This window comes from Musa acuminata, chromosome BXJ3-6, assembly GCF_036884655.1.
Source record: "Musa acuminata AAA Group cultivar baxijiao chromosome BXJ3-6, Cavendish_Baxijiao_AAA, whole genome shotgun sequence".
NCBI classification, from domain to species: domain Eukaryota; kingdom Viridiplantae; phylum Streptophyta; class Magnoliopsida; order Zingiberales; family Musaceae; genus Musa; species Musa acuminata.
This window is the reverse complement of record NC_088354.1, coordinates 27,992,501-28,057,500: the sequence shown is the minus strand read 5'-3', so window position 1 is coordinate 28,057,500 and position 65,000 is coordinate 27,992,501. Positions and strand designations below refer to the sequence as shown.

Here is a 65,000-nt window from a genome sequence, read left to right as displayed (position 1 = left end):
TGTAAACTGCAATGTAAAGATCGTACGAAAACACCGATTTACGTCTGAATGCAGATTCGGAAAGATCAGAACTTAGAAACTTGTTCGTAAAAGCGCAGAGAGCAGTAGCTATGTATGAGGTTTGCAGTAATGATAAAGTGCTCAAAATAAAAGCAAACCAGAGATTTAGAGTGGTTCGGTCAGTCTTGACCTACTCCACTTTTGGCTTCCTCCACCGACGAGGTCACCGACGTCAACTAGAGGCCTTCCTTCAATAGGCGAAGGCCAACTGCCCTTTTACAGTTTCACTCCTTTTGACGGGCTCAGGAGACAACCCTTACAGAACCTTTCTCTCCTCTCTTTACAACTCAAGACTTGAAGAACAGAAAGAGGAGAACTTTTGGACTTTACACAAATTTGAGCTCTTAGAATCACAGAAAAGATCAAGAATTCGGTGTAGGTCTGTATCTTTTCAGTGCTGAATGGGTGGGGTATTTATAGGCCCCAACCCAGTTCAAATTTAGAGCTCAAAACGATCAAATCCCGGAATTCCGGGATCAGGCGGTTGCACCTCCTAACTGGAGAGGTTGCACCGCCTGGTAGAGCTCGAAGACTGAGCCTCTGGGCGGTGCCAACTCTCTCAGGGGTGGTTGCACCTCTCTGCCAGAGCTCGAAGACTGAGCTCGGGCGGTTGCACCGCCTGACTGGAGAGGTTGCACCGCCTGGCAGAGCTCGAAACTTGAGCTCTGGCGGTGCTACCTCCTGACAGAGGAGGTTGCACCGCCCAGTCTCGCTCGGAGACTGAGCCCTGGGCGGTTGCACCTCTTGGCTGGGGCGGTTGCACTGCCCAGTCTCGCTGGGAGACATAGCCTGGGCGGTGCTACCTCCCTGCCTGGGCGGTTGCACCTCCCACAGCAACCTGGGTCCGAATGGGTTGAACCATTCGACCCAATTTGAGTTCTTCAGGGGCCCAATTGCCCCAGGATTAAGCTAATGGGATCACCTCCCATTTCTAACTTAATCAAAGTGCTAACTACGATTATTTCCTAAGACATATTCTGCAGCTTGCTTCGGTGCGTCACTCGCTTCTTCCGGTGAGTTTCCGGCGAACTTACGTCGATCATCCGATGAACCCTCGGTGATGCTCCTGCGGACTTCCGGCAAACTCCTGGACTTGCGATGATCCACTTGGCAAGTTCCGACGAGCTCCTTTGGCAAGCTTCTGGACTTCTCGGATTTGTTCCCACAGAACCTCCGACGACTGTCCGAACTTCCGTCGAGCTCTCGAACTCCCAACGTGATCATTGTCATGACTCCGGCGCAACTCCTGTTGCATGTCTTTCTTCCATCGTAGTTAATCCTGCACACTCAAAACAAAAACTTCGATCGAGACAATTAATCCTAAGCAATTAACCAAGTTGTCTGGCATGTCATTGGTCCCTCGACGCTTCGTCCGATTCTTCGGCGCATCGTCCTTTCCTGCGGCCTATTGCCCAATCGGCCAGTTGGCTCTGCAACTCCGATATCCTTGGCACAATACCCGCTCTTCTTGGCCCGATGCCCGAGTCCACGACCCGAAGCCTTCTGTCGATACGTCGACCGATCCATCGGCCCGACGTCCAATCTTCTGACATGTTCCTCCGGCACAACATGATTTTCCTGCTTTAATTGTCTCATCCTGATCGAGGCATCCTGCGTGACTCAAAACGCAGATTAAATCATAAACATATATCAAGTAGTTTCATCATCAAAATACGAGATTCAACAATCTCCCCCTTTTTGATGATGACAACCACTTGATGACGGAGTTAACCTTAACTCCCGAAGTTTAAACAAACTCCCCCTATCAATATGCCATAGTGATAGAAACTCTTGGATTCAAAAATCCAAGCAACATGTCATCATAAACTGATGCATAACATGTCATGTCATCAACATACTTCTCCCCCTTTGTCATCAACAAAAAGGAGAAGTACCACAATCAAGTGTTTGTGATATAAGTTTAACTCATTGCATGAAAAACATAATATCTATTGTTATCATCATGCAAGTTTGCTATCATCAAATGGTAAGATATCAACATGTAAAATTACGATTCAAGTTCTTGATATCTTAACATGATATGACATTCATAGCACCTATTCATATGAATGCTGCTTTTGATATCTCATCATAATATGACATTCATGACATCTATTCATATTCTTCAAATATGGCACTCATAGTATCAATTTATATATTTCTCCCCCTTTGTCATCAACAACAAGGAGAACGATATAAGCAAATTTTAAATATAAGTGCGATGTCATAAGTTGGTTTATGTCATTTTCCAACAATAAGATACCAATTATGTAAACATCTCGAGGAAAACATGACATGGAGATAGCTTTTATTGCTTCTTCCTTTTTATTTGTTATCTTTTTACATGAAGGAGGAAAGCCATATGTGAAGTTCAAATTGATAAGATATTAAAGCACACTTCATTTTTGCAAGGATTAAGATATGTAAGTGAGTCAAATCCTTGTATGTAAAAATATCTTCCTTTTATAAGAGGGAATCATCAAATATGTTTCTCGAAAAATATTTTTCACATGATAAGTGCATTTGCTAGATGATTCCATATGTCAAAAATCAATGATGTGAATTAAACTTGATATGACATATGTTTGTTAAGTTCGGAAGAGGATAATGTATCAAGAAAATCCAATTGTTAGGATCAAGAAAATCCGAAAATGAAATTTGACACTTTCATACATTCGAACAGGGTTTTACTAGAGATATTCAATTACAATCATGAAGGTAAAACATGCTTATTATCATGGAAATTTTTGTATTCAAGCACATAATTTCCAACATGTAATCATTATGGCAATCAAGTGATTTGATCATTCAATCAAAACAGTTCGAAAAATAATTTTAACATGTTTAATCATTCGGACATATTTTTGCCATAGTTTTTCAAATATAATCATGAAGATAAGGCATGCTCATCATCATGGTAGTATGATAGCAAGTTTACAATTTACAAGCTAGCAAAATTTTTAAGATGTTCAAGAAAGCAACTCTTGCTTCCTGGATTATGCAAGTTGCAAGCTAGCAAATTTTGCTTCCTTTGCAATGTTTCAGCTCGCAATTTTGCTTTCAATGCAAAGTGCAAGTTTAGCATGTTTAGCATGTTGAGATAGGCAAGATAGTGATGTTCAAGAAGACAACTTTTGCTTCTTGAAATAAGCAAGTTAGCAATCTTTGCTACTTAAGATAGGCAAGCTAGCAATCAAGTTTTTGTGTCTTCTTGACTTGTGCAAGCTAGCTATTTCTTTGAGATGACTCTTTACATCAATTCAAGATAGCACGTTAGCAACTCTTTCTCAAGATAGGCAAGCTTGTGATGTTCAAGATAGCAAGCTATACATCATGTTAGCTAGCAAATTAGAGATATTCGAGAAAGCAACACTTGCATCTTGAAATATGTAAGTTGCAAGCTAGCAAATTTTTCTTTGAGATATGCACATTAGCAACTCTTTCTCCCCCTTTGTCATTGGCAAAAAGAAGGGAAGACCCTCTACATTAATTTCTAAATTATGACAAAGGTTAGTATCAATCTCATTTGTGCATCATTATATATTCAAATTAAAATATGCACATTTTCAAAACATATAAACTTATTATTATATGCATGCTTCCAAATCATCATTCATATGATTTTAATCATTGTTTCAATCATCACTTATAGCTTATCATGCACAATATATAAAACCATCTAACATGATACAATCATTTATTTTCAAGATATTTATCACTCCATTTTAATCATGATTCCAAACATTTATCATTAAAAGTATTCATGATACACATCATACATTATCATAATAAAAAGCATATGTATCATTCCAAATCATAAATATTTCAAATCATCATGGTATTAATTTGTCACATTGCATCCTACCATGCATGATCGAAACTCCTCATTTGCATACATCAAAATAAATTCATGAATATCTCATGCATTCATATCATCACTTGAGGAATATTGAAAAGAAATAATTGGGTGATGAGATAAATATTTCATGAATACAAAGAATTACATAAAAATCATATCATGAATACAAGGAATACAAGTCACAATCATTCAAGAGAAAAAATTATCATTCATTTTCAATTCCTTCAATTTGATAAATCAAGATCATGATTTTGATAAAACTTATTTCAAATTTAAATCATCAAAATCATTTTTATGACTCACAAAATTTATAACATAAATAGATTCATGATTTCATTGATAATATATTTTCCCCCTTTTTAAGTGTTTCATTTTAAGTGGTCGATTTCATGTTAGCATGCCTTTTCATTTATAAAAACATGCATCAATTTTTTTAAAGCCACTATTATTATCATGAAAATCGATAATCCATAAATATCAAGAATCATCATACATAATTTCAAAAATATATACTCATTAATCATAACTTCAAATTAAACATGATTTCATATACTCAAAATCGAGAAATAACAATGGAAATCAACATGATACACATTGTTTCTTCTCAACCACATATAGCATGATTTCATAAGGTATTTTTTAATCAAAATCATTTTGTTTATCATAAACATGCAATTTTCATGATTATTTTCAAAATTACTAGAATGATAAGCATAATTCCTAATTGTTTGTATTTTCATTATAAAATTATTAAACATGCAATTTACAAGAAAATTAAATAAAAAAGAAAAATGCTTTATGAAAAGCATCATGTAATTTCAAAGTAAATTAAAGGCATTGTGATTACCTCAGCGTCGAAAGGCGTAAAGGCATAGTTTGCCACCTCGCCATTGTTGATTTTCACCTCGTCTTCGGAGGAGCTCGATTCATCCCAATTTTTGTTCTTCTTCTTGCGTTCAAAGCAAGTAGTTCCGTTCTTTTTACTTTTTAATTTTTATTTCATTTGTAGTTTAAGTTCACCATCACTTGTGCTTATGCTCGAGTGGTCTTCAAATGTTCTATGTTCCAAATCCTTCCTGTTCTTTGGAAGGTGGTTCTCAAGTTCTTCACGTGCATTGTACGTCATTTCATATGTGATCAATGAACCAATTAGTTCTTCAAGTGGAAAAATATTTAAATCTTTTGTTTCTTGTAAAGCCGTTACTTTTGAATCCCACTTCTTAGAAAGAGAATGCAAAATCTTGTTCACAAGTTCAGAATTCAAAAAACATTTGCCAAGAGCTCTTAAACCATTGATGACATCCGTAAAACAGGTGTACATGTCACCAATGGTTTCGCTTGGCTTCATTTGAAAAAGCTCGAAATCATGCAGTAAAATATTAACTTTCGAGTCTTTGACTCTACTAGTTCCCTCGTGCATGATTTCAAGAGTGCGCCAAATATCGAAAGTCGTTTCGCACAAAGAAACCCAATTGAACTCATTTTTGTCCAAAGCGCAAAATAAGGCATTCATAGCCTTTGCGTTTAAAGAAAAATGCTTCTTCTCTAAATCCGACCATTCGATCAATGGAAGAGAAGACTTCGAAAAACCGTTTTCGATAAGATTCCAAAGTTCAACATCCATAGAAATAAGAAAGATCCTCATTCGGGTCTTCCAATAGGTGTAGTCCAATCCGTTAAACAACGGTGGACGAAAAATCGAAAAGCCCTCTTGAAAGCCATGAAGAGCTATTTCTCTCGGGTGTAAGTCTGAAATGAGAAATACCGGGCTCTGATACCAATTGTTAGGATCGAGAGCACTAAGAGAGGGGGGGGGGGGGTGAATTAGTGCAGCGGAAATCTTTCAGCGATTAAAAACGAAAGCTGCGTTCGTTCGATAAAAACTATTTTGATACAAAAGCCGATTCTAAGATTACTTGTGATTAAGTGCAGTTTACGTCTAAACACAGTTTGCGTCTAAGCGCAGTTTGCGTCTAAATGCAGTTTGCGTCTAAATGCAGTTTGCGTCTAAATGCAGATTGCGTCTAAGCTCAGATTGCGTCTAAGCTCAGATTGCGTCTAAGCGCAGTTTGCGTCTAAGCGCAGTTTGCGTCTAAGCGCAGATTGCGTCTAAGCGCAGTTTATGTCTAAGCTCATATTCGGAAAGATCTGAACTTAGACACTTGTTCATAAAAGCGCAGAAGGTAGTTTGCAGTTATAAATGGAATCAAAACGTAAACGTAAACTGCAAAGAAACTCGTTCGTAAAAGCGCAGAAGACAGTTTCAGTTATAAATAGAATCAAAACATAAATGTTAACTGCAATGTAAAGATCGTACGAAAACACCGATTTACGTCTGAATGCAGATTCGGAAAGATCAGAACTTAGAAACTTGTTCGTAAAAGCGCAGAGAGCAGTAGCTATGTACGAGGTTTGCAGTAATGATAAAGTGCTCAAAATAAAAGCAAACCAGAGATTTAGAGTGGTTCGGTCAGTCTTGACCTACTCCACTTTTGGCTTCCTCCACCGACGAGGACACCGACGTCAACTAAAGGCCTTCCTTCAATAGGCGAAGGCCAACTGCCCTTTTACAGTTTCACTCCTTTTGACGGGCTCAGGAGACAACCCTTACAGAACCTTTCTCTCCTCTCTTTACAACTCAAGACTTGAAGAACAGAAAGAGGAGAACTTTTGGACTTTACACAAATTTGAGCTCTTAGAATCACAGAAAAGATCAAGAATTCAGTGTAGGTCTATATCTTTTCAGTGCTGAATGGGTGGGGTATTTATAGGCCCCAACCCAGTTCAAATTTGGAGCTCAAAACGATCAAATCCCGGAATTCCGGGATCAGGCGGTTGCACCTCCTGATTGGAGAGGTTGCACCGCCTGGTAGAGCTCGAAGACTGAGCCTCTGGGCAGTACCACCTCTGTCAGGGGTGGTTGCACCTCTCTGCCAGAGCTCGAAGACTGAGCTCGGGCGGTGCAACCGCCTGACTGGAGAGGTTGCACCGCCTGGCAGAGCTTGAAACTTGAGCTCTGGCGGTGCTACCTCCTGACAGAGGAGGTTGCACCGCCCAGTCTCGCTCGGAGACTGAGCCCTGGGCGGTTGCACCTCTTGGCTGGGGCGGTTGCACCGCCCAGTCTCGCTGGGAGACATAGCCTGGGCGGTGCTACCTCCCTGCCTGGGCGGTTGCACCTTCCACAGCAACCTGGGTCCGAATGGGTTGAACCATTCGACCCAATTTGAGTTCTTCAAGGGCCCAATTGCCCCAGGATTAAGCTAATGGGATCACCTCCCATTTCTAACTTAATCAAAGTGTTAACTACGATTATTTCCTAAGACATATTCTGCAGCTTGCTTCGGTGCGTCACTCGCTTCTTCCTGCGAGTTTCCGGCGAACTTCCGTCGATCATCCGATAAACCCTCGGTGATGCTCCTGCGGACTTCCGGCAAACTCCTGGACTTGCGATGATCCACTTGGCAAGTTTCGATGAGCTCCTTTGGCAAGCTTCTGGACTTCTCGGATTTGTTCCCGCAGAACCTCCGACGACTGTCCGAACTTCCGTCGAGCTCTCGAACTCCCAACGTGATCATTGTCATGACTCCGGCGCAACTCCTGTTGCATGTCTTTCTTCCATCGTAGTTAATCCTGCACACTCAAAACAAAAACTTCGATCGAGACAATTAATCCTAAGCAATTAACCAAGTTGTCCGGCATGTCATTGGTGCCTCGACGCTTCGTCTGATTCTTCGACGCATCGTCCTTTCCTGCGGCCTATTGCCCAATCGGCCAGTTGGCTCTGCAACTCCGATATCCTTGGCACAATACCCGCTCTTCTTGGCCCGATGCCCGAGTCCACGACCCGAAGCCTTCTGTCGATACGTCGACCGATCTATCGGCCCGACGTCCAATCTTCTGACTTGTTCCTTCGGCACAACATGATTTTCCTGCTTTAATTGTCTCATCCTGATCGAGGCATCCTGTGTCACTCAAAACGCAGATTAAATCATAAACATATATCAAGTAGTTTCATCATCCAAATACGAGATTCAATAGTGTCTAGATAACCAAGCCTTTACTATAGATAGCATTCCTACATTATTCTCAATGATCAAGATGTCATCTACATATAATACCAAGAAGGTGATAGCGCTCTCACCTACATTCATATACACATAAGGCTCATCTTCGTTCTTAACGAAGTCATAAGATCTGATTGTCTCATCAAATTTTATGTTTCAACTTTGGGAAACTTGCTTTAGTCCATAAATGGACCTAAGCAAACTACATACCTTATCTGGGTAATCCTTAGACACGAATCCCTCAGGCTTTATCATATACATCTCATCCTCGAGATTGCCATTGAGGAACGTGATTTTCATTTTCATTTGTCAAATCTCATAATCATAGTGTGTTGCAATAGCCAATAGTATTCGAATGAATTTTAACAAATGTAAGTCATACTTGTCAGAACTCCTTTTGGCTCAGTGAATTATTATCTCTATAATAATTCACTCGACTCATCAATGGCGAATCTACTAGGCCACTACTCCATAGTTCCTAGACGACACATTTTGGTACCATCTACGTGACAATAGACAAAGGACCTCTGGACTGACGCAGAGTGACACCTCAGACCTAGACGAGGTGACCACGTGAACTTCTCATTATTCGACGCCATACAAGTCGGCCCTGGACACCCCAGAGCCATTCCATAAAACTCGGGATGATGCTGACTCAAGCGGTGCCACGTGACATTGGACACCCTAGAGTCATTCCGCAAAACTTTAAACGGCACCGCACTGTGCTGACTCATACAGATCGGTCGATGCTCGTCTGCAGAGTATAAGCCATCCTCCTGAGGAGTCGACAGTCATTAAAGGACTACGTACAACTGACTACCCAGTCGTAGGTATAAAAGCCAACCTTTTGACCAATGAAAAGGGACTTCGAACACTCAACTCTCTCTTATTCTATCCTACTCTAACTTAAGCTTCGGAGGGATCGAGTCGAGAAATCGCCCTTTCGATCTTGACCTTAGTGCAAGAGCCCAGCAACAAAGCAACAGGTGATGAGGCCCACAGCTCAACCTGACCCAAGGCCCACTTCTTCCACCTAAGTTTCATTATAGACAACCTTGTGCATCCAAAATCGGATCGAACCATGCTAACATCTCGACCACGACGTAAAGGTTCACCGATATTATTCATAATAGTAACATCAACATGTTTTGGTCCATCTCACTGTAACAACGTGTCGTTCATCCTAGTAACATCAACGTGTTTTGGTCCATCTCACTACCACTCGCAAGAACATGACCTGAGACCTTATAAATATGTTTTTCCTTCTCTTTTCTATTTTGTCTGTTATGAAAGAAGTGCGAAGAGGAAGAGATGATAGATTAAGAATTTACATATAATGCATTAATTTAATTTGATAATAAGATCCTCATCCAATAAATTTATCCCTAAAATATTTAGTTCGATAGTATATAAGATTTTTATTTATTGAAACCTAAAATACTGATCTACTGATTGGAATAATATTAGGTTAGTGGTGAAACCTGATATATTTTTAGAAATACTGGGTAGTCTTAAGAAGTTTTTATTAGATTATTCATAATATAATACTAGATTTTCTTTTACTGAATGCGAAAGTTTATTTATATAGTAATGATAATTTGTTGATAAGAAAATTAATTTCATGACTCAAGCTTTGCTCTATATTATGTAATACATATTATGTGCATATATTTAAAAGTCATTTCAAGTATCAACGCAAGCTTTTCATATTAATGTTGGTCCTAAAAATGATAGATATAAATTTGGCATCTAAATCTCACTTCCATTAATAGTAACGAGGGTATTAAACTATATGATTCTATTAATATGCTTGATCGGATCGATAAATACCAATGAATAATCTCAACCGTGATATCAAGTTTTGTGTCTTCTCAATTACAACGGAAGTTTGTACATCTCCAAAACTATTTACTATATTCATTTTTATTAAATAGCTCGAAACAAATAAGATTAAAAAAATCATAAAACTAATTATTAAGACTTTCCTTCTCTTCGTTTGCCAAAACAAAAGACAGAAGAAGTCGACTTCTCTTTTTTCCCTTATATATATATATATATTAGTGAACTTTTACATGCGTCGAACCATTAAATGCGAAAGGCTATAAATGTTGATAAGCATTGTTTAGTGGGTATATTTGCAATAGACACATTAAGAGGTCAATAAATGAGAGGGCCGAGGGAGAGAGAAAGGTGCGGTTTGTAGGGCCCTCGCTTCGTCGAAGCAAGCAAACCCTAAAATTTCTTGGAGAGCTGTGAAATTTTGGAGCTTTGATCCCCCTTCCTTTTGACCTCGGGAGCCCTCCGAATCCTTCGATTCGCCAATAAGCTGCAAGAAATTTTCTTCCCTCGGCTCCTTGTTCTTTTCTCCCTGCGGATCTGGTGAGTTTTCTTGTCCTTTCCTTCGCCGGTTCGCTTTCCGCTCTCCTAACCCTTGTTTTCTTTTATTTCGGACGATTTTGTTTTTGACCTTTTATGGTGTATGTTCGTCTCGTCGAGGAATTGGGCTCGAAAACCTACGTTCCCGATTCGCCTTCTTGGATCCCTGGCTGTCAAGACTTGGAACCCTAGGTTCTTTGTAGAAACGAGTAGATTGCTTGGCACTCTTCGAGGTTTCCCCCAGATTGCACGTTGGATCTTGATTGTTTCGTTCTTAGTGGATCTTTCTTTATGGATCTTGCGAAAAAGGCTGGTCCAGGATCTTTTTCCCTCTCTATTCCTCGTTTATGTGATGTTCGTGTAAGTAATGTAAATTAGGGCATGAAAATTCAAATATTCTTCTTGGTTGGGTCGCCATTTTTGGTGTTAGACCAGAGCTTTGTTGGAGGATGGAACTTTTGCTGCATAGAGGTCATGGGAGTCCTGGAAATATTTTATAGTTTCGGAAATCGATATGCTCTTTAAGGGGAATATGTAAGGATGGATGATGGATCCCTATATGGTGTGATGGGTTGCTTGTTTTGAGGTTTCTCTAAAGCTGATTGACTTTAGTTTCTTTATTCTTGAGATGCAATCGAAATCACCGATGATACTCCAAGGACCATCAGATAGATTAGCCGAGGCTAGAGTTCCAAAAATTATTGAGAATGACAACATAAATACTGGCATAAACCACGTAGATAAGCGAAGGACATGAGTCTTTATGTTCGGCAACAACATGTGCACATTGTGAATGGTTAGAGGTCACATTGATTGAAGTCGAGAATGTATTCCGAGCAATAAGGTTGCCATCTAAAGCCCCTGTTGAGGGTTGGAAAGCAACACCATCTTCTTTTGATTTAGAAACTAATCATTATCTGGTAGATAATTTTTTGGCATTTATTAAGGAGTATGAAAATCTAGCTAAGTAGCCTCCTTTAAACAAAGGCGTTTGTTCTCCGTTTGCTTATATAATCAGATCATTGCTACGAATCCTACTTGGGCATCGAGATCATTGCACGGGTCGACATGGCCATCATCATCTTCTTTAGGTAGTATGTTGTGCTCGATCGTCTTGATGTTCTGCACCAAGACGAAGAAGTCATATTGAACAAGTCCAACATTGTGTAGTTATGATGTCATTCATCTCCATCGTCCTCTTAGATGTACCTGTTCATGTTGCACACAGTAGTAGGTGAAATCCATGGTGGTGTAGCTTCTGAAGGTTATGAGTCAAAACTACTAGACTTGGTATCTCTTGTGACCGCGCTTACTTTAGGATGCATCAACTGCATAGACATCGCTTACTTGAAGAACTCCAACTTAAGCCATTGCTCATGCCTCAGTGAATGATGGTTTTCCTGCTCTTTTTTGTTATGGACCATCTTTACCATGACTACGTAGCCTCCTAGTCAACATTGCCTGCCTTTTCACCTCTACTTCATTCATCTTGCTCATTCATAGTTCAAGCGTAGTAGTTGCACTCGAGACTCGAGTCACTTGCTCTCCCGCATGTTCTCTGCATTGCTCTGTGCTGCTCAATACGACTGTTCTTGGTGCATCAATTGCATACCTGGAGCTGCTGAAGTTGCTGAGTTGGTGGACATATGGACGTCGATGGATTCAGCTTGACCATGCATGGGATGCAGTTGAGCGCACTAAGAATAGTCATATTGGGCAGAGCAAATAAGACATATGAGAGAGCAAGTGACTTTGATGCAATTATTATTGTTGACAATAGGAGCAAGAGGAGTCCGCATAATATGAGTGACATGACGAAGATGAGTACCATGTTATTGAAGAACATGAGAACCATCAACTGCTCGGAGGCCTAAGCTGGAGAAAATTTTCAAATAAATGACAGACATCTGATTGGTGCTTTAGGAAGTGATGGTCACAAGAGATACCAAGTTCAGTTGCTTCAACTCGTAAGCTTCAGAAGTTGCACCATGAGCAAGATGGTGATTCCAAAGCAAACAGAAGGGATTATGACAAGCATGAAGTAGATCTTTTATAGGAACAAGTATGCCATTAGTACTAAGACAACGATGGAGACGGTGAAGAAGATCGTAGCGACTCAACATTGGACTTGTCTGATATGAAAATGCTGGATGATTTTGATGAAATAATTGGTGTAAAACATTAAGATGATCAAGGCCACCACACTGGCTAAGCTGAAGAAGATGCAGATCTTGAGGATGACCATGTTGGTCTACACTGCTACATCTTGACGCCCAGGTTGATTTGTGGCAATGATCCGATAAAAATGATGAGAAAGTAGGAGAGCAAATGATTTCATTTAAAAGAGGTTACATAGTTGGATTTTGCATCTGTTCCTTGGCCATTATCTTGCTGCACCTGCTGACACAAGTACATATTTGGAGAATCAGTGAAACCAATATGATCATATTTCATACAGGTTCAAGACAAAAGATAAATTAATGAAATAAGAAACATCACACACACACACACACACACACACACACACACACACATATATATCCCAAGTTTGTTGATATCTTCACTCAATATAGGTTGAGTTAAGGGGAGATTTGGGCAGACTTCCAATACCAAATAGTTAAACCAATGATTCGTAATTAAATACAAACTGAAAGAATAACTGTCAATTATAGTGTTGTGAACTGTTGTGAACCAATGATCCGCACCATTGCCTGGCCGACCAAATGATCCCTTATCAGAACTGTTGTGAACCCATAAAAAAAAGACAAAAAGAAAATTATAATTCATTGAAATATGAGATTATGCATTCACTTAGATAAAAAATGTAATTATTAACTTAAGAATATATGAGATTTATTAACTCTTAGCAAAAAAAGATTTTATAAAGTTCTTTAAGTATATTTATTTATCTGAAGATTATTTTTTTATAAATTGTAGGATTCCCTTTATGATCTTTGGTAGAAAAGCGAGTTTGACAACTCTTTCTCGTGTAGAATTTTTTCAATGCAGCTATCTTTGAAGATCTTTAGAATTTAGTGCTGCAAAGCATAAGATTTTTTTCTTTTATTTTCCTCCCCTATTGCGTGCGATGATTCCCCTAATATTTCAAGAGCCTAGCTACCATAACTGGTGCTAACCAAAAAAATTCAGCCAGTGGTTTTGTATGTAACATAATTATATTTTTTCTTTTGTTATTTTTTAGTTGATTAGATTTAGTTTATTAATTTGGAATCTGTTTAAAGGTCTAGTGACTTAACATAATGGTCTAGTTTATTAATTTGGAATCTGTTTAAATTAGTTTATTAATTTGTTTTCATTAAGTACTGCTGCTTACTTTCCTCTTTGAATGTCCAGATGGCAACTAAGCCATTAACAACTGAAGCAATTGCCCTGACTGAGAAGAAGATGGATATGACCTTAGGTATATCAGTGTCTTTGCATACCTTTTCTTTTATGTGAAGTTTCTGTATGATAGTTTTCTCCTAACTTTGCTTTAAATGTTTGTTGTAGATGATATTATTAAAATGTCAAAGAAAAACCCAATGAAGGGCAAAAGACCTCAAAGGCCACCGGTGAGTATTCTTTGTATTCTGTGACAACTGTTTTTTTTATATTTTCAACAATTGAAATCGTATCCTTTGTTTTTAGATCAAAAGTCAAGGTTTCCAGAATGGCAATGCTTCCCATGGTAACACCAGGATGCAGCGATTCATAGATTCTAGATCATCGATCAGACAAGTAATTATTCTCTAAAATCTACAATATTGTATGGCAGTGCTTCATTTCTTAGTTTATTGTACGTGTCCATGTACAGGGTGTCCTTGCAAAGAGAAGGTCAAATTTTCATAGTGATAAGTTCCCAATAACAACAGAGGTGGCCCGGAAGGCTGCGGTCATGCCTGTTAGCAACAGAAGGATAAATCGGAATGGACCAAGGTATTTAATCGTCATGCTTTTCTTGGGCCCCTTATAGCTTTTTTAATTATCGGACTGTAATCTCATGACCTTTTATTGTATGTGTACCTTTACAGGTAAAAATGTGGTTATTTTATTGTTCAAAGAATGTCCACATTCGTGCAACCATGCTACCGCAGTCGTTTGCAGTTATATTGGACTATTGAGCTGTTAGATTGGTTGCCACATATGATATTTCAATATAGAACTGCTATCATAATATATTTCTGGGGAGTTTTGACTTTTGACTTGTTGATCTCCAAGATATGATTTTTCATCTTCATTCTAGTGTGTTTTTGGCCACTTGGTGGGAACAAATCTCAGCATTCATTTGTATCTCTCCTACCTGTATATAGATGGTGTGGCGAAGATGGGGGTTAGATGCAACCAAATGTGGTTGAGTCACTTCATTGTTTTCAAAGAGCAGTAATTCTCCTCCAAAATATGGGGTTTCCTGCACAGTTCTATGCGTGCACGATTTTTCTAGTCAACTTTAGAAAACAAATGTAGTATTTGTTTCTTGGTTAAAATTGAGGCTTGACATTGTAGCAACATTGAGAAGGGACCATACGGATTCAATTTTGAAAGCACGAAATGCTAGTTTGCCTTCTAAGTGGGAGAAGTCTTTAATGCCTATGGCATGCCTCTGTTGCCTCTGCTCCATTCCAAGATTTGTTCCCTTCATATCTAATCAGTTGGATCCTCAGCTGAGTGCCTGTTCATGGGGTTGAATTTATCAAATATGCTATGCATGAGTTTTTGCATTTATGAATCATCAATCATTTCAGGTTTGCAGGATTAATTTGAATTCGTTCAAGTATGAAAAAGTTGATTGAGCATCAGTTATATATAGGGATGTAATAAAATTTGAGCAATGCTCCATGCGCTGGTTTTATATGGCGGTAGATATGATATTTCTGGGCATGTGTTTTGAGTCATATGTAGGCCGAAGTCTGTTTGTGTTGAAGTCTCCAAAAAGTCTGCAGTTGAGGTGAATGAACCGTTAAAAATATGCAGTGAAGGTGAACAAATGGTTGAAGTATGGTGTTTAGGCTGAAAACCTTTTCATAAATTTTCTGGTGCAGCTGAACTCCTGTTAGGTTTAGTTTACGTTGAAATTCTGGTATTCAGCAGAGTAGTGTTTGGTGGGATGAGCATCACCACGCTATTGAAACTTGATCTGGAAGCATCCTTATGGAGTATATGGTACTTTTGTGAGGAAAGAGGGGTCAGTGACTCTGGGATCATTGTCCGTGGTACTCTTTGTTGCTTGGTGATAATAGATACTGCATCCTTATTCGGCATCCACTGTCTGTATCTCTCGGGTTTTCTGAATAATAAAATGAACAGTCAAGAATGTGCTAGAGAGCTTGGTCAGGAAAGTGGAGGCAGAGTTAGTATGTCTTGGCAGTTGTCTCTCTACTATCAATTTGTTTTGACTAGTTAATATAATTCTCTATTTGCATTAAGAGATGATGGTAAGCCACCATTATTATGATTATGGTTGCAATTCAATGCCACAATGAAGATCTCAATATGTTGCAAAATCATGTGCTTCAACTTCTAATAATCTTATTCTCAGCTATTTTACATTTACTTTCTTATGCAGGGTTACAGCCACAACTATTCAAAGAAAAGGTTATGATAATGGCTTCAATGTAAAGGTAAACTTTGTAAGAGCACAATGAACTTTTTTCTTGTGGTAAAGTAGATCTGTACAACATTTCATGTTTTCTTTATAAAACAGTCTTGCTTAAAAGCACAAATTGTTGAAGTGTAAATCTATATGTTTGAGAGTACTATTGTTTTCTTTGTATACATGCCAATATCCAGAGTTACAATCTTTAAGATGGTTTGCATGAGATATTATATAAGAACCAGTTTTATCACTATGTGAATTATTTTCCTTGTAATACCTGTTCCGGCCATGTCGTTCCCAGTTTTTTTTTTGCTAGTATCAGGTTTCCCTAGTATCGGGTCTGCAATCCTGGTGTTCCTGTGTTTATAACATAGCAGTTTTTCAGCTTTTGGTTTCCTGGAGTTGTCTTTGCCTCTTTCGTTCAACTCAAATACAAGTTTTAGTTGAGACAGATTGAGTTGTAATTATTCTTCTAATGTTCGGTTCATTTGTATCTTGGATTCTCTTTGTTACTTCCAAATGGACTAATGGATGTGTCTTCTGATGTCTCTTTGATGCTTCGTGCAGGATAAGGCAGTTGCCAAGCAGAAGCCTCAAACCTTAGATGCTCTCTTTGCAAATATGAAAGAGCAGAGGATGAGGCTGATGTCCCAGAAGGTAAACCATGAAAATGCTGTCAGATTGCACAAAAGGCACAATGTCCCATGGCAGCAACAGGGAAGTGGCGTAGCACGTGGGGGCCCTCGCCGGCAGTTTGCCAACTTTGCTAAATGAGGATAATTTTGTTGACTATGGTTTCTCATTTCATCAACTCTATACAGAAATTTCTGTGTGGTTGCTACTAGTGTGTTCTTCAAATGGGGGGGGCCACTCTTTGCAGTTTGCAAAAGCTGCAAAAGTGGTTTGTTTCATTTGCCAGTAAAGGTACATCTTGTGGTTAATCAATTGCTAGCTGCTTTAACATGCTTTTTTAACGTTTCTTGTCCCTTAAATTCTTATATCAGACTTATAAGCTAATGTTTTACCCAAAAAGTCATTGTGAAGTTTGCTTCATTTTTATACATATGCTTAAAATTTTCTCGGTTGGAATTATGACCTCCAAATTGCTTTTATGGTTTCTCGCCAATGCAAGCAAAAATCTATTGGTCGAGGTATGGTTAGCTTATTGCTACATTCCTGAGTCCATGTTATGCCCATCTCAAATAAGCAAGGTTTTTTTTGTTATGGATCACCACTCTCTAGTCACAATCAAGAGCTTCCAGGGTGAGGTCTCCCAACAGTTTTGTGTTGTGGTAATTGCATGAAGGAAGATGGATTTTGGTCTTTGTTTTACCTTGATGAATCTGTTGAAGATACTCAGCTGAAGTGATGGTTTCTCCAGAGGTTTTGTATCAGATGGAAAAACCTTTGACCTTCTGAGGATAAAGATCAAGTTCTTACTGCAAGCTTTGGAGTTTCTATGCTCTGCTTTTGCCATCATTCTCACTTCACAGAAGGAGCATGATGACACTACTAAATTATGGACTCAGGATTAGTTGATGAGGCATGGATGCAAGCCCATCAGCCATCGTCTTTAGTAGACCAATAAAGCTTCTGTGGGATAAACATTTCAATATTCTTGCAGCAGCAGATCGTTAAAAGTACCGAGTTAACAACTAAACGATGGATGTTAGCAATCGGACGCCATCTAGAATAAAGCTGCAAAAGCATCTGTGGAAGAATGCTCAGCCCAGCCCGTAAAGGATGCCAAAGACGTCAGCTTTCGTGCATCAAGTCAAAGAGGACAAGTGTTGAGTGCAGATCCTGCTTGCCTTCGTCAGCAATGAATCAGATTGGTGGCATTCATTTGATGAAGTAAAAAAAACACAGAGTTTCTGAGCTCATCATCAGAGTAGGGATTCTAATCAAACAAGAAATGTCAGAAAATTATATAAGAAAAAAAATATATGATTAAATAGTTAGATGCCATTGATTTTAATCGCCATGCAAATTGTCTCGACGTGTTTGACGGCCGATTCATTGTGTTGCGTGGTTTCTCGGAAGCCACCGTTGCTGCTGCTGCTGTCTTCGACGCCACGACGCCTCCATTGCTTTCTTCTCGTCCCAATCCATTCCGCACCTCCGCGGACACGCGTCCTCCGCTCGGCTCGTTTTCTTGTTCCTTCCCTCACCGCCCCCTGCCAAAGGTCGGTCGATAAGTCTCCCCAACCAGTCGTCGTCAACGAGAACCACCCGCTCACGCATCCTCGGCCGATATGCAGTCGTCATGAAGGTATGCCTGCGGGGATGAAACAAAATCTACGACCTGTGGCGTCGGTCAACCTCCGGGAGGCGATACTTATCCGTTTATCTCGTCAAACCCGTACGAACTACCCGTTCCCTTATTGGATTTAAAAGTGGGACCCGTGTTTTATGCCAGGTCGGCAGGGGTTTATAAACGGGTGAGAAATTATGTCGTGCTACTCTTGCTCGACTATCTACCTGGTTTTTTATTGGACACAGGTGTGGGGTCCACGTGCTACACACTGCACCAGGTCAGCGAGTAGTAACAATCAGTAAGGAAACGTAGTCTGGGAATATTCTCTCGACGATCCCAAAGCCATTCCCATCGTGTCATATTGGCGGTCAAAACGGAACCAAACGGCGAACGTATAGTGTTCTATATACAAACCCGACACTGTCACTTCCAATTCAATTGTCCGCTCCCGATTCCCTCTTCTTCGCTCTCCTCTCCCACGTTTCTTTCCCCTCCTCTCCTCGTCCTACCTCTCATCCCAAAACCCTACCTTTCGCCTCGTTTTCCGCTGCCTCAGTCCCGCTCTCCGGTCATGGCGAGGCGTGTGCTGGTCACGGGTGGTGCCGGATACATCGGGAGCCACACCGTGCTGCAGCTCCTCCTGGAAGGGTTCTCTGTCGTGGTGGTGGATAACCTCGATAACTCATCGGTCGTCGCCGTCCAGCGCGTCGCCCAACTCGCCGGCGAATTCGGCAAGAACCTCGCCTTTCATCGGGTAATCGTCGTCTCTTGTTGTGTGACACGTGGGGCGGAGACTGGGTTTTGGGTATCGGATTTATTTTTAATGGAGGTGATTTATTCCTCGGATTTATTTTATTGAAAGACCCCAGTTTTGATGGACCTTCATCGTGATGATTTGGTTGTCTATCTTTTCTCCCGAAAGCATCGAGCAAAATCGAAACTTTTGGTTAGAGATGGCCCATTTGGCTCTAGTTTCGGTTTGGATTCGGAGGCTCAGAAAGTCGTAGAGTACCGTATCCTTAGGGATGTGTGGATTTTTCACTTTTGATGATTTGGAATTTTTGGTCGGTGACCGCGTATTCTAGTTAGTGACTTTGTAAAATTAGGGTTCTTGGCATATTTCTGTTGCAAGCGTTCTTTCGCCAAATCAGGCAGTTGTGTGGTATTTACTTTCAAGTTGTTTCGCTAAATTCACCACCATTCTTTAATTATTATTTCAGTTGCTCAATAAAAATGTCTCACCTCAGCTTTAGTTATTCACAAAATAATGTTTTTTCGATGATAGGAAATAGCTGTACTCTTGCTGAACCATTTGACTTGATCCTATATGTTATAATTCCACTTTTTTATTGGAATGAGCTTTAGCTGCTATAGTAGGATTAATTTAATCGTCATAATCCTTGCACGCATTCTCTTATTCTAAACAAGATAATGAAATGGTTGGTTTCTGTTTTATTAGTTCCACGATTTGACTAAATTTTTTATTTGTTTCTAGAAGTTGCTTTCTTGAATATTTTCCTGATCCATAATAAGGTTCCATGAAAATGAAACATTTTATATTTGTTATCACAATTTCTGGTCTCAATTATATCAAGGCGGGCTTGATTTGTGATGGTGTTTTTCTTGTGGTTGCCTATATATATTTTGTTTCTGATCCTGTTGTCCTCATGAGTTTGATTATGCTTCATAGTGAATGCAAAAGTAGCAGTTCTTTTTTCATGGATTTGATTGCTATATTATGCGGATGCTTCTGCAGTTTGACATTCGAGACAAGGAAGCATTGGAAAAAGTTTTTGCTACATCAAAGTAAGTGTTTTTTCGTTGATATTTATACGTAAGTCGTTTGATCACTTACATTAAGTTGGCACCTTGTGTGGTTTTCTTGATGGTCATGTCACATTGCTTACTTGTTAATTTTTTAAATATAAGAACTTATGGCATTATTTAAATACTATTTTATTGGCATGAAATGTGACTTTTGATTGGTAGAATACATTTTAGGCAGTCAATATTTGGTTTAGAAAGGAAAATTGAGCTGTTTCAGTTGAAAGTGGGATATTTTGGGTCTATCCTTAAAAATTAGTAAAAGTTCTCTGTTCGTTGTAGTTATGTTCCGGGTTTTGATCTAACGTCTAGCTATCTTAGTTATTAAGTAGCTCCTCATTCCATTTCTTACCAATTACGTCTGTTGTTTGGGAATTGAGCAAATTTAGTTAACCAGCACAAAAATCAAGAAATCATGTGGGAAGTCAAACTTTCTTAGAATTAACACTTGAACCAAAATTGAACCTAATTGATTTCTTGAAGTTATGCATTTGATTGATAAATATAAAGGCAGGTACTATCATGAGAATCAGTATATGGACATTTATTAGGTAACATACTGTTAAAAACTATTCCTATATCTTTAGACTAATGGACATTTATTACCCTAAGAACATTTCACACATTTTTTTCTTTTTGCTGATTATCCTTGTTTCTGTCGACTGATATCCCAAATCTCTCAACCTAGAAGAACAGAAACGAAGATTGGGCTTCCGTGTAGGTTGCGATTGGCCAAAGTCATAACAGATAGAGACACTTAAGCTTTATGTGGAATAATTAGGTACCATGCAGAATAGATAGGTACCAGAGTTTGATATTTTTATAGTCATGAATCTTTTCATGTATTTGTCTCTTGATCCAGTTTTACATTTTTGTGATTAACATTCCTCTTTGATTAAAAGGATTTTAGAACGCAGTAGTCAGATACTTTATGTGGTTGGAATGTTGGATATCAAGACAGCAATATGTACAACAAAACTATCATTGTTGGGATGAGGATAATGAGATGAAAGTGTGGGATCATCAGAAATGACATAATAAGTTCTTACTTTTATGAATTATGTGGTATATTTTAAAATAAGATAAAATCAGAGAGAATCATTTAAAATGGTGCCAACATATCCTAAAGAAACCTATAAAACCTTTGTTAGATGAGGTTTACCATTGTAGTAGTATGAGGAGTGGTAGGAGACATAAGAAAGTTTAATTAGAAAAATGTAAAAAAGATATGTGACTTCTCTTTGTTGAACTAGTGATATTGCTCTAAATAGAACTCAATGGCAGGGAAAGATCATTGTGGTCAACCCCAAATAGTTGAACATGGCTTCCTTTTGTTATTATTATTGTATTTCTTAAATGTGAATGTCAGTGGATTTCTTCATGTAATTTTCAGAATCTTATGTTGAGTTTATGTTCTTCGTGTATGAAGCTATGATTTTTGTCATCAGGTTTGATGCTGTTATACATTTTGCTGGTCTAAAGGCTGTGGGTGAAAGTGTTCAGAAACCTTTGATTTATTATGAAAATAACATCATTGGTACAATTACTCTCTTGGAAGTAATGGCTGCACATGGATGCAAAAAGGTATTTCTCTGGATAAACTTGATTTGTTGGCCAAGATTTTTCTTCTTAGAAGATTGTAAAGAAAAACAAAACATTTAGAACATCATTACAAATTCTTCAGTGTTCTGAAACAACTTATCTCATTCTCAATGGTTGTTCACATGAATTGTTTTTTCTCAGTTGGTGTAGCACATCGATTTCTTCACTCTGCCAGTTATGTAACTAATAAGTAAAAGGAGAAGGTCCTATGCTGTTTCAATAGTTGGATCATTGAAGAAGCAAAAGCATGCATGCTTGTTATACACTGAATGCACATTTTTGTTTTCCATAATTTCTTGTGATCAAAGGAATCTTATGGATTACACTCTGCCTCCTTTTTTCCCTCATAGTTGGCCACATGACCACAGGCTGGGCCAATGTGCCTTGTCTGTTTTGCCATGCTTATCTAGTTTTTGTGGAGAGCTAAAACTTGTTATTTAAATAGCAAATTTCTCAAGATCTTGATAGAGAGTATCATGTGCCATTTAACATTTTATGGTGTCAAATTGTGAGAGGTATACATTGAGACAAAGATCAATTGTTCATGTACAATATTATCCTAAATACAGATTCTATCAGGAATGAGGTCATGCTATGGCCTTGCGTTTCTATGCTTTAGTAATAGCCATATCTATATGGCTACTCCTTGCGGACTTGATAACTCTCATACTGCCGGTGTCTTTTTGTGTATACCGCTTTCTGTTCTACCCAATAGTTCTTTTGAAGTTTATGGAATGGGCACCTCAATGGGCCCCAGAGGCATTCAAGGAAGGCTACTTTAGTTCGGGTATACTTGCTACGGTCCTTTCATAAACCTTCTCTCATGGGCTCTTACACATATGACATACCTGACCTTTTGGGCATTCACATATATCAGGGTTGTGAAGGAACCACACCACATAGGATGATGAGACACAAACTAGTTTTCATGAGATAGCCTTTTAAGTTGATATTTGATAATAAATATATATTAGATGAATTTATATTTATTTTCTTTTACCATAATGATTAATGCAATAGACATTTGTTAGGATTTGTTTTCTTGATGATTTCCTTGTTTTATATAAAAATACATGTAACCAAGAAATTGAACTTTCTTTGTAATTATTGTTATGTGATAACCTTTTTATGTAAATTAATTTATATTTTTAAAGTATCTATTTATGACCTTTCTGATGAAATATTGGCTTTTGGGGTCACTGTTTCAGTGATATGAATGTACATATATTTCACCATTAAAGCATTTGGGTGACTGATTTTTCAAACTTCTCAGCTGGTATTTTCATCATCAGCTACCGTTTATGGTTGGCCTAAGGATCTGCCCTGTACAGAGGAATCACCTTTATGTGCAATGAATCCATATGGTCGAACCAAGGTTCCTTCTTTCTTCTTTGCCTACATTTTATTTTTCACTTTTTACCTTTATGTACCTATTGGTGTGATCTGAAGATTTTTATATCAATATTTGCAGCTTATGATTGAAGAAATATGTCATGATATCCATCATGCAGATGGTGATTGGAAGATCATGCTACTAAGATATTTCAATCCTGTTGGAGCTCATCCCAGTGGACAAATTGGTGAAGATCCTTGTGGAATTCCCAATAACCTCATGCCACTTGTCCAGCAAGTTGCTGTTGGTAGGAGACCTACACTTGCAGTATTTGGAAATGACTATTCAACCAAGGATGGCACAGGGGTATGTTTTTCATGAATTATATATCATTTTTATTTATTTTTGGTCTCTTTAATGTTTAAGTTGTTTAAGGACATGTACTCAAATATTGTGATACTTGGTTTTATCCTACTGGAACCAGCTTGACAGAACAATCATCTTAATTGAAGCAAGTAATGGAGCTTAATTTATGATATTGATTCTGTTGTTAATGTATATAGCATTAAATTTTATATATTAGTTCTATGACTATTTTGGATGAAAATGTGCGTTTGAGAAACTGTAGATTTACTTATAGTGCAGATTTTGATAGATTTACTTATTCATATGTTGCTGTCAAGTATTCTAAATATACAACATTAGTATTATCTAATGCAGAAACTGCTTGGTTCAAGGGCCAAAAATTTTATTGTTTTAGTGCTAGTTATTACAGTTTTTCTTCTTATGGTCATCACAAAATGGCTGCAGGTAAGGGATTACATCCATGTTGTTGATCTAGCAGATGGACATATTGCAGCCCTGCAGAAGTTCTTTGAGGACCCCAACATAGGTACGTATTGGATGCAATTAAAATTTGTAGTACTTTATGTAATTGCTGGCCCAAATACTTTTTGTAAATTTCTTGATTACAGCCATTATTTACACATTTGCTTATGGTGAAGTTTAGGCTATTTACTATTATTTACACATTTGGTGTTTGCAACTTATAAACTTAAGATATATAGTTCAGACTATTGTTTATTCTTCAGGATATATAATGTTCAGCAACATTTTAGGAAGTAATGCTTACGACCTAACACCAACTTTCACCTGCACTAAATATTTGACTATTACCCAAGCAACCAGTGTTATAGGTCCTGTTTATACTTATATGCATGGAAAGCTAGGTTTTGGTAGCTTGAATTGTTGTTTGGTGAGTCTTTAAAGTTGAAGTTGTGTAAATAAAAACTAAGTTTGTTAATGATCACTTTTGTTGTTTTTGGTTTTTTTTTTTTATGGAAAGTATGACATGGTCATTTTTTATTTTTTTTTAAGTGATATAGGATGTTACTGGTTGCTATACCATAATATATCAGTATTATACCGATCTGATTAATTTCCAAAGCCAACACTGGACCTAGATTTAAATCCTTGACCCACGTACCCATTTTTCACAAATTTTTCTCAGTTTGGTTTAGGGTTGTTGTTTCACCCGGTTTGGCTCCTCCTGATTGGTATTTAGCGGTGTCGCAGTTTAGTTAGTGTCAAGCCCAAACCAAGACGCGGACTACCTCCATTTTGGATGGTCTGGTCCGACATATTAAAAAAAGTAAAAAAAAAAACTATATAACTCATAAACTGTTGGTTTATGTGAGCCCTCTTTACTGGCCTGATGTTGCCCGCTGCCCATCGTGTGCCGCTAATTTCAGGTACACTTCCTCTTCTTCCTTTTCTTCTCTTATTTTTTCTTCCTCTTCTCCTTTTGCCTCCTCTTCTTGCTTGTCGTGTGCACTGATCATACATATCGGTCTGACCAGGGACCGATACAGGTCCAGTATGAAATTGCAAACATTGTTATTCCAAGCTTGTGAACATATAGCTATTGTGTTGTCAAGTACCGAATGTATCTAAATGGAGAATGTCTCATGGATCATGATTTCCGTTGCTATCCAAAGTCTATACTATCTCTGTGGGGTTTGCTATGGGTCACCTGTGTGTCATCTGGGTTATGGATGATAAAAGCATTTAGCATTCTCAACATCATGTGGCTTATATTTTTTGAAACTCAGCTCGTGCAGAATTATGCAGCATAATTATTATTATCATTGTCATCTGAATCTTGTATCATCCTTTCAGAGTCAGGTATGATAACTATGCTTCAACTTGGTTCAATGGAAGATTTTAATATTCCTAGAAATCTTAGCACGCCATTAACATTTGCCCTAATGCTACTCTTATCTACTTGTGCTGAAATAGGCTGGAACAGTTTCGTATATGTTCGACAACATTAATATTTTCTAGAGTGAGACATTCACATTAGTCCTTTCTTATTTGGGCTTACATTAGCATTTCTGTTTTTAATGAGCATGATTTATGATATAGAACTTTTATTGTGCTTTAACATGCTTTGTTAAAATGGAAGAGCTTTTAGTATTACAGACCAAATACAGGACAGTAAGCACCTTCAAGCGAGGTGACTCATATAGTTAAAGACATGGATTAACAATTTAATCTTCAAACACCACATTTGATGCCTAACCATCAGTGTTTATCTGGATATTTCACCATGTTGGTTTTTTAAAGCATTCATGTATTGATTCTTAATTGCTTGCAAGGCTTTCGATATGTTTAATCTGACAAAGTACTGTAAGCTGCAGGCTGTGAAGTTTATAATCTAGGAACTGGAAAGGGAACATCCGTATTAGAAATGGTGGCAGCATTTGAGAAGGCTTCTGGCAAGGTATTACAGTTTCAGGCAACATGATTTATTAAGATGAAGAAAAACGACTGGCTATTTGAGCAATCGTGTGTAATTAGGGTAGGATAACTTGATATTGAGATGCATATCATGAATTTCATTAGATGACTCAAATCAATTCTCTACCAAATCTTCTGCTTTTGAGTAAAATGTGTTGTGTTGTTACCTATTGCTGGCTGAAGGATTCTGGATTGGAGATCAGTCAAGCCACATGGTGTTAGTATGCATGCTCTGTCTTTCTTCTATAAGTCTCGACTTATTAGATTATTTTCAGAAAATTCCTCTGGTCATGGCTGGAAGGCGTCCTGGTGATGCTGAAATTCTTTATGCATGCACCGTCAAAGCAGAGAAGGAACTCAGTTGGAAGTATGTACTTTATGCTTCAGTTCATGCAGTAATACTTGACATTCTTGTAGGCCAATTCTCTCATATTTTTTGTTAATGTTGTTAGTCATTGTTTCTTAGTATGACTGAAGAATCCATTCCTCAGCTCAATATGTTATCATTAGGGTTCTGGTTGACAGTGTTTAATTTCTTGTATGGATGTTGAAATGATGGCTACTGCAGAGCAAAGTATGGCATCGAAGAGATGTGCCGTGATCAATGGAACTGGGCTACCAAGAACCCCTGGGGATACAGATCACCTGACCCTCCTAACTGAAGAAGCTCTGCAAATTATAACACCAGTCCTTCAATGAATTCAGAGAGATTACTAATTGTGAACTTGTAAATATGGCATAGGTGCAGCTGATTTGTCTGTTATATAATGCTTCATGAATAAATATGCTTCTGTTATGACAAAAGCATTATAGTCAAAAGGATCTTTGCTTTTTCTTCCCATAGGAATTTTCTTTCAGCCTCTTAGATACTGCTCCCTTTTTTCTAAATTCCACTGGATAGTTGATCTGAGGCTGGTGAAAGTTTAGAACATGTGTAACAATGATTTGTCCAATGACTGGTGACAGATGATGATATATGTGCTGTATACCTGGATGCAGAATCTAGTAATCATGAAGTCTTTCGCATCGCCTTTGTTGTTATTACCTACTGAGATTACAACTCTGTTGCTTGAAACTGTTCTTGACTTTTTATGATTGCTGATGTAAAAGCTTGCAGTGTCTCCCAAATGATTCAAAGCAATGTATTTGTTTGTCTTTTATCTGCCACTAAGACGGATTCAGTCAGGAATTTCCATTTTGGTAGTTAATGTTTGACTTTGCTCTTCTCAACCAAGGATGAACAATTTTTTGAAGGTGGTGTCTGTAAATAAAAGTTGCATAATATTTTTTGGGTCATGGCAGGGGAATTGAATTCTAGTGAAGTGAATTGTTATGCTTTATGCTTGTGCGCTTCCACAAAGAGGGTTTCAAGCTCATGTATATTTTGATAATGGCTTTTCTTAGATAATTCTCTCTCTTCAAAGTGCAAATGTTGTGAATTCTGTTTTTTTTTTGGTTTTTTGTTTTTTTTGTGAATGGATTTATAATTTACATAGTTGGGTAGCCTGGTAATGTATTTCTGAGTGTATTTTCCCATAGGGTTGAGGGTATAACTATTCGTAATAGCATATCCTTTGATCCTCCTTTTATATTCAAAATAAGCATATCTTGCTATTTTGTAATAGCAAGATATCTATTCGTTCTTCTGATACACTCGATGTCCTTTCATTCTACATGATCGATGCCTACAAAGAGGGAGTAAAGGAAAAAGAATGATTCTCCAATTTTGTGTGCATGGAATGATGAGATAGGAACCACCTAGAAAAAAAGCTCCCAAATGCAACTTAATCCTGAAGAGCATGGATTGTGGTTTCTCCTTCGTTTTTTTGCCTTGTGAATCCATCCAGCTCCGAAACCCCTTCTAATTTGATTGCAAATTTTCTGAACTAGAGAACATAACCTATATACAAATCCAAGCTGTGAATGGTATGTGACAGAGATAAGTATGAAACCCTTCACAAGTGATTTGGAACACTAGTTTAGTCTGAACCTACAATTTTGTTTCTTCAGTCTTTGTTTTAGCAGATATGGCTGTTTCCAGCCTACTATTAATCTTTGGCTGTTGTCATGAGTGCTGTATATATATATATATATATATATATATATATATATATATAGAGAGAGAGAGAGAGAGAGGGGTATAAAATATGGATCTACTAGGATTCTTGAGTATATGTTCATTCTCCCAACAACGACATTGCATGAGACATGAACTAAACAGAGAGACGCAACCATCGGCAGTCGAAAGTCGCAAGAACCTCTCGCCTCCTATGTCATGGTGAAGCATGATCACATCAACACAGGGGGGGGGGGGGGGGGGGTGGTGGTGGGGGGCATCACATCTATCTATACACTGACTGACTGCTCTCACATACATACTCGCAAACTCCCATCCGCCTTTTTCCAAGTATCAACGATGATGATATCCTTCTCCCACACATACATACACGCCCGTGGCTGCGTGCGCATAAATATAAGCCTCCGATGGGTGGGTGGGTCTATACGCTGAGTCGATCGAGATAGGCATCCATGATGTCAGAAATCGACTCCAAGAATGCGGCCTCGTCGGTGGCCGGAAGAACAGCATTCTTGGCTTGGCTTATGATCTCTTCGATCTTGGACTCTTTGTTGATGGTTTCTCTACACATTATGCTTCCGATACGATACGGAGTGAGACCTCTTTCGACGCCTTTCTTGAGAAGCATGGTGGAGATGCGAAGAGTGCGAGCGCAGTCGGGCGACATCTCCCACCCATAGAACTTTAGCAGTGCGATGTCCTGCTCAGCGTCCAGCGACTTTATGTACTCTGTGGTTTCGGAATTGAAAGGTTGGCGAGACTGAGGCCAGTAGAGCCACTCGAATGTGCAATCCTCGAACTGCATCAATCAGAAAAGCAAGCATAAATATAATATAATATTATATTTATATATGCATTGCATCATCAAACAACAAACTGTGAGAAAAAAAATTCCAGAGAGAATTCAGATCATACATAAATAAATAAAAGGTAAGTGGGTCTCTGCAAACTCACATTCTCAGGCAGGCAGTATCCATGGTCGATGGGGACCAACGCTAGCCGTCCTCCTTCCCCCTCCTTGCAGACTAGGATATTTCCGGCGTGCCGATCTGCATTTGCCAATCTAATGTCTAACACGCAGATCTTATGAACCTCCTGCGCCGGAAACTCCCGAGTCCCCATGTCTTCGCAGCTTCCATAGTTCTTCACAAACATTTGCAGTGATCCCATCTTGAAGTCTATCGCTTCGTGTTCACATCCGGTGGGATGGTTAAAGCCTCCGTCCAAGCATCGAGCCATGACGGTCGGAGGAACCCCGGCGAATCCAAAGTCCACATGTGAGAATGAGCGGCGGCCACTGACGGGATGATCAAGAATGTACGCTGCCACTTCCCTGAGGGCACCTTCTCCTACCCGTGTCCCCCTTTTCAACCCTTCCCCATTCGTCGACGGTGGAAGTCCTCGAGGGTTGTTCTCGGCCAGTGGTTCCTCGTCGATCGGCTTAAAGACGGCAACGTACTCATTGCCCGTGATGTCTTGCATGAAATAGGTTCCCCCTGTTCCTTCCGAAGACATTATAGGTGGGTTTCCCTTGTCCAGTCCAGAAAGAGTGGCGCCGAGCAGATCCTTCATCAATCGAGGCAATTCCACCTTGGGATTGACGATGACTGGCTCGATCAACGCATCCCTACGCGGAGGCCTACTGTCCGCCACCGGTGCCCTGAAAAATGGCTCCAAGTCATTCTCCACAGCTCCGGTGCCGGCTTCTGCCGACCTATGCACCAGCAGGTGGATGAATGCATTGTTGTTTGTGCATATGTTATGGATCTCCTTCCGGTCTTGAAGCTGTTTCCGAGGCCGCCCTTGGAAGACACACTGTTCATCTTCAAGATCCGCAACCTGCTTGTTGACATGACGAACGGTTCGCCCCCGGTCGACGCGGAACTTGAGTTTCTTTCCAGATGCAGTCTTCACGGTGATGACACGGAGATCTGATGTTTTGATGATAAGATGGAGGACGTTGCCATCGGCCACACCGTAGTCACGTATTAGACAATCATTCCGAGCCATCTCCCGGCCATCGAATACCAGCTTCTGCTTCTTGGCAGCAAAGCCCTTGCAGCTCTGGACCTTGAGCTTTACGGAGGCGATGGAGTCGGACTCCAACACCCGCATGGGGATGACAGGGGCACCCAGAACTGCCAGGTATATCGTTATCAACTCTGGAGAGTAAAGTGGACCTCCGGCTCCATCGGAATGGCATGTTGACAGTTCAACATCTTCCCGGATTGGCCGAAGAGTGACTCCGGCGGATGACATCCCTTTCACTGCAAGGAAAACCATACAACCGTCAGAGCTTGATTTTAGCTGCACAACCAAAAGGAAATCGTTTTCCTCTCGATTTAATCCACCCAGAACAACAAACAATAAAGCACAATCCCGTCCGAATCCTACTAGCTTCCAAGGGAAAAGAGGAAAACGATTGCAACATGGAAACAATGTGATTGCCAGAGGTCGTTAAAGGATCCGCCTTTCTAATCATCGAAGAAGAACTAAACATGGATTGCAACCAGGAAACAATGTGATCGGACAAGGATCACAAGAACACGAGCAAAAACAACCGCCTTTGTACGAACAATTGGGGTTTCAGCCAAGAATTAGCACCCGGGGATCAAAAGAGTCCAAATTTGAAAAGATCTTCAAAGAAAAACCAGAAAAAAAAAAATCACTCAACGGAGAATCGAATGCAAGGGGGACGGATTCTTACAGAAAGGGAAGAACCGAAGGCCAATGGAGGACGGAGGCCACCTTAAATCGGCAGAGGAATACAGCTGATGGAGCGCATGATCGGGTAGGGGAGGCTGCTCCAAATTTAGAGCTCCGTTCGGGGATCGATCTCGCGCTTATCTCTCTCTCTCTCTCTCTCTCTCTCGTTCCGGTCTTGGCTGCGAGTCATCCGCTTCGCTCCTCCTCCATCGTCACGGTTTAGAGGGATGACGGAGGAGGAAGGCAAGCGGAGGAGAAAGAGAGGGAAATGGCAACGGAATCGAAACGGTTGCCGTTAATGCGCGGTTCGCTCGGGCGTAACGGAGAACTCACCGTCTCGGGAAAACGAGAAAGCAGGTTAGTTAAGTCGGATCCGTTAACAAGCGGATACGGATTTTTGTGCGGATCCGATTTGATCCGTTAAGGTCGAAATGGGATATCCATCCATCTGATTCGGTACAGATTCGAACAGCAAATTAGATATTTTTGTTGTATTTGGGATGAATTATTAATACCCAAATAACTGTTTGAGATAAAATACTTAAATTAGATTAGAATAAATATGAGCAAAAAGCTAAAAAAGGTTATCGAGTTAATTTGGATTAGGATAACCATTAATTAATTGAGTCGAGAATAAATGTGAGTAAAAGTATTACGTGGATTAAAAAACATTCCATTAATTCTAGATAAAGATTAATTAAAATTATATTAAAAAAAAGTCATTTTAACAAATTTTTAGATTTGATATAGATATATCCGATCGATAAATTTTAAATATTAGCTCACGTAGTTTTGATCATGAATCACTTAAGTCCTTATGATTTACTTGTGTCTAAAAAAACCCTTATATTTTTAAAAATATAGCATATAAACCCCTCCTATCAAATCTGAGTTAATAAATCTCTTATCAAATCTGAGTTAATAAATCTCTTATCAAATCTGAGTTAACATAATAAATATGTTGACTCACAATAAATTATTAATATAATAAATATGTTAACTCACAATAAACTATTAATATAATGATCTATATAATTTAAGTTTAAAAAAGAGTTAAATCCATTTTAGTCCTTGTGGTCTTGGTGACCACTTAGCAAAAAATAGTATATAAACTCTTGCCATTAAATCTAAGTTAATAAATGTTAAAGTCTATTTATTAATTAATATAATGACATGTATAATTTAAATTTAAAAAAAATTAAGATTTATCTTATCTAAGAAGAGGAAGCGACGAAGGCAGGACCGAAAGCTCTAAGCTCAGTGATGAACATCCTCCTCTAATCAATGACCACGATCTCGATTTTTCTTTTAACTTAAATAAAAAAATTAAATTATATGTGTTATTATATTAATAATTTATTATAAGTCACCTAAACACTTTAATGTTTGTTAGAGGGTCATTTTTCGTTTTATTTTTTCTCATTATTTTTTTCTCTTTTGAACGTGGGATAATTTTTTTCCTCTCAATATATGGCTGGCAAGAACAAATACCTCGAAAAGATACACCGTGCAACTTGATGAAACCATGTTCAACGTATGTTAGCATAATTTCTGGATGCCTGGACTCGAATCATACACACATAAAACTCACAAGAATTAAATAGTTGTGTTGCATGAGTAAATCTAACATAGGTTCATGGCTGGCTCCATCTGTAACACCACCAAGCTACAAAAGAGCCACAAACATAATCATTAGTAAACATCAGAGCGATTGCTCTTCTACCATATAAACCATGTACCATTAATGTTTGTAATTCCATCAGAAAATATATTGTGTAAATTGAGAGATAATACAAGAGTTGGTATTGGAGAGTTCCAATAGCGCGTCCCTGTGCAACTCCTTCCAATGTTGCCAAAAGACTCTTGATTCGATGTCACATAACAAGAGGAAGAAAGAAAGCATATTAGGAGGACAAAAAGCCTCTGAAATAAGTCAGAGAAACCGAGTGGCAGCAAAACTCTCCCTCTTCATAGCTAATAACTGACTGATCTTGGCCTTTGATGTCATAAACAAGAGTGCATGGGGTGACAAAGCCATCCGATTGGAGTAGATTCAGAAATATAGTAAAAACCAATAACTCAAAAAAGTTCTGAAGAACCAAAACACTATACCCTTTGATCAGTTCATAATGCAAATTACCCTCCCAACTTCTGATACACAAACTCGATTTATTTTGGAAAATGACAAGAAGAAGACTACTCATAATAAACTCATCTGGAAAAGGAACAGAAAAGCTTCTTGTTTTAAAATAAAATAAAGGGAAAATATTCAAAATCATGTATCCTACTGTACTGACAGAAGATACTGTTATTAGTCACTACAGTTCCAGGATGCATGTTTTCGAACCACATAAACATCCATTCCTCTATTCACAATTATCGCATTAACGTGCATCAAAGTGCGATATGGTTACGCACCACATCGCAACCACAAAGCCACACATTGCATTGACATAATGGCACATACAAGTTTCGGATCTCACCTATAGAGACTGGGCGCACACTCCAGAGTCAGGGTTTGGCTGCTCCTTCCATATCCGGCCTGTGACACGCAGCTTCAGCTCTTTCCTGTCACCACCAGAGAAGAATAAGGCCATGTTCCTCTGTATTACAAGACCATCATGACTGTCTCGGACTTTGCGGTGGCCGTCACGGATGCTACGTGGAGTACCTTCCCATGTTAGCTTCCTGCCATTGCCCCCAACTTCAAGGCTGTAACTGAAGTTCCTTGCCTCATTTTCATCACCCATGAACCGTAGAAACGCCATGTAAACAGGAGCGATACCTAACTGGAAGGCTTCAAAGTGCAAGCAAAAGTACTGTCCAAAACAGTAAAAGACCTGGATGGCAAAAAAACACCGAGTGAGGAATTTGATTCAAAACCATATCAAAATCAGTGTGATTACAAATATTGTATTCTTTTTATGTAGGAACCGTTCCACTTTCTATATATCTCTACAATAGAATTGAATTTGTGGACTCCCAGAAAAGGCTGTAAATCTGTAAAGGGTCAATCTGGCAGTTGATGGATTCCATTTCAACAAAACATTATGAAAATTCAGCCTCCTTCCCAATCTAATCAATTTGAGTACACTTGCACACTATGAATGAAATGAAATATACTAACAATTGCAAAGTGGTCGTGAGAACTTGGAAAGTTTTGGTCATAACTTTAAAGGCCTCAAGCATACTTACAGTCAGCATCCATGTTGCATTTTCAACCTCTCGTGGATTCGACTTTACATAACGGTGATTGAATGTGCATCCGGTATGCATGTCTACTTTATGATCGTCTCTCAAATGTGCGACCAAGAAAGGAATCTCGCCAACAACTGAGCATTCGGATCCAGCATATGGGCAATTATAAGGCCTGAAGTTGCATCGTGCTTCATGCTTGAGCTTGCTGTAGTAGGGAAAGATTTCAGGGCAGCCAAGTGTGCTATATTTGCAAGGCAGCTCAAGTGATTCGGCCACCTTTTCAAGTGCTAGACACCTGATGTCCCCAAGCTCTTGTCTACAAGTAGGGCACCGGTTATGCACTCTTGATTTACAAGTTGAGCAGAGTGTATGCCCATTACGGCACTGCAAAAGTTAGAAAACATGATTTCAATACAGGAACAAAAAATTAACAGCAGCAAGAAATTTAGTAGGTGATACCAATTTATTCCTTATCACTAATAACAGGGAAACATTTATAATGCACATAAATATATCAATTGTACAAATCTTTCCTTTATCAAATTGACCAGGCACTATGTAAATCCAGGTACATAATAGGCAGCATTTATTAAATAGAATCAAGAAGAAAAGAAGCAGTTCATCTGAAAATGGTGCCTCGCAGGAATTACAAAACAGTCGAAAGGAAACTTACACATTATCTGATGTTTTCTGAAGATACATGATCATCATACTTGCTGGTCAATGACTGATTAAATTGTTCATAATTCAGAATTTGCAAGAGGAGATCTACAAGCATTGGAAAAGCATTAAACAGTTCATCTTAGTCAAACCTGAACTGTTTTCATACCTATGCATAACGTAATCAGATCAAAATGGTTGTAAGTCGTAGTGTTTTTAAAAGCACTACGCGCCAAGGTCCCAAAATGCCTGAGCGCCTAGTCGCCAACCCAAGCGAAGCTAGGCGTTCTAGAATATTAAAATATATAAAATATATAATTATAAAATATATAAAAAAATATATAATATAAAATATGGTAACAATAGTTGTAATTATCAGTTCTAAGGATTAACAATCCGCTTTTAATAGTAGTTAATCCACTTTCAACAGTTGTTATAATAGTGTGCAGTAGGGGGAGGAACCTTCGGACAGCGAGAGGAAGTTGTGGACGGTGACATCAACAATGGAGAAATCTGTGGAACTGTCCCTTGACGACGGAGGGAGCTGCACACAAACGATTAGGCAGTAGAGGGAGCTGCGCACGAGAAAAGCAGCAGTGAAGGAGCAAGATTTGAACCTTTATGTCAGCGGCAAAGGACTTAGTGGTGGAAGAGGAAGATTGGACCTTTCCATCAGCTGTAAAGAATGCAACGAGGGATCCTAGGGTTTACCGAGCGAGTCAAGGGAGGGGGGTGGGTTTCGATTTTTTTACTGTTGGGCTTAGTTGGTTTGATTGAGCCAACTAAGTCACTGCTGAATCGAACGAGAGTCCAAAATCTGGTTTGACTCATTGGATTTGATCGAGCGCCCGGGTGGCACTTACGAGAAGCACATCACCTAGACCTTGTGCGAGGCGCTTGGGCCTCGCCTCGCTCGAGCGCCTAGACGAGCACCCGAATGCCTTTTAAAAACACTGATAAATCATACAGTCATGCTTAAAACATGTCATTAGTAACAATAAAGAGATATAATAACCACAATGAAGCATCAACTTAATGGGCACAAGAGTGATCAATATGGTAGGATCCACTGGACATGTAGCCATGTTCTGCAGCATGCCCATGCCAATCATTTAGAACCGAGTATGCACATTTGTAGCAGGCACATAACTGGTCATGGCACCAACATATTCTGATATCCTGTGGTCACGGAACATGCCAGCACCATGGCAATCCTTAACTATAACAAAGCTTGCACAAAATACTCTGTAATAAACTGAGATAACAAATGCCGCAGTCTGACACGAATGATGCAATCCAAAGGCTTCAATAATTTCCAATCATACTACCATACACCTGAAGCTTTCAAATTTTGTCACGTTAAAATCACCATTCTTTTTTTCTTGACCGATCCCAACATGAAACAACAGAAAATAGATTAGGGTCGATAATTCCCAATCCAAAACTCAGTTTCGGGATTAGTCCAAATCAATCAAAGCTCTTTCAAGTCAAAGTGGCAAAACAGATCGGATCATAGAAACTGCTGAAGCAATCCTGATCTGTTAGATTTCTGTCCCACTGACAGAAAAGGCTTCTTCTCTTAATGATTTTATATCAAAAACATTGGCCCTGCTACAGATTGTCTGAAACCATTGCAACAACCTGGAATTTCTTAAACCATCAAAACAGCCAAAATTAGAACTCTCTTGGGAGATCAAAGAAACAATGCATATGTTTGACTTCTAACAATGAGGCCAATCAACTTCTGAGAAATATAACCGGGTACAAACATAACTTTACCAGCATTCCTTTACTTCCTTTGTGTGGTAGAAGTTCCCCCATACAGGATAAGACCAAGTAGGACGTAAGCAGATTCAAAATAAGCAGTTAATAGCAAACATGTTTATCCTTGCCGATAAACCGAATTAGTCTATCCGACCATGATTTAATATGTCTAAATACATGGTTCCATGAGATCATGATTATGCAAATAAGCTCTAGTTTCGCAAAAGTTGTCTATATTTTGCTAACAATTTAAAGAAACGAGATAACCACAAATCCTTCAGCAAAGCATTTAAGAGCCTAAAAACAACCCAAAAATTCCCAAGTCAAATATGAAAAGGCATCTAACCAGGTCCTCGCTCAGCTGTTACACAATGAAACGGAAAGGAAAGCATAAAGCAGACTCATCATTGCTACAACATAACTATAACCCACAAAAAAATTCCCATTTTCCAGTACTTTTTCTACCGTGGATTGCATAAACCTCAACTAGATGATATAACTGCATTCACCACATCGCAATAACTAGCTGTGAAATAAAAATCAGATCCAAAATTTTGTCAGTGTATATGCTATGGTATTTAAATCTGAATCAGTTTTAAATTGTACAGGCCAAGAACTACCAAGCATAAGAACCGATGACAGGACAAATAAAGAAGCATATCATGTTTCAGATCAATAAATTCATTTAGATCCATCAGAAGGTTTTTTCATCATTTATGTATGTCCTAAGATCAACAACGACTCTGGATCATTTAATTAAATTTTATAATCCATCGTATATGTCCTAACATCAACAACTACTCTGGATCATTTAATTAAATTTCGAATCCACATGCCAAGCAACCAATTGAAACAAGATCTATATGGCCCCCTATTTTTAATTAGTAATACAGTATCAGATCTCATTGCGACACACGTTCAAAATTAGAAACGTAGTGAAACAAGATTGACCAAATAGATGTTAACATTGCCACGGGGAACCCACAAAAGTCAAAGTTCTCTACTTACGCGCAATTAAGCCGAATCAACCTGCATCTGAGTCTTTCAACTATCATAAAGCTTCCAATTATTGCATGATCTTAATAACTATAAGTCACCACGATAACCATTCAATTACCAAGCTTTTCACAAATTATTGGCCGAAATAGCCCAAATACTTGCCCTTATTATCACATCTAACAAAATAACCAGAAAAATCACAACTATTGATAATAAAATTCCAAAATATAATGGGAAAACCCAGTGTCAAGAATGCATAATCTCGTAATCGCCCGATCACCATCACTTTGAAGACAACCCAAAATTCCAAAATACGAAATACCGACCTGATGGATCGGGGGATACATGGAGTTGGTGCAGACGGGGCACTCGAGTAGCTCGTGGACGCTGGTGGCAGGCGCGATCCCGGGGAGAGGGGGAGCGCCGCTGCCGTGTGGTTTGGGGAAGGGGTGGCGGTGCTGGGTGACCTCCTCCTCATCAAGCCCATCCGTCAATGAGACACAATCGACGCTATCCGACTCCATTCATCAAAACAGCAAGAGATCAAAACCCCTCTCCACCGCCGGACCCTCCCCGTCTCGATCGGGAGGGGAATCCCAGGGGAAAAAAGGAGAGATTTTGCAGGGAAAACAGGTGGAGAGAGAGAGAGAGAGAGAGAGAGAAGGGTAACAGGGAACTGATGAGCGAGAAGATATATATATATATATATATATATATATATATATATATATATATATATATATATATATATATATATATACACACACAATATTTCTTTTTTTTTTTGAACGATTTCCCATAAAAAAAAACCTCCTCCTTTTGGCTTTTCCCATATGTTTTTTTTTTCATATTTCCTTAATAGCATTCGCTGGTTCATCTAATTTTGAATATACTTTTAATTTGAGAGTCACACACCTGCCTAAGTTTTTCCTCCCTTTCCCCCGCACACCCCCCCCCCCCCCCCCCCCCCCCCCCTCCCCCACCCGTTCCGTTTTTTTAACCCTCCACAATAATTTTTACTTTATGAAATGAGAATCATAAGTATTTTTCTAATTTTTCAATCAATTTCACTTTGTTACGAAAGTTATAGTATTTTTTAAAATATACTAAAAACACTATAACTCATATAGAAATCAAATTATTTGGATGTTTATTTTTGAAAATAGTAGACGCGATACTGAAGGCAGTTTCAACGATCCCTCCTTTCTCGCATGAGGGTTACAAACGATGATGCAGGAAGAATGTGACGATAGATTCAATCGAGATGACAATAAATTTGATAAAGGTAAAGATAAAATAATTTTTTCATGCAGCCTATAAAGATTTAAGATTTTTTTAAGTTGGAATGCTCTATCAAAAGTTTTCAAAGTTAAATTATATTTTTAAAAACTTATCGTATAATTTTTGGGCCTAAAGTAATAAATATGAAAATAGTTGACTTTGGAGGCATACATAACGACGGGAGTGGAAACAAAAGAGGGCAGATAGTTGCATACCACTCGTCCTTGTTTGTCTCTTTTTTCTTGCCTTCTTTTGGTAAAGGAATATACTTGTTTCGGTAAAATATACGTTTGGCATGCAAGCGGTGGCAGGGCACGGTTGGTTATGTTGTGTGAAATGACAGTGAGTAGGTGTGGTGATCTTGTGGGCTTTATAAAATGTGTTTTGGATGATCCCACCCCTTTACACACGATCAATTTAACGTGCAGTCAAACCAATCTTTAGTTCATTTGACAAAATAATTAGATAATATTATCTAAGAATGACAAGAAAATAATTTGGTCATACACAAATTTTCCTTATTTTTTGCAATATGGGAAAGGTTTATCGATCTAAGTTGAATACAGAAGTACTAATCTCACTTTTAACGGAAGTGTTATACGGTGGGCAGAGAATTTAGTCCATGTTAACGTTGGGCCCTTATGAAACACAATGCACCATATACACAAGATTATTCTATGCATCACCATAAATCAATATCAAAATCCTAAATCAAAGGGATTAATAATCTTGAAATATATATTGCACATGATCATCGAACATACCTGCAGATTGGCAGTCGAGTCCGGACGTACATATGTCTACTCACATTGAGGGGCTTTCCGTAGAATTGGGGGTTGAGATAGTGCAAGTGTCCGACAACAGCCAATGCATGAAACACTGACAGAAGAGGTACAAGCCAGCAGATTATTGCGGCAACTATGCTTGTTTTGCTGACCACCAGTTTAAGAAAATGTATCGGGTGAACAAAATTGTGCATGTAAAATGAGGTCAGAAGCTTGAGCATCTAAGAAGAAATTAAACTTATTGGGATCCAGAAGTCAGACTCATTCAGACGTAGTAGCCTGTGAAAGTGAATCCTCTTCCCACGATCTCGCCAACACAGGACCATGCATATAACTCAAGCCCAAACAGGGCAGCGATGCTGACATCCTCAACTTTCAGATCCTGCCTGTTTCTCCAGATGTGCTTCACGCCATCAAGCTCCTTCCAGAATGACTCGTAACGACCAGGAATGCTGTAGAGAGACAAGGCATTAGTACTGCAGATTGCTTGTTTTAAGACAAGTATGATACGATTGTAAATCTCATCCAAGTCCTATTATATATGGTTATGGACTCATGCCGAGCTAAGACATCTCATGATTTGCCTAGTACAAACAAGGAGAAACCCCATTTCAGAAGTTGAGAGGGAACACTAAGACTTTGCAATTCTGGGGGTGGGAGGGAGAGGTCGAGGAGTACAACAACGACCACAACAATAAAGCCAAAGTCCCCAACTATTTGGGGTACAAGGAAGGGTCCAGGAGTAGAGTCCCAACTGCTTGGGCTTGGCTACATAAATCTTTTGCCGTCACTGAGATATATAAAAGGAACAAAGAGTGAGGAAAGAAAATCTGAAAGAAAGGATAAAACAAAAGGGTAGGAGAAGGAATTCATGTTGGGCAGCTGCATAAGAATCTGCAATAAGGCATAGCATAAATAGTGCTAAACTCAGAAATGAAATAGTGCAGTAGGATGTAAGTACATCAAACAGCTATAATTTTTCCACATGACCACAGTGGAAGATAATTTTTCCACAAGTTAACCACCCAGCATGTGAAGTACTTGTCACCAACATCAACAAAGCTTTCAACAAATTAGATATCAGGGTGTGTGTAATTTGTACACAACACAATAAGTTCAGGCACAACAAGGGGGAAAGAGAAACAATGTTTCTCAAGAGTGTTGGCACTCTCAGGCAGGAAGATTGAAAGCAAAGGTTTCAGCAATGATGTTTAAGGGGTTCTCTATCTGAATTCAACTCTAATTTGAAAACTAGCATATTGACCGGTAGCATCCTTTCCTAAAGATGCCAGTCTACTGAAATGATAGTTTGTTTCTAATTAAGCATAGGACCACTGTTTACACGAGATGAAATGAAGATAAAAGAGAGAACATAAATCTTTAAGATAATGATATTTTTTAAAAGTACAAAATCTGTTATAACTAGTAGAAAAAGTTATCACATGTAACAAAAGAAAAGGATGGAATATATGAGTCGTGCATATTTAAATCAAAATAACTAAAGCCTTTATTATTTGAAACAATAAATAGCCTTTAGGCATGATGCCTGTCATCTACAAGGCATCTTGGTCGTTCACAGGTGAACGATACAGATCACTAACTGTTAAAAGATTTTGAAGTTATTATTTTGTCAAGAATGAACAACAATCCACAATTCAAATCTGGAAATATTGAATTAGCTACTACAATCATCCTTCATTACTAAATTAGCTACTATTCAATATAGACAAATACTTGTCTCTCCCTCATAAATGATGCTAGTAGCCCACAGTGGGAACCGTGAAGAAACTTCAATACGATAACCAAAGTCTGTCAGAACACCTAAGCTATTGTCATGTGGCAACTTATCATATACTATAAAAGATTACATATATCTATAAAGTAACACCAAATTGCTAGACTAAGAAGTAACATGATAATCAAATTCAAGCAACACTGGACATGATCTTATCATCAATTTATTAAGATTAGGGTTAAACTTTCTTCTTTGACATGTAGTCTATCAACGGTAGGCATATAGGAGGACTTAAAGCAAGAGTTGAGAACTCAGTTTCTACTCGAGAACATAAAATTCGTTGCAAGGAGGAAACTAAGACAACTCCACCAAAGAACTTCCATTTGAGACTACGTGAAGCAATTTTCTGCACTAATGCTGGACATACAGGACATGTCCGAGAAGGATAAGCTGTTCAACTTCCTCGATAGTTTGAAGCCATGGGCACAACAAGAACTGGATCGAAGGAATATCACCGATGTGATCGGGACAATTGCTGCTGCAGAGAGACTCACCGACTTTGTTTCCTCTTAAGACCCGAGAAAAAGGAAACAATCTTCAGAAAATCGCCCCCCAAAATATTCTCTAGGGAAGGAGCCCGGGGGCGAACAAAGGAAGAAGAGTTCTCACAAAGGGCTAAGCTCAAAAGGCAAGGCCCCAAAACCTGACGGATGCTTCTTGTATGGAGGGCCGCACATAGTGAGAGAGTGCCCACAGAAACAAGCACTCAATGCCTTAACAGCTTCTATCCATCCTCCCAAATCGGACAAGGGCAAGGCTATCGCTCTTAGTTCGAGTAGTTCAGAATCCAGCAGCGACGATGAGGAGTCGCAAGGACCCCGGATGGGGGCAATGCGTTTGTTGAACGCTATGCGGGGTTAAGTGGGGGAGAACATGAAGACAAGACCGCAAAAAGCAGGAAGTAACGAGCTGATGTACATAGACATTAAGCTCAATGGTCAAACGACCCATGCAATGGTGGACACGAGCATTACTCACAACTTTATTGCTAATCGAGAAGCAAAGCGACTTAGGCTGATCTTGGAGAAGAACCCAAGTCGAATGAAGGCGGTAAACTCAGAGGCCAAGCGAATCTTCGGGTTGGCGGTGCCACTGGACGATTTCCAAGTGATTCTTGAAATGGAATTCATGCACGCGGCGAAGTTGGTGCCAATGTTGTTCCTAAACTCCCTATGTATAATGGGAGGTGACGACCCCTGTGTGGTTCCCGTCTCTCAGAGAAGAACCAAGGAACCCCAACAGATATCGATATTACAACTGAAGAATGGGGTACGAAAAGACGAATTAACATTCGTGGCTGCTATGAAGCTAGAGCCACTCGACGAGAAGGTCATTCATGAACCTGCTGTGGTGGTGAACGTCTTGAAGGAGTTCACAGATGTTATGCCACCCGAGTAGCCGAAGACTCTACCGCCACGCAGAGGCCTGGATCATCACATCGAGCTGGAGCCAGGAGTGAAGCCTCCAGCGAGACCACCCTACCGTATGCCCCCTCCAGAGTTGGCAGAGCTCAGAAAGTAGTTAGATGAACTGCTAAGCGGTGGTCTCATCCGTAGTTCTAAAGCACCATTCGGAGCTTCAATTCTCTTCCAAAAGAAACAAGATGGAAGCCTCCGACTATGCGCCGATTATCGAGCCCTCAACAAAGTGACAGTGAAGAACAAGTATCCAATTCCACTCATCGCGGACTTGTTCGACCAATTGGGCAAGGCCAAGTATTTCTCCAAACTCGACCTCCGATCGGGATATTGGTATGTGCGCATTGCTGAAGGCGACGAAGCGAAGACTACCTGTGTGACCAGGTATGGAGTGTTTGAGTTCTTGGTGATGCCTTTCGGTTTAACCAACGCTCTGGCCACGTTCTGCACTCTTATGAACCAATTATTCAAAAAGTATTTGGATAAAGTTTGTGGTCGTCTACTTGGACAATATCGTCGTCTACAGCCAAATGCTCGAGGAGCATATCGAGCACCTTCGGACAATTTTCAAGGTTCCCAGGAAGAACACTTTGTTCGTGAAAAAGGAGAAGTGCTACTTTGCTCAAACGAAGATCTTGTTTTTGGGGCATCGAATCGGGGATGGCTCCATCCGGATGGACCAATCAAAAGTGTAAGTTGTTGCAAAATGGCAAACTCCAAATAAGGTACCAGAGTTGAGATCCTTCCTTGATTTTGTCAACTATTATCGATGCTTCATAGCGGAGTATTCAAAGCGTGCAACTCCACTGACGGAGTTACTGAAGAAGGAGCAGTCTTGGAGGTGGGGTCTGACAAATGTGAAACTGCATTCCTAGAAGGAGCAGTCTTGGAGTTGTGTTGGAAGAACCGGTGCTCAAATTGTCGGACTATAGGGAGCCTTTCGAAGTCCATACAGATGCTTCAGACTTCGCTATTGGGGAAGTACTCATGCAGGAGGGTTATCTAGTGGCCTACAAGAGCCGCAAGCTCAACGAGACCGAGCGGCGGTATCCGGTGCACGAGAAGGAGATGACAGCGGTGGTCCACTGTCTACGAGTTTGGCGACACTACCTTCTTGGATCGCGATTTGTGTTGAGGACAGACAATATTGCTTTGAGCTATTTCCAAACTCAGAAGAAACTTTGCCCAAAGCAAGAACGATGGCAGGACTTCCTGGTTGAGTTTGATATAGCAATGGAGTACAAGCCCGGAAAAGCAAATGTTGTGGCCGATGTATTGAGCCGGAAGGTGGAGCGAGTGAACGCCATGTAGTTGGAGGGCAGAGGCCAAGCAAATCAATTGCACTCCAACTTCCTTTCCAGGATCAGGGATGGACTGTATAGTGATCCCTAGGTAGTAACCCTAATACAACTCATCAAAGAAGGCAAGATACGACGATTTTAGGTCTAGGAGGGACTCGTTTACACAAAAGGGAATAGGGTTTATGTTCCTCGAGTGGATAATTTTAGACGTGAACTCTTAAGAGAGTGTCACGATTCCCTTTGGGCTGGACATCCGGGCATTCACAGAACCTTGGCTCTCGTGGAGAGGGCCTTCTACTGGCTGAAGATGGGGACTGATGTGGAGGAGCTCTACGTCCAACAAGAGCCCCTTCGAGATCATTACAGGACAACAACCGTCGACTCCTCACACCCTGGCTATCGGATACACTGGGAGTAGTTCGTCAGCATATCACTTTGCCAAAGAATGGCACCGAAATGCAGATATTATGCGGGCTTACTTGGAGAAGACAGCCAAAAAGATGAAGAAGTGGGCCGACTTGAGAAGGCAACCACAAGAGTTCAAAGTCGGTGATTTGGTGTTAGTGAAGCTCCAACCAACATCACTCCAATTCTTTAGGAACAAAGTACACAAAGTATTGGTGTGCAAGTACGAAGGGTCCTTCCCAATTATCAATAGGGTGGGCAACGTTTCCTACAGGTTGCAGCTGCCGGCGTGGCTCAAAATTCACAATGTTTTTCACGCCAGCAACTTGAAAGCCTACCACTCAGATCCCCAAGATGCTTCCCGAAGTGTTCCAACTCGGCTACCTCCCCCCCCCCCCCACCAGAGCCTCCTACGAGAAGCGAGTTGAAATCATTCTGGCGGATCGCAAGATAAAGCTACCCAATGGAGCTAAGCAGACCGAGTACTTGGTGAAATGGCAAAAACTTCCCTGAACTGAAGCCAGTTGGGTGCCCGAAGATGCCCTACGACATGAAGAAGCAATCATCAATAACTACCAACAAGCGTCAACGAGGGTGTCGACAGTTTAAGTGGGGGAGAATGTCACGAGCGATTGTCACGCACTCGCAACAACTTCGTTCAACGAACCGTTTGACATTTTTGCATGCTTGAACAAAGATATGGCAACCTGTTTTGCCTTGGTTTTGTGTGTTTTTGCTTGTAAAAATACATGTTCGAACAGGTTGCAGTGCACAGTGCCACCGCTCACCGCGCCGGGCCAAAAAACCCCAAAATGGCTCCGTTTTCGCGTGCCGCGGGCTATTTTCTGCAGCCCGTTGTAGCGCGCGAAATGTCAGCCATCTTAGCACCCTGGAACCCCCCGAGTGGCACAGGGCTGGATGGGGCTTCGGTATATTATCGGGCGTTGAACAATCTTCACAAGTTCGCACATTTTCTTGACGGGAACTTGCCTTCGCATCCAGCACCCGATGAGCAGCTGTTTATGGACTTGCAGCTGTTCATTCAACCTTCTAAAGTCCTTGTTTTCCTCCTTTCTTTGTTTTCTCTCATGTGCGCAAGGTGCTCACTGAATTGCTTGTAAAGCTTCCCTCTTCGCGAAACGTCGGGACTTGTCCGTCGCTCGTTCTTCGAACTAATCAACTTTCTTTTTTACAGGTCCTTCGGGACCTGAGTGAGGTTGCAAATTGGCTGACCTTTGCGGACGCATATCGCAAGGGCACGTCAAGACTTGGGCAATCCCAGCTAAGTTCGAGAAGTTGGCGCAAGGGTGCTTCGCGACTTAAGCAACGCAAGCTAAGTTCGCGTCTTGGCCGCAAGGGTGCCTCACGACTTAGGCAATTCCAGCTAAGTCCGTGACAATATGGGAACTTTATTTTGTTTAGTAGCAGCACAACACATACCCCATTAGTCGTACCAACACAGGAAAAATACAAAGGAAAAAAGCTTCAAGACATTCCACCATATCAGTAGCATCATGGAGCAGCTAAGACAGACTTTAAATTAGTCACTATTTTAAACTGTGAGACAGGAAGGAACAACCAAGTCTATGATATAGCCTCAAAGCAATAGGAAGAGAAAATTGAGGTTTAGGTTTCAATTTTAAACAGTCTCTAAAACTATTTGCACAGAGAACAGTAAACAAATAGCCACTGATATGTGATCGAGAGTAGATACAACAACAAGAAAAAGAAGAAGAAGAAGCCATAATTTTCCAACTATTTCGGGTTGGTTACATAAACTTTATCCTGTCATTGAGCTCTGCACAAGATAATATTTCTAGTTAAATCAAATTCAGTAAACCAATGATCCATTTGAAATCTCAAGTTTTGTGATGTTAGCAGGAAGATAACATGAAAAATATTTTTTTAATTGATGAATAACCAGAGAGTTAGATGACCTTAGAGAACAGTTCACGTACAAACCAACAGAATAAAAAATAGAGAAACTTCGAAGGAAAAAAATAAAGGATAAAATTATAAATATGGCCTCCAAAAAACTCTCTCTCGTAAGGGTGACTCATAGTTCCCCTTTGAGACTGATTTGATAGTCTGATAGATCTTTTACGCATTTTCTCAATCAGATGTTCTTCCGAGACTCACTAGGACATCAGCTTAAACAAAAATTAAATAAACTGAACAAAACATAATTAGCTTAAAGAAAAGCTGGTACCAACTCTCCATAGATGTGAGTCCCTGCATCTTACTTGACAGCAAACTTATGGTCTTATCACAATGTGTCTATACTGTGTTAGGCACCTTCAGTTATACATTTGATGCCATGTGAAGCACCCAAAGCCAGTGAACATTACAGGTAAGGACTCCTAAATTTGATCAGATTCCAACACGTATACTAAGTCATTTCGAGTCCAAGTGAAATCAATTTAAGAATCAACTCTAGGATCCATTTCTCTCAAGTGATTTACTGGATCATTCTGACTTAACTGAGATCTTGATTTAGAAAAAAAAGGAAAAAACCATTAACAATTAGGTGCATCAATCCATCACAAGAAAACTAAGTGACATCTCTTTTGCTGGTCCAAACAACACAATTGCTATAGAACTTTACAAGAGGCATAAAGAGATTTGCTATGTCACCAATCATCATGTGACCAACGCCACAATGTAAGTCAGGCATCCTCTAGTTAGTGTTTTTATATGATTTCTAAACATATAAAAGAAAAAATAAATGTTTGCTAGGACTGAATAAGGAAATAAGATTCTGATTCAAAAGTGATCAACAAACATCCAAATGATAGAAAGAACACCAGATTACATTCAGAATAACACTTTACATGTATGCCATGCCATGTTCAGCGCGAAAAGTGCAGATATTTTCTTCACAAATCACAGATAATGAAGGAAAATAAAGCGACCTGTTAATCACTGGTGTCCTTTAGCTATCGCTCATATTCACAGTATAGCTACTCAATTTTAAACTTGAGTTGATATTTGACCTCAAATCACTCAATATTCCAAATGCTTTCCAACCAATCCCACCCATCAAAACCCCAATCTTCAGTGGTCTATATGCCCTATAAAGCAACTGACCAAAATGAAATCACATCGACATGAAGACTGACCTTGAAAGGCGTGTATAGAAGAGCTTCTTCGACAGATCTTGGCACGTCTCGATGGTTGGCGGTTGAACAATGTACTGCTTGTTCTTCTCCAACAGTTCCTTGTAGTAAGTGCTTCCATGCTTGGCAATGAACTCCGAGGCTTGAACAGCCTTCGACCGAAGCTGGTGCAACTTCGACGCCATCTGCTGCGCAAACAATCAGCACGCCGTTCTCATTGGTAGCGCTAAGAACTAAGACTATATCTACCGTCACAATCAACACAAATCTGCTCCAAGCAATCACCGAAATATCAAAAAGCCCCTAATAAGAGAGTAGGACAGAGGGAAAAACTCCTTAATTTATGGAATTAGGTGAAACCAAATCATACAAGGGCAAGCAGAATAACATAAGAAAGAAATTAAAGATCAACGAAGATCCATACGATTCCCAGCAGAGAAAGATTAGATCGCTGTGATCGGAGACCGAAAAAACCCTTAGAAGCATGGAAGATATGGAAACGAGAAGTGGGATTCACAGAAATTTCGATCAACAACTCAGTAAGGCGGAAGAGAAGTACCTCGGAATCGAACTCTGAAGGAGACGGGAGAAATGGGGATCGGCGAGTCGCGATGAGTCCTCTTTGCTCGATGAAAGGGGTAATATCGTGATTTTACAGGTGATGGAGGAGGAGATATCGGTCATTTCATCATTTTGGCAAATTTTCCGTCTACAACCTTATTTTAATAATTTTTAATATAACTAAATTATCTTTTTTATAAATGTATCAAAATATTCCTCTATTTTTATCCTTTTTTTTCTTCCTCCCTCTGCTCTTAGACTTCTATTTTTTTTCTTCTCTTTCTTTTTTCTCTTCTCTTAATCTTCTTATTCTTCTCCCGCAAGTAACATATTCGACGACGATAACAACTACACAAAATCGATTACAACGGTGTCAACGAAAATTAGTGATAAGACGAACAAATTGAGATTAGTAATTGATGACAGCGAACGATGAGGACATGGCCATGGTCACTTTTGTGTGACTATCGAGTGTGTAGACGAGCGATAAGAAATAAAAAATTAAGAAAAAAGGGTAAAGATAAATTTGACAGGTTATAAATAATAAATTATTTTTTATTATTTTTAAGAGATTATAAATAGTATGGAGTGTGATTATTAAGAAAGGGTTTTAAATAGTAATTTTTAAATTTTTTAAGAAGATTATTGTTTAAGGTTCAATTTTGTTATTTATAATTCTATTTATAATTTTTTAAATTTTAAATTAACTTTTATAAATGTACATAAACTTTTTTTTTTTTTCTCATCTTCTTCCCTTCGAAGAACAATATTGAGCGAAGTTAGACAACATTGACAACAAGCGATATTGATGATGAGCAACATTGACAAATGACGATGGAAATGACATTAGCAATGAGGATAAAAAATAAGAGGTCATGGGGATTAAAAAAAGATATTGATAACATTAGGACTATAAATAGTAAAATAATAATTTATTATTTTTTAAAAAATAAATGTAATAATAAAGTAAAAGTAAAAAAAGGGACAGCAAGTACTAAGGCTTTTCCGTCAACCTCATTATATTAATCATGTAATATATATATATATATATATACTGATTTTAATTATATTATATTTATAATTGGAGAAATTGTATCATTCATTAGTTCTTAAATTTTATATATTTTAATTGGATTTCAAATGTTCATTTTTGATCAATTGACCAATTTGATATGAATATCAAGCAAAATTGTCGCTACATGCACTCATATTGATCAATAAAACAAGCCAAGTAAAGTTTGATATGTTCTAAATATTAATTTTGAGTATATGTTGTATGACTTTGCAGCTAAAATATTATTTTATATTATGCTAGCAATTAACTCATACCATGGAATTAAATTATTTTTAATAAAAAATAAAAATGCAGGATTTAATTGAAACATTGACCAAGTTCAAAAACTTAATTAACCAAATTTAAGTTTAATAATAATCGTTGAATCTTGGATTTTGACGATGAAACCAATTGATGAATTTATAATCTAATATGTATTTTGAGTGACGTAGGACTAGCTTCGATCATGAAGAGATAATTTGATTTAAGCAAGAAGAATCAATGTTGGGTCAAAGTGAAACATTTTAGAAGATTGGACGTCGAGCCGCACTAAGAGGGGGGTGAATTAGTGTAGTGATAAAAATTACGTCGGTTCAAAATTTCGTTGTGATTAAATCTGTTTCCAACGAAAAACCGTTTCGTAAAGGTAATAACTTTGAAAGTGCACAGAAGAGCGTAGTGGATGTAAAGCAAGTAAAGTGATTTGAAGTTAAAGTAAATTGCTCAAGAGAAATGCAAACCAAATTTTTATAGTAGTTCAGTCATCGTAACCTACATCCACTCCACTGATTCCTTTTCCGTCGAGGCCATTGGCATCCACTATCGGTCTTCCTTCAATAGGCGAAGACCAACCACTTTTTACACTCATTTTCTCCTTTTCATAGGTTTAGGAGACAACCTTTTACAATCCTCTTTTACAAGGTATCCCTCTCGCACCTCCCTTAGAACTATCTTTAAGCTTTGGGAGGAGGGAACTAAGCTTTCTAAAATTTATAACTTTAGAATTACAAAGTTTTGCTCAATATTTCTTGCTTATCTATGCAGGAATAGCTGGGGTATTTATAAGCCCCAAATGGATTCAAATTTAGAGCCCAAAATTCAAACCCCCGAAATTTCAAGGTACGGGCGGTACCACCGCCTGCAGCCTGACACTAGGCGGTACCACTGCCTAGACAGTCTTGGAGACTATGCCATGACGGTTTCACATGTTTGGTCACTGCTTGGGCCTTTCTCGTGACCCAACACAGCCCAAACTTGGCCCAACTGTCCTCTAATTGGGTTGGCCTAATTCTAATCCCTATTATGTGCTAACTATAAATTTTAATACATATACTAAGCTAAATAAAGTTCGTAAGTCTAGGTTTCTTCCGATGAGCTTCCGGCGATCTTCCAATGAACTTCCGACGATCTCTCGGTAATGTTCCAGCGGACTCCCGACAAGCTCCTGGACTTCACGATGATCTTCTTGGCGAGTTCGACGAGCTTCTTTAGCAAGCTCCAGGACTTCTCGATCAATTCCAATAGAACTTCTGATGAACATCCGAACTTCCGACGAACTCTCGAACTCCCAACGAAATCGCGTTCTTGACTCCGAGACTTCATTTTGCTTTATGCCTTGCCATCGTAGTTAATCCTGCACATGTAAAAACACACTTTGATCTAGACAATTATTACTAAGCATGAATCATGTTGTCCGGCATGTTATTGGTCCATCGACGCTTCGTCCGATTCTTCGACGCATTGTCCTCTCTTGCGGTGTATTGTCCAATCGGCAAGTTGACCTTCGTAACTTCGATATCCTTGGTGCAATTTCCGCTCTTCTTAGCCCGATGCCCGAATCCATGGCCCGAAGCCTTCTATCGATGTGTCATCCGATCCTCCGACTAGACATTCAATCTTCTGACATGTTCTACCGACCCAACATGATTCTTCCTGCTTTAATTGTCTCATCCGAATAGAAGCATCCTGCATCCCTCAAAATGCAGATCAATTCATAAACACTTACCAATTGGTTTCATCATCAAAATCTAAGATTTAACAATCTCTCCCTTTTTTATGATGACAACCAATTGATGACGGAGTTTAAACAAACTCCCCCTATCGATATGTCATATTGATAGAGACTCTTGGATTCAAAAATTTAAGCAACATGTTATCATAAACTTATGCATAACATCATACTTCTCCCCCTTTGTCATCAACAAAAAGAAGAAGTACAACTAGCAAGTGTTTTTAGATATTAAGTTCAAATCATTGCATAATAAATCTCAAGTTTTATCATCATTGCAAGTTAGCAAAAATTTTGAGTCTTACATCATGTAAGCTAGCAATATTTAAGATGTTTAAGAGGGCAACTTTTGCTTCTTGAAATATGCAAGTTAGCAATCTTTGCTTCTTTTTTTAGATGAGCAAGCTAACATGTTTTTGCATCTTCTTGACTTCAAGCTAACAAGTTTTCCTCTTTTCATGATGTGCAAGAAAATTCTTTCTCTCCCTTTGTCATTGGCAAAAAGAGGAGAATAACAAAATAATAGTGTAATTCATCAATTCTTAAATTATGACAAAAATAAAGTGTCATTCTTATTTCAATATGCCATAATTGAGATAAATCTTAAATTTAAATTTAATTCAAGTCAATGCAATTTTAATCATGATTCCCATACATGATACATGATATGCAATACATCAAATACATCATCATAATAAAATCATAAGTATTGCATGCATCATTTTAGAATAAGCTAGCAACTTTGCTTCCTAGAAAATTTTTCTCCTTGCAATTTGTGTGCTAGCAAATTTTACACATAAAAGTTTGGCAAAATTTTTTTATATCTTTTGGGATAATCTAGCTTTTTGCTTCTTCTTGAAGTATGCAAGCTAGCTAGCAAGCTAGCAAAATTTATCCCCTTTTGTCATTATCCAAAAAGAAGGGAAGAAAATAATTTTATAATTTTTTTTCTTTTACAATAATTTTCAAATCATGACAAAGGTAAATAACAAAGATAAAAAATCAAGTCATGAATGTCAAAACAATTTTTTTATCATGAATATTTCATCATTGCATGTATCAATATCATAAGTTTGAAGTATTGCATGCATAATACCAAATCACCATTCATAATTACATCAATATTCTGATCATTATTTCAATCATAAAAAAATCAAGTCATGAATGTCAAAATTATAGTATTACATGTATTCATATCATCACATGAAGAATATCAAGAAGAACTTGGTGATGAGATATACTTCATTTTTACAAGGAATTTTACATAATAAAATTCAAGTCATAAACCTTAAAAGATGTAAGTAGCATATCATGATTTATTAGAATAAGTCTTCTTTTTGGTGAATAGAAAAAAGAATAGTAGGAGAACAAGAATAAGATCTTGATTCATAGAAAAATTTCAAGTATCAATATTGAGAATTCAAGATCATGATATAGATGAAGATATTCCTATAGCAAAAAGATGTCATGAGAGAACAAAAATATCAATAGATATGATTCACTTTGACAAATCTCATTTTTAGTAAATAACAAAAAGAAACATAGGAGTACAAAAATAAGATCTTGATTCATATAAAAATTTCAAGTATCAATATTGAGAATTCAAGATCATGATATAGATGAAGATATTCCTATAGCAAAAAGATGTCATGAGAGAACACATAAATGATCTCGATTCATGTATAATATCTCTCAATTCATTATAAATCATAAAAATTATAATTATGAAAAATCATGATTCATTTAAAAAATCTCCTCTTAAGAAAATACCAAGTAGAATCGAAGAAGAATGATTAAAAAAAATCTTGATTCATAATAAATCTTAATTTGTAAATATCAAGGAATCAAGATCATGATTTGGATAAAAAAAAATTTATTCTAATTTAAATCATCAAATCATCAAAATCACTTTCATAGTTCAAGAGATTCAAAATAATATAAATATATATTTTAATCTCTTATTCAAAACTCAATAAGATAGAGATGTTTTATTTTAAGTTGTTAGTTTTATATAAGTATGCATGTCTTTTTATGCCAAATAAGAACATGCATCAATCGTTTAGGATCAAAAAATAAATTTTATCATAAAAACTATCAAGATCAATAATCCATAAATTACCCAAAAATCATCATTTCTTCAAATCATCATGCATAGATTCATATTAAGCATGATATCAAACCTCTTAATATTTTTATTAAGACATCAAGCATGGTTTCAATCAAAATCGGAAATCATCAAGATACACATTATTTCTTCTTGAAAAACATACATAGGATTATCCTTAGATTTAAATATAATATTTTATTTATAAAACATATAATTTTCATGATCATTACTAGAAGGATAAGCATGATTCCTAAAGTTTTTATTTTTAGCATTATTCATTATATTATTAAACATGCAATTTTCATGATCATTACTAGAAGGATATGCATGATTCCTAAAATTTTTATTTTTAACATTATTCACTACATTATTAAACATGCAATTTTTAAGAAAAATACTTTTCTAAGCTAAATTAAAAATAACTCATGCAAAGCATCATGTTATTTCGAGATAAACTAAGGAGGTTTCATTTGAGTATTTTACCTCATCGAAAACCGTTAAGGCGTAGTTTGTCACCTCACCTTTGTTGGATTGTCCTTCATCTTCGGATGATCTCGTTTCGTCCAAGATTACTTTATTCTTCTTGCATTATAGCAACCAGTTGCGTTCTTTTTAAGTTTATTTTTATTCTTTAATTTTTGTTTCATGAACTTTTTAAATTTTATAGTGAGGAGTTCAAGTTCACCATCACTGGAGCTTATGCTCGAGTGGTCTTCGATTGTTCTAAGTTCGAAATCCTTCCTGTTCTTTAGAAGGATGTTCTTAAGTTCATTTTGTGTATTGTGCGTCATTCCGTATATCATTAATGAACCAAAAAGTTTTTCAAGTGAAAAATTATTAAGATATTTTGCCTCTTGTATTGCGGTTACTTTCGGATCGCAATGTTGAATCTCGTATTTTGATTATGAAAGCAATTGATATGTGTTTATGTTTTAATCTGCATTTTGAGTGACGCATGATGCTTCAATCAGGATGAGACAATTAAAGCAGAAAAAATCATGTTGGGCTGGAGGAACATGTTAGAAGATTGGGCGTCGAGCCGGTGGATCGGCCGACGTATCGTTAGAAGGCTTCGGGCCATGGATTCGAGCATCGGACCAAGAAGAGCATATATTACGCCAAGGATATCGGAGTTGCAGAGTCAACTGGCTGATTGGGCAATAGACCACAAGAGAGGACGATGCGCCGAACAATTAGATGAAGCGTTGAGGGACCAATGACATGCTAGACAACTTGATTAATCCTTAGTATTAATTGTCTAGATCGAAGTGTGTTTTTACATATACAAGATTAACTACGATAGCAAGGCATGAAGCAAAATGAAGTCCCGGAGTCAAGGACGCGACTTCGTTGGGAGTTCGAGAGTTCGTCGGAAGTCCAGACGTTCGTGGGAAGTTTTAGAGGAACCAGCCGAGAAGTCTCAAAGCTTGCCAAAGAAGTTTGTCGAAACACGCCAAGAAGATCGTCGTGAAGTTCAAGAGTTCGTTGGAAGTTCGCCGGAAGAATAGACATAAGGACTTGTTTTGCTTAGCAAATGTCTTAGGATTTCGTAGTTAGCACGTAATTTGGCTTGGATTTGGACCAACCCAATTAAGGGCCAGCTAGGCCCATGTAAGGACTGTGTTAGGCCTAATAAGAGGCCCAAACAGTGCCCCAAGAAGTCTCATCATTGTGGCATAATCTTCGAGACTATGTCAGGCGGTGGTACTACCAGTCTAGGCGGTTGTACCGCTAGTATGAGTGGTTGTACCGCCAGTCTAGGTGGTTGTATCACCCCTGGAAGGGTGCCAGGCGGTGGTACCACCCAGCATTGCCCCCCAGTCAGTGGTACCGCCCAAGACAGTGTTAGTGTCGACTAACACTAGGCGATGGTACAGCCCGTGCCCGGGGAACCTGGGATGGAAAAGTTTTAGGCTCTAAGTTTGAATCAACTTGAAGCCTATAAATACCTCTCTCATCCCTAGTTAAAGCACACAAGCACAGAGAGTTTAAAAGTAAAGAAATGCTGTAGAAATCTCTTGTGAGAATCCTCCTCAAGTTCTAAGTGTTAGAATTCTATAAAAGGAGTGTGAGTGCTTGTAAGGGTTGTCTCCTAAACCCGATAAAAGGAGAAGAAGGGTGTAAGAAGGAGTTTGATCTTCGCTTATCAAAGGAAGATCATTAGTGGATGTCGGTGGCCTCAACGAAAGAGCAATCGACGGAGTGGATGTAGGTCACGATGACCGAACCACTATAAAATTAGTGTGCTCTCTGGTTTGCGTTTTATTCTTGCTATTTACCTTACTACAAACTGAATTCCTCCTTCACTATGTTTCCCTATACTTTCAAAGTTAAGATCTTTACAAAACAGTTTTCAACATAAACTAGTTTTATCGTAATGAAGATTTTGAAGACATGATTTTTACCACTACACTAATTCACACCCCCCCCCCCCTCTTAGTGCCGACTCTTGATCTTAACAATTGGTATTAGAGCCTCATAATTTCTCATTTTGATTAACACCCAAGAGAAATGGCTCATTTCGGCTTTCAAGAGGGTTACTCTCTCATTCGTCCTCCCTTTTTAAATGGGACAGACTACACTTATTAGAAAACTCGAATGAGAGTTTTCTTGCTTTCATTGAATCTCGATTTATGGCACATAATCGAATTTGGTTTTAAAAGGTCTTCTCTTCCAATGAAAGATTGGAATGATTTGGAGAAGAAGACTTTTTCTCTAAATACAAAGGCTATGAATGCTTTATTTTGCACCTTAGATAAAACGGAGTTTAATCAGGTTTTCTTTGTGCGAAACGGTCTTCGATCTTTGGCATATTCTCGAAATCACACATGAAGGCACAAGTAGTATAAAAGATTCTAAAGTAAATTTTTTGATACACGATTTTGAGATGTTTTGTATAGAACCAAGAGAGACTATTGGAGACATGTACACCCATTTTACGGATGTCGTCAATAGTTTAAAAGTACTTAGTAAAAGTTTTTCAAATTTTGAACTCGTTAACAAGATTTTAAGATCTCTATCTAAAAATTAGAATCCGAAAGTAATGGCAATACAAGAATCAAAAGATTTGAACTATTTCCCTCTCGAAGAACTAATAGAGTTTTTGATGACCTATGAAATGACATACAATGCACGTGAAGAACTCGAGAACCACCTTCCAAAGAACAAGAAGGGTTTCGAACTTAGAACATTTGAAGATCACTCGAGCATAAGATCAAGTGATGGTGAACATGAACTCCTCACTAATAAATTTAAAAAGTTCATGAAACAAAAATTAAAGAACAAAAAGAATGCAACTACTTACTTTGAACGCAAGAAGAAGAACACAAATTGGGATGAAGCGAGCTCCTCCGAAGACGAGGAGAAAATCAACAAAGGCGAGGTGGCAAACTACGCCTTAACGACATTTGACGATGAGGTAATCAAAATACCTTTAATTTATTTCGAAATTACATGGTATTTTTTCATGAGTTATTTTTAATTTAGTTTAGAATTATTTTTTTCTTAAAAATTGTATGTTTAAAAATAAAAATGTAAAAATTATGATCATGCTAGTAATTTTAAAAATGATAATGAAAATTACATGTTTTATGTTAATGGAATAAAATGTTAGATTTAAATCTAATGATGATCCTATAATTATTTTTTTAAAAAGTAATAATATGTATCATATTGATTTTCATTGTTATTTCTCGATTTTGATTAAATGAAATCATTTGAAGTAATGCATAATGTTGTAATAAAAATATTAAATGTTTTGATACCATGATTGATGACTTTATGCATGAGATTTTAAAGTTATACATGATGATTTTTGTGATTTATTGGTCTTGATGGTTTTTATGACGAAATTCATTTTTCGATCCTAAAAGTTGAAGCATATTTTTATTTATAATAAAAAGATAAATGCATACTTGTATGAAACCAATAACTTAAGATGAAACATCTCTATCTTATTGATTTTTCGATAAAAGATTAATGAATACATATATATTATGCTTTTGTGAATCTCTTGGACTATGAAAATGATTTGATGAATTTGAATGAGTTTTATCGAAATCATAATCTCTCATAAAATCTTTTATATGAATCAAGATTTTTCATGATCTCCTAAGAATTCTTTATGTTTTTTATTTAAGAGGAGATTTGTTAAAATAAATCACAGTTTCTCTTCATTTTTTGGAATTATAATTTTTATGATTCATATGAATTAAGAGATATTATACATGAATCAAGATTGTTTATGTGTTCTCTCATGACATCTCTTAAGGTTTATGACTTCAATTTTATTATGTAAAATTCTTTGAATTTATGAAGTATATCTCATCACCTAAGTTCTTTTTGATATTCTTCATGTGATGATATGAATGCATGAAACACTCATGATATTATTTTGATGCATGCAATGATGAAATATTCATGATAAAAAATTATTTTGATATTCACGACTTGATTTTTCATCTTTGTTACCTTACCTTTGTCATAATTTAAAAATTGATGTAAAGGGTCTTCCCTTCTTTTTGACAATGACAAAGGGGGAGTAAAACTTGCTAGAAAGCAAATTGCTAGCTTGCACAATTCGAAAAGAGGTAAACTTGCTAGCTTGCTAATCTCAAAAAGGAAGCAAGAAGTGTTATCTTGTAAATCTCAAGAGAAGCAATGTTTGCCAAGTTACACATTTCAAAAAGAGGCAAAATAGTCCATCTTGCACATCTCAAAAGATGTAAAATTTTGCTAACTTTTTTATGTGTAAAATTTGATAGCTTGCATACTATAAATTTGCATACCAAAAGTGCTATCTTGTCTATCTCAAGATGCAAAACATGCTAACCTGCACTTTGCAACGGAAGCAAATTTGCTAGCTCAAATATTGCAAAGGAAGCAAAAAAATTGCTAGCTTGCAACTTGCATATTTCAAAAAGCAAGTGTTACTTTCTTGAACATCTCAAAACTGCTAGCTTACATGTTCTAAAATGTTATAAAATTTACTAACTTGTATGTTGTAGAAATTGCTATCTTACTATCTTGCATATCTATGATGATAGCAAAATTGCATGATGGTAGGACTTGAAGATTTATTATGCAACGATTTGAAACTGTTATGTCAAACACATAGAAAGTGGAACTTCTCCTTTTTGTTGATGACAAAGGGGGAGAAGTATGTTGATGTCATGCATGATTTGACCATGACATGTTGCTTGGATTTTTGAATCCAAGAGTTTCTATCAATACAACATATTGATAGGGGGAGTTTGTTTAAACTCCGGGAGTTAAGGTTAACTTCATCGTCGATTGGTTGTCATCATAAAAAAGTGGGAGATTGTTGAATCTTGTATTTTGATGATGAAATCAATTTATATGTGTTTATGTTTTAATCTATGTTTTGAGTGACGCGGGATGCTTCGATCAGGATGAGACAATTAAAGCAGAAAAAATCATGTTGGGCAGGAGGAACATGTCAGAAGATTGGACGTCAGGTTGGTGGATCGGTTAACGTATCGACAAAAAGCTTCGGGCCATGGATTCGGGCATTGGGCCAAGAAGAGCGAATATTGCGCTAAGGATATCGGAGTTGCAAAGTCAACTGGCCGATTGGGCAATAGGCCACAAGAGAGGACGATGCGCCGAAGAATCAGACGAAGCGTCAAGGGACCAATGACATGCCAGACAACTTGATTAATGCTTAGTATTAATTGTCTAGATCGAAGTGTGTTTTTACATATGCAGGATTAACTAGATAGCAAGGCATGAAGCAAAATGAAGTCCTGGAGTTAAGGACGTGACTTCGTTGAGAGTTCGAGAGTTCGTCGGAAGTCCGGACGTTCATCGAAAGTTCTAGAGGAACCAGCCGAGAAGTCTCAGAGCTTGCTAGAGAAGCTCATCGGAACTCGCCAAGGAGACCATCGTGAAGTCCAAGAGTTCACTGGAAGCTCACCGGAAGAATAGATATAGGGACTTGTTTTGCTTAGCAAATGTCTTAAGATTTTATAGTCAACACGTGCTTGGATTTGGGCCAACCTAATTAGGGGCCAGCTAGGCCCATGTAAGGACTATGTTGGGCCCAATAAGAGGCCCAAATAGTGCCTCAAGAAATCTCACCGTTGTGGCACAGTCTTCGAGACTGTGTCAAGCGATGGTACCGCCAGTCTGGGCGGTTGTACCGCCCCTAGCAGGGTGCCAAGCGGTGGTACCACCTAGCACTGCCCCCCAAGCGGTGGTACTACTAGACCTGGGTGGTGGTACCGCCCAGGACAGTGTTAGTGTCGACTGACACTGGCCGATGGTACCGCCCGTGCCCGAGGAACTCGAGATGGAAAAGTTTTAGGCTTCAAGTTTAAATCAACTTGAAGCCTATAAATACCTCTCTCATCCATGGTTAAAGCACACAAGCACAGAGAGTTTAAAAGTAAAGAAACGCTGTATAAATCTCTTGCGAGAATCCTCCTCAAGTTCTAAGTGTTAGAATTCTATAAGAGTGTGAGTGCTTGTAAGGGTTGTCTCCTAAACCCAGAAAAAGGAGAAGAGGGGTGTAAGAAGGAGTTTGATCTTCGCCTATCAAAGGAAGATTGTTAGTGGATGCCGGTGGCCTTGATGGAAGAGGAATCGGCGGAGTGGATGTGGGTCATGATGAAAGAACCACTATAAAATTGGTGTGCTCTCTGGTTTACATTTTATTCTTGCTATTTACCTTACTGCAAACTGAATTCCTCCTTCACTATGTTTCCCTATGCTTTCAAAGTTAAGATCTTTACGAAACAGTTTTCAACGTAAACCAGTTTTATCGCAACGAAGTTTTTGAAGACGTGATTTTTACCGCTGCATGAATTCACCACCCCCCTCTTAGTGCCGACTCTAGATCCTAACACCCAGTTCTTATTAAGAGAACGTAAAATTTTGTTTACAAGTATAAAGTCTGAAAAATTTTTACCAAGTACTTTTAAACCATTGATGATATTCGTAAAATGGGTGTACATATCTCTAATGGTTTCGCTTGGTTTCATATGAAAAAGTTCAAAATCATGCATCAAAAAGTTAATTTTTGAATTTTTAACTTTGCTAGTGCCTTCATGTGTGAATTCAAGAGTATACCAAATGTCAAAAGTTGTTTTGCAAGTAGAAACCCGATTAAATTTGATTTTATCTAAGGCGCAAAATAAAGCATTCATAGCTCTAGCATTTAAAGAAAAAGTCATCTTCTCCAATTCATTCTAATGGTTCATTGGAAGAGAAGACCTTCGAAAACCATTTTCCATAATACTCCATAAATTTAAATCCAAAGAAAGTAAGAAAACTCTCATTCGAGTTTTCCAATATGTATAGTTTGTCCCATTGAACAAGGGAGGACAAATGAGAGAGTGACCCTCTTGAAAGTCGAAAAGAGTCATTTCTCTTGAGTGTTAAACCAAATAAGAAATATGCAGCTCTGATACCAACTGTTAGGAAAAGAGTCGGCACTAAGAGGGGGGGGGGGGGTTTGAATTAGTGTAGCGGTAAAAATTATGTCGATTCAAAACTTTATTGCGATTAAATTTATTTCCGACGAAAAACCATTTCGTAAAGGTAATAAGTTTGAAAGTGCACAGAAGAGCATAGTGGATGTAAAGCAAATAAAGTGGTTTGCAGTTAAAGTAAATTGTTCAAGAGAAGTGTAAACCAGATTTTTATAGTGGTTCGGTCGTCGTGACCTACATCCACTCCGCCGATTCCTCTTCCGTCGAGGCCACCGGCATCTACTATCGGTCTTCCTTCAATAGGTGAAGACCAACCACCTTTTACATCCCTCTTCTCTTTTTCATAGGTTTAGGAGATAACATTTTACAACCCTATTTTATAAGGTATCCCTCTCGCACCTCCCTTAGAACTCTCTCAAAGTTTTGGGATGAGAGAACTAAACTTTCTAAGGTTTACAACTTTAGAATCATAGAGTTTTGCTCAATATTTCTTGCTTATCCATGCAGAAATAGCTAGAGTATTTATAGGCCCCAAATGAATTCAAAATTGAAGCACAAAATTCAAACCCTCGAAATTTTAAGATGTGGGCGGTACCACCTAGACTGGACTAGCGGTACCACTGCCCAAACAATCTCAGAGACTAAGTTTGGGTGGTACCATCGCCTGACACAATCTCAGAGACTGTGCCACGACGGTTTCACTTGTTTGGTCATTGTTTGGCCCTTTCTAGTGGCCCAACACAGCCCAAACTTGGCCCAACTGTCCCCTAATTAGGTTGGCCCAATTCTAATCCCTATTATATGCTAACTATGAATTTTAAGACATTTACTAAGCTAAATAAAGTTCGTAAGTCTAGGTTTCTTCCGGTGAGCTTCCGGTGATCTTTCGACGAACTTCCGACGATCTCTTGGCGATGTTCCAGCGGACTCCCGGTAAGCTCCTGAACTTCACGATGATCTTCTTGGTGAGTTCGATGAGCTTCTTTGGCAAGCTCCAGGACTTCTTGATTAATTCCGATATAACTTCCAACGAACGTTCAGACTTCCGACGAACTATCGAACTCCCAACGAAATCGCGTTCTTGACTTCGAGACTTCATTTTGCTTTATGCTTTGCTATCGTAGTTAATTTTGCACATGTAAAAACACACTTTGATCTAGACAATTATTACTAAGCATGAATCATATTGTCCGGCATGTCATTGGTCCATCGATGCTTCGTTTGATTTTTCGACACATCGTCCTCTCTTGTGGCCTATTGCCCAATCGGTCAGTTGACCTCCGCAACTCCGATATCATTAGCGCAATTTTCGCTCTTCTTAGCCCGATGCCCGAATCTATGGCCCGAAGCTTTCTGTCGATACGTCATCCGATCCTCCGGCTAGAATTTTAATCTTCTGACATGTTCCACCAGCTTAACATGATTCTTCATGCTTTAATTGTCTCATCCTGATCGAAGCATCCTACGTCACTCAAAACGTAGATCAATTCATAAACACTTATCAATTGGTTTCATCATCAAAATTCAAGATTCAACAGATGTGTCGGCATAAGGCTTCGTGCCATAAGTTCGGGCATTGGGCTAAGAAGATCGGACATTGCACCAAGGAGATTGGATGTTGTGAGAAGAAAATATGTTGATTGGACAATATGCTGAAGGAGAGGACGATATGCCGAAGGGTTGTACAAAGCGTCGGATGAACCAATGACATGTCGGACAATATGTGGTTAATGTTTTATAATAATTTATTTAGATCAAGTTAGTTTAGATCTAATTGAGTCGGTATTAGGGTGAAAATAATGTCAACTTAATTATGGGCCAATTGAGCCTGAATCAAGGCTGAATTGGGCTTATTGTTTAGCCCATTCAATGTCCTGTAGCAAGGTCTAGTGGTGGTACCACCCAAACTAGGCGATGGTACCGTATAGATATAGTCTTCAAGATTGTGTCAGGCGATGGTACTGTTAGACTGGGCGGTGGTACCGTCCAGTGTCAGTGTGTCAGGCGATGGTAACGCCAAACTGGGCGATGGTACCACCGAGTAGTAGACTAGTAGGCGATGGTATCGCCAGTACCCCAAAAGTCCGAGGATTTAAATTTTGGCTCCAAGTTTTGAAGTCATTTAGAATTTATAAATACCTCACAAATTCTTGCTTTGAATACACACGAAAATAGAGCAAAAAATCTATGATCCGATGGTTGTAAACTCTTTTAAGTATAGAGTCTCTCCTCCAAGAGCTTAGTGATAGTACTAAGAGAGGTGTGTGGGGAAACATTTGTAAAAGAGGGGTGTAAAGGTTTTCTCCTGAACCTATGAAAAGGAGAAAGCGTGTAAGGATAGTTGATCTTTGCCCATTGAAAAGATGATCGGTAGTGAAAGTCGATGGTCTCAAGTGAAGAGGGATCAAAAGTGGACGTAGGTCACGATGACCGAACCACTATAAAACTTGGTTTGCATTTCTATTTTGCTTTACATTGATATTTTTTAATTATTTATTACATTTATTCTAAGTAAAGCACACCTTCTAACATTTCCGACACGGATTTTCATGGAATGAAAGTTTTTGAATCGTTGAGGTTTTTATCGAAGCACTAATTCACCCTACCTCTTAGTGCCCACTTGATCCTAACAATAACTTGATGACAAAATAGTCCAATATGGAATACTCTATAATTAAGTGCATGTTTGTCATGATTTGGTGTTAACCTTGCAACATTAGGATATTTTCACTCGTTATGATGGGCAATATTAGGCTTAATAAGCTAGAAAATAAAAAGTCATTTACATTTTTTTCAATGCACAATATTGCTAAGAATGTTAGGATCGGAGCGGCACTAAGAGGGGGGGGGGGGGGGGTGAATTAGTGCAGCGGTGAAGTGCGATAAACTTTTTACGATTTAAACACTTTTCGGAAACTTCGTACGATAAAAGCAACGTTTTTGTTTAAAACCGTTTCGATTGCGTTTTAACTTGAAGAGATAAGTAAGACGGAGACAAAGCAGTATAGCATTAAAGTGCAAATGGTTTACAGTAATATAAATGACAATAAGTAAATGCAAACCAAAGATTACGTCGATTTTACAGTGGTTCGGTCAAATGACCTACATCCACTTGCGAGGCCTCTCTTCGATGAGGCTCCCACCTTCCACTAGCAAATCTCTTGAAAGGGAAGGGTAAATACCCCTCTTACAACTTTTACAAGCGGTTCACTCTCTTACAGATTTTCAGAAAGAAAGAAGGAGGTGAACACTAGCAAATTGAAAACAAGAAAGGCAAAGACTCTTCTAAGACTTTTCTCTCAATCACTTGCTGCTCAAAAAGTTGTTTTCTCAGCTGAGACTTGAGGGGTATTTATAGGCCTCAAGAGGATTCAAATTTGGGCTCCAAAAATTTGAATTCTCTTATGTTCCCGATGCTGGCGGTGCAACTGCCCAGCCCAGGAGGTGTCACCGCCCAGCCTAGGCGGTGCCACCGCCTAGGCCAAATCAGCTCATTGGTTGGGCTCCAAACTTGGCCCAAACCAGTCCGAACTCGGGCCCAATTGGCCCCTACTTGGGTTATAGGATTAACATCTAATCCTAACCCTAATTAGCGTGCTAACTATGAATTTAAAGATATTTTCTAAGCTATTACAAAGTCTGTAAGTCAAGACATCTTCCGGCGAGCTTCCGGCGAACTTCCGACGGTCTTCCGATAAACTCTCGGAAACCATTCTACGGACTCCCGACAAGCTCCTAGACTTCACGATTTGATCTTGGCGAGTTCCGATGAGCTTCTTCGGCAAGCTCCGATCTTTCTCGGCAAGTTCCGCGAACTTCCAACGAACCTTCCGGCGAGCTTCCGAAAAACCCTTCGGCAAGCTCCCTACTCATTCTTGGCTAGTTCCGGCAGCATTCCCGACGAACCTTCGGACTTCCGTCGAACTCTCGAACTCGCAATGAATCCTTCGTGCTTGACTCCGACACTTTGTTTTGCTTTATGTCTTCGTCGTTATCGTAGTTAATTCTGCACACACAAGCAAAAACTCTACTCCGATTTAGACAATTATTATAAAGCGAATTGATATTCTGTTGCCCGACACGTCATTGGTTGGCGCTTCGTCCGATTCTTCGGCGCATCGTCCTCTCTTGCGGCTTGTTGCCCAATCAGCGGTTGACCTCCGCAACGCTGATATCCTTGGCGTAATTCCGCTCTTGGCCCGATGCCCGATGTCCGAAGCCTTCTGTCATCCAATATCCTAACGTGATCTCCTCCAGCGCAACGTCAATTCCTCCTGCCTTAATTGTCTAATCCTGATCGAGTAGACCTGCATCACTCAAAATATAATTAAACATAAACATAATTATCAATTGGTTTCATCATCAAAATACCAGATTCAACAAAGAAATACAACTTTCAATATATAAAGTCATAATTCCTAATTTTGAAATCATCTCTCCTCGGAAAAAAGAAAGAAGTCATTTTCTATAAAAAATCTTCTCTCTAATTCTTTTTTAAATTATTTTTGTTTTGTATTTTGTACACGATAATGCTGACTTCATACCCT

General features: G+C 38.6%; 5 protein-coding genes across 8 annotated transcripts; 2 read left to right on the top strand and 3 right to left on the bottom strand.

Moving 5' to 3' along the window:
* Nucleotides 1-10,180: 10,180 nt before the first annotated feature.
* Nucleotides 10,181-16,926, top strand: LOC135639734 (uncharacterized). The gene is made up of 7 exons (XM_065153610.1): nucleotides 10,181-10,362; nucleotides 13,714-13,780; nucleotides 13,870-13,931; nucleotides 14,008-14,097; nucleotides 14,174-14,295; nucleotides 15,923-15,977; nucleotides 16,520-16,926. The coding sequence occupies exons 2-7, from the start codon at nucleotides 13,714-13,716 to the stop codon at nucleotides 16,724-16,726; spliced, it is 603 nt and encodes a 200-aa protein (XP_065009682.1). The 5' UTR covers nucleotides 10,181-10,362; the 3' UTR covers nucleotides 16,727-16,926.
* A 1,701-nt stretch (nucleotides 16,927-18,627) lies between these two features.
* Nucleotides 18,628-26,795, top strand: LOC103988808 (UDP-glucose 4-epimerase 1). Its single transcript, XM_009407449.3, has 9 exons — nucleotides 18,628-18,963; nucleotides 19,966-20,015; nucleotides 21,482-21,617; nucleotides 22,909-23,010; nucleotides 23,107-23,334; nucleotides 23,779-23,860; nucleotides 25,668-25,750; nucleotides 26,043-26,134; nucleotides 26,336-26,795. Exons 1-9 carry the CDS (start codon nucleotides 18,781-18,783, stop codon nucleotides 26,427-26,429), a joined length of 1,050 nt encoding a protein of 349 aa, XP_009405724.1. The 5' UTR covers nucleotides 18,628-18,780; the 3' UTR covers nucleotides 26,430-26,795.
* A 1,261-nt stretch (nucleotides 26,796-28,056) lies between these two features.
* Nucleotides 28,057-30,933, bottom strand: LOC103988807 (phosphatidylinositol 4-kinase gamma 4-like). The gene is made up of 3 exons (XM_009407448.3): nucleotides 30,552-30,933; nucleotides 28,799-30,111; nucleotides 28,057-28,643 (listed from the first exon to the last, which is right to left on the bottom strand). Exons 2-3 carry the CDS (start codon nucleotides 30,101-30,103, stop codon nucleotides 28,266-28,268), a joined length of 1,683 nt encoding a protein of 560 aa, XP_009405723.1. The 5' UTR covers nucleotides 30,104-30,111; nucleotides 30,552-30,933; the 3' UTR covers nucleotides 28,057-28,265.
* A 1,833-nt stretch (nucleotides 30,934-32,766) lies between these two features.
* LOC135641198 (E3 ubiquitin-protein ligase SINAT5-like) lies at nucleotides 32,767-37,850 on the bottom strand. Its single transcript, XM_065156384.1, has 3 exons — nucleotides 37,498-37,850; nucleotides 33,746-34,132; nucleotides 32,767-33,390 (listed from the first exon to the last, which is right to left on the bottom strand). The coding sequence occupies exons 1-3, from the start codon at nucleotides 37,693-37,695 to the stop codon at nucleotides 33,034-33,036; spliced, it is 942 nt and encodes a 313-aa protein (XP_065012456.1). The 5' UTR covers nucleotides 37,696-37,850; the 3' UTR covers nucleotides 32,767-33,033.
* Nucleotides 37,851-39,172: 1,322 nt separating this feature from the next.
* Nucleotides 39,173-47,969, bottom strand: LOC135584996 (uncharacterized). 4 transcript variants are annotated; one of them, XM_065156386.1, is made up of 3 exons: nucleotides 47,832-47,969; nucleotides 47,276-47,457; nucleotides 39,173-39,689 (listed from the first exon to the last, which is right to left on the bottom strand). In XM_065156386.1, the coding sequence occupies exons 2-3, from the start codon at nucleotides 47,455-47,457 to the stop codon at nucleotides 39,503-39,505; spliced, it is 369 nt and encodes a 122-aa protein (XP_065012458.1). In that variant the 5' UTR covers nucleotides 47,832-47,969; the 3' UTR covers nucleotides 39,173-39,502. The 4 variants fall into 4 exon arrangements, with proteins under 4 accessions (XP_065012458.1, XP_065012460.1, XP_065012457.1 ...); XM_065156388.1 differs by having other exon boundaries at nucleotides 47,276-47,460; nucleotides 47,832-47,917; XM_065156385.1 differs by having other exon boundaries at nucleotides 47,276-47,575; nucleotides 47,832-47,900.
* Between the last annotated feature and the right edge of the window lie 17,031 nt (nucleotides 47,970-65,000).

What these genes read in the sequence shown, in the direction of transcription:
- LOC103988807 (XM_009407448.3), bottom strand. Translation starts at nt 30,103, where the DNA reads ATGTCATCCGCCGGAGTCACTCTTCGGCCAATCCGGGAAGATGTTGAA. An exon ending in GATACTGCCTGCCTGAGAAT is followed by an intron (nt 28,644 to 28,798) that starts GTGAGTTTGCAG and finishes TGATTGATGCAG; the next exon opens with TTCGAGGATTGCACATTCGA.
- LOC135639734 (XM_065153610.1), top strand. Translation starts at nt 13,714, where the DNA reads ATGGCAACTAAGCCATTAACAACTGAAGCAATTGCCCTGACTGAGAAG. An exon ending in AAAGACCTCAAAGGCCACCG is followed by an intron (nt 13,932 to 14,007) that starts GTGAGTATTCTT and finishes CTTTGTTTTTAG; the next exon opens with ATCAAAAGTCAAGGTTTCCA. An exon ending in CTAGATCATCGATCAGACAA is followed by an intron (nt 14,098 to 14,173) that starts GTAATTATTCTC and finishes GTCCATGTACAG; the next exon opens with GGTGTCCTTGCAAAGAGAAG.
- LOC135641198 (XM_065156384.1), bottom strand. Translation starts at nt 37,695, where the DNA reads ATGGAGTCGGATAGCGTCGATTGTGTCTCATTGACGGATGGGCTTGAT. An exon ending in TGTATCCCCCGATCCATCAG is followed by an intron (nt 34,133 to 37,497) that starts GTCGGTATTTCG and finishes TAACTTTTGCAG; the next exon opens with TGCCGTAATGGGCATACACT. An exon ending in ATGCAACATGGATGCTGACT is followed by an intron (nt 33,391 to 33,745) that starts GTAAGTATGCTT and finishes TTTGCCATCCAG; the next exon opens with GTCTTTTACTGTTTTGGACA.
- LOC103988808 (XM_009407449.3), top strand. Translation starts at nt 18,781, where the DNA reads ATGGCGAGGCGTGTGCTGGTCACGGGTGGTGCCGGATACATCGGGAGC. An exon ending in AGAACCTCGCCTTTCATCGG is followed by an intron (nt 18,964 to 19,965) that starts GTAATCGTCGTC and finishes ATGCTTCTGCAG; the next exon opens with TTTGACATTCGAGACAAGGA. An exon ending in CTTTGAGGACCCCAACATAG is followed by an intron (nt 23,861 to 25,667) that starts GTACGTATTGGA and finishes TGTAAGCTGCAG; the next exon opens with GCTGTGAAGTTTATAATCTA.
- LOC135584996 (XM_065156386.1), bottom strand. Translation starts at nt 47,457, where the DNA reads ATGGCGTCGAAGTTGCACCAGCTTCGGTCGAAGGCTGTTCAAGCCTCG. An exon ending in TTCTATACACGCCTTTCAAG is followed by an intron (nt 39,690 to 47,275) that starts GTCAGTCTTCAT and finishes GTCTCTCTACAG; the next exon opens with CATTCCTGGTCGTTACGAGT.